The sequence below is a fragment of the Sorex fumeus genome, unplaced genomic scaffold, assembly GCF_029834395.1.
Source record: "Sorex fumeus unplaced genomic scaffold, SorFum_2.1 ptg000069l, whole genome shotgun sequence".
NCBI lineage: Eukaryota > Metazoa > Chordata > Mammalia > Eulipotyphla > Soricidae > Sorex > Sorex fumeus.
In genome coordinates, this window is record NW_026606126.1 from 2,301,489 (window position 1) to 2,367,841 (window position 66,353).

Consider the following 66,353-nt stretch of genomic DNA (forward strand, 5'->3'; position numbering starts at 1 on the left):
GACGGGTGCCGCAGAGCTAAGCCCCGGGGTCGGCAGCAGCCAAGAACGCGGCCGAGGTTCGGGACGGGAGCAGGTCGTCTAGGGCGCGTGGCCCGGTCCTCCGCCGGCGGGTGCCACGGATCTAAGCCCTGGGGTCTGCAGCAGCCCAGAATGCGGCCCAGGGTCGGGACGGGAGCGGGGCGGCTCGGGGGTGCGGCCCGGTCCTCCGCCAGTGGGTGCCAAGGATCTGAGCCCCGGGGTTGCCAGCGGCCTGGAGTGGGGCCAGGGCCGGGCCGGGTGCGGGGTGGCCCCGGCGCGCGGCCGGGCCAGGCGCGGGGCTGCCCCAGTGTGCGGTCCGGCCCTTGGCTCACGTGTGCCCCGGAGCTAAGCCACGAGGTCGGCACCTGCCCCGAGCGTGGCCGAGGGTCCCAATGGGAGCAGGGCGGCCTGGACACGTGGCCCGGTGCTCCTCCGGCGGGTGCCGTGGAGCTAAATCCCGCGGTCGGCAGCTGCCCGGAGCAGGGCCGAGGGCCGTGCAGGGCGCAACCGGCCCGGGCGCGCTGAGCTGCCCTCCGCCGGCGGGTGCCGAGGAGGCAAGCCACGAGGTCAGCAGCGGCCCGAAAGGCGGCCGAGGGTCGAGACCAGAGCAGGGCGTTCCGGGCGCGCTGCCTGACCCTCGGCCCGCGGGTGCCTCGGAGCTAAGCCCCGGGGTGAGCAGCGGCCCGGAGCGGGGCCGAGGGAAGGGCCGGGCGCGGGGCAGCCCGGCCGCGCGGCCCGGCCCTCGGTACGTGGGTGCCATGGAGCTAAGCCCCGGGGTCGGCAGCAGCCGGGAACGAGGCCAAGGGCCGGGCGGGGTGCAGGGCAGCCCAGGCGCGCGGCCCCGTCGTCCGCCGTTGGGTGCCACGGAGCTAAGCCCCGAGGTCGGCAGTGGCCCGGAGCGCGGCCGAGTGTCGGGACGGGAGCGGGGCAGCCCGGGCACGTGGTCTGGCCCTCGGCCCGCGCGTGCCGCAGAGCTAAGCCCCGGGGTTGCCAGCGGCCCGGAGTGCGGCCGAGGGTCGCGACGGAAGCGGGGTGGCCCGGGCACGTGGCCCGGCCCTCGGCCCACAGGTAGCGGGGAGCTAAGCCCCGGGGTCGGCAGCAACCCGGAGCGGGGCCGAGGGCCGGGCCGGGCTCGGGTCGGCCCGGGCGCGCGGCCCGTCCCTCCACCGACGGGTGCCGCGGAGCTAAGCCCCCCGGGGTCGGCAGCGGCCCGGAGCGGCGACGAGGACTGGGCCTGGCGCGAGGCGGCCGGGGCGCGCGTCCCGACCCTCGACCCATGGGTGCCACGGTGCTAAGCCCCGGGATCGGCAGCGGCCCTTAGCGGGTCTGAGGGCCGGGACGGGCGCGGGGCGGCCGGGGCCCGCGGCCCGGTCCTCCGCCAACGGGAGCCCTGGTGCTAAGCCACGGGGTCGGGAGCAGCCCGGACTAGGGCCGAGGGCCTAGCCAGGCACGGGGCGGCCCAGGCGCGTGGCCCGCCCCTCCGCCGGCGGGTGCCGCGGAGCTAACATCCGGGGTTGGCAGCGGCCCGGAGCGCGGCCGAGTGTTGGGAAGGGCACGGGGTGGTCCGGGAGCGCGGACCGGCCCTATGCCCGTGGGTGCCGTGGAGCTAAGCCCCGGGATCGGCAGCGGCCCGGAGCAGGGTCGAGTTCCGGGCCGGGCGAGGGGCGGCCCGAGCGCGCGGACAGGTCCTCTGCTGGAGGGTGCCACGGAGCTAAGCTCCGGGGTCAGCAGCGGCCCGAAGCGGGGTCGAGGGTCGGGCCGGGCTTGGGGTGGCCCGGGCGCAGGGCCAGGACCTCCACCAGCGGGTGCCGCGGTGCTAAGCCCCGGGTTCGGCAGCGACCCGGAGCTGGGCCGAGAGCCGTGATGGGAGCGGTGCGGCCCGTGCGCGCGGCCCGGCCTTAGGTCCGCGTGTGACGCGGAGCTAAGCTCCGGGGTCGGCAGCGGCCCAGAGCGGGGTCGAGGGACTGGCCGAGCGCGAGGCGGCCCGGGCTCGCGGCCCCGCACTCCGCCGGGAGGGTCCCGCGGAGCTAAGCCCCGGTGTCGGAAGCGGCCCTTAGCGGGGCCGAGGGCCGGGACGGGCGCGGGGCGGCTGGGGCGCGTGGCCCGGTCCTCCGCCGACGGTAGCCGCAGTGCTAAGCCAGGGGGTCGGCAGCGGCCCGGAGCGGGGCTGAGGACTGGACAGGGCGCGGGTGGCCCCAGCACGCGGCCCAGTCCTCGGCTCGCTGGTGCCGCGGAGCTAAGCCCCAGGGTCAGCAGCAGCCGGAAGCGCGGCCGAGGGTCTGGCCAGAGCTAAGCCCCGGGGTACAGAGCGGCACGGAGCGTGAACGACGGCCGTGCAGGGTGCGGGGAGGACCGGGCGCGCGGCCCGGCCTTCGGTCTGCGGGGGCCGTGGTGCTAACCCCTGGGTTCGGCAGCGGGCCAGAGCGGGGTCGAGTGCCAGGCCGGGTGCGGGGCTCCCTGGGCGCGTGGCCCGGTCATCCGCTGGCGGTTGCCGCGGAGCTAAGCCCCGGGGTCGGCAGCGGCCCGAAGCAGGGCCGAGGGCCGGGACGGGCGCGTGGCGGCCAGGGCGCGTGGACCGGCCCTCGGCCAGTGGGTTTCACGGAGCTAAGCCCCGTGTTCGGCTGCGGACTGGTGCGGGGCCGAGGGCCGGGCCCGTCGGGAGACGGCCCAGGCGTGCGGCCTGGCTCTCGGCCGGCAGGTTCCACGGAGCTAAATCCCGGGGTCGGCAGCAGACCAGAGCAAGGCCGAGGGCCTGGCCGGGCGCTGGGCGGCAAGGGCGCACGGCCCGTCCCTCCGCCAGCGAGTGCCACTGAGCTAAGCCCCGGGGTCGGCAGTGGCCCAGAGCGGGGCCGAGGACTGGACAGGGTGAGGGCGGCCCCGGCACGCGGCCCAGCCCAAGGATCGCTGGTGCCGCGGAGCTAAGCACCGGGGTCAGCCATGGCCCGGAGTTCGGCCGAGGGTCAGGATGAGAGCGGGAGGCCCAGGCACGTGGCCCGGCCCTCGGCCCACGGGTGCCGCTGAGCTAAGCCCCGGGGTCGGCAGCAGCCCGGAGCGCGGCCGAGGGTAGCGATGGGAGCGGGTCGGCCCTGGCACGTGGCCCGGCACTCGGCCCGGGGGTGCCAGGGAGCTAAGCTACGGGGTCGGCAGCGGCGGGGAACGTGGCCGTGGGCTCGGCCAGGCAAGGGGCGGCACAGGCGCGCGGCCCGCCCCACCGCCGGTGGGTGCCGCAGAGCTAAGCCCCGAGGTCGGCAGCGGCCCAGAGCGGGGCTGCGGGCCAGGCAGGGCGCAGGGCAGCCCAGGCGCGCGGCCCGACCCTTGGACCACGGGTGCCGCAGAGCTAAACCCCGGGGTCGGCAGCGGCCCTGAGCAGGGCTGAGGGCGTGGCCGGGCACGGTGTGGCCCGGGCACACTGCCCGCCCCTCCGCCGGCGGGTGCCGCAGAGCTAAGCCCCGGGGTCAGCCACGGTCCAGAGCGCGGCCGAGGGTTGGGAAGGCCACGGGGCGGCCCGGGAGCGCGGCCCGGCCCTCGGCCCGTGGATGCCGCGGAGCTAAGCCCCGGGGTCGGTAGCAAACCGGAGCGCAGCCAAGGGTCGTGACAGGAGCGGGGCGTCCCGGGCACGTGGCCCGTCTCTCGGCCCGGGGGTACCGCGGAGCTACGCCCCGGTGTCAGCAGCGGCCCGGAGCGAGGGCGAGAGCAGGGATGGGCGCGGGGAGGCCGGAGCGCGCGGCCCGGCCCTCGGCCCGCTGATGCCGCGGAGCTATGCCCAGGGGTCGGCAGCGGCCCGGAGCGGGGACGAGGACTGGGCCAGGTGCGAGGTGGCCGGGGCGCGCGCCCCGACCCTCGGCCTATGTGTACCGCGGTGCTAAGCCCCGGGGTCGGCAGCGGCCCGGAGCGGGGCCGAGGGCCCGGTGGGGCAAGGAGCGGCCCAGGCACGTGGCCCGCCCGTCCGCCAGTGGGTGCCGCGGAGCTAAGCCCCGGTGTCGGCAGCAGCTCGGAGTGGGACCGAGGGAAGGGCCGGGCGCGGAGCGGCCCATGCGCGCGGTCCGGACTTCGGCCGTGGGTGCCGCGGAGCTAAGCCCCGGGGTCGGCAGTTGCCTGGAGCAGGGGCAAGGGCCCAGCCGGTCGCAGGGCCGCATGGGCGCGTTGCCTGGTCCTCCGCTGGCATGTGCCGCCATGCTAAGCCATGGGGTCGGCAGCGGTCCGGAGAGGAGTCGAGGGCATGGCCGGGCGAGAGTCGGCCAGGGCGCGCGGCCCGGCCCTCCGCCGGTGGGTGCAGCGGACCTAAGCACCGGGGTCAGCAGCGGCCCGGAGCGGGACCGAGGGCAGGGCCGCGCGCGGAGCGGCCCATGCGCGTGGTCCGGACCTCGGCCGCGGGTGCCGCGGAGCTAAGCCCTGGGGTCGGCAGTTGCCCGGAGCAGGGCCAAGGGCCCGGCCGGTCGCAGGGCAGCACGGGCGCGTGGCCCGGTCCTCTGCTGGCGTGTGCCGCCGTGCTAAGCCCCGGGGTCGGCAGCGGTCTGGAGCGCGGCTGAGGGTCGGGACGGTAGCGGGGCGACCCGGGCACTTGGCACGGCCCTCAGCCCGCGGGTGCCGCGAAGCTAAGCACCGGGGTCGGCAGTGGTCCGGAGCGGGGCCGAGGGCTGGACCGGGTGCGGGGCAGCCCACGCGTGCGGCCTGGTCGTCCGCATGCGGGTGACGCGGAGCTAAGCCCGGGGGTCGGCATCGGCCCAGAGCAGGGCAGAGGTCACGTCTGGGTACGGGGCGGCCCGGGCACACAGCCCACCCGTCCGCCGGCGGGTGCCGTGGAGCTAAGCACCGGGGTCAGCCACGGCCCGGAGCTCGGCTGAGGGTCAGGATGAGAGCGGGGAGGCCCGGGCACGTGGCCCGGCCCTCGGCCCGCGGGTGCTGCTGAGCTAAGCCCCGGGGTCAGCAGCAGCCTGGAGCGCGGCCAAGGGTAGCGATCGGAGCGGGTCGGCGCTGGCACATGGTCCGGCCCTCGGCCTGGGGGTGCCAGGGAGCTAAGCTACGAGGTCGGCAGTGGCCCGGAACATGGCCGAGGGCTCAGTCGGGCAAGGGGCGGCACGGGCGCGCGGCCCGCCCCATCGCCAGTAGGTGCTGTGGAGGTAAGCCCCGAGGTCGGCAGCGGCCGGAGCGGGGCTGCGGGCCAGGTGGGGCGCAGGGTGGCCCAGGCGCACGGCCCGACCCTCGGACCACGGGTGCCGTGGAACTAAACCCCGGGGTCGGCAGCGGCCCTGAGCGGGTCTGAGGGCGCGGCCGGGCACGGCGCGGCCCGGGCACACAGCCTGCCCCTCCGCCAGTGCTCAGCCCGGACCTCAGCTGGCGGGTGCCACGGAGCTAAGCCCCGGGGTCGGCAGCGGCCCAGAGAGCGGTCGAGGGCCTGGTCGGGCGCGAGGCGGCCAGGGTGCGCGGCCCGGCCCTCCACCGGCGGGTGCCGCGGAGCTAAGCACCGACGTGAGCAGCAGCCCGGAGCAGGACCGAGGGCAGGGCCGGGTGCAGGGCGGCCCGGGCGTGCGGCCCAGCCCTTGGCTGCGGGTGCTGTGGAGCTAAGCCCCGGGGTCAGCAGTTGCCTGCAGCAGGGCCGAGGGCCCGGCCGGTCGCGGGGCAGCACGGGCGCGTGTCCCGGTCCTCCGCTGGCGTGTGCCACGGAGCTAAGCCTCGGGGTCAGCAGCGGCCGGGAGCTCGGCCGAGGCTCAGGATGAGAGTGGGGCAGCCAGGGCAAGTGGCCCTGCCCTCGGCCCACGGGTGCCGCTGAGCTAAGCCCCAGGGTCGGAGGCGGCCCGGAGCGCGGCAAGCGTCGTGACCGGAGCGGGGCATCCCTGGCACGAGGACCGTCTCTCGGCCCGGGGGTGCCGTGGAGCTACGCCCCTGGGTCGGCAGCGGCACGGAGCGGGGGCGAGAGCAGGGCCGGGCACTGGGAGGCCGGGGCACGCGGCCCGGCCCTTGGTCCGCTGTTGCCGCGGAGTTAAGTCCCGGGGTTTGGAGCGGCCCGGAGTGGGGACGAGGACCGGACCAGGTGCGGGGCGGCCAGGGCGCGCGGCCCGACTCTCGGCCCATGGGTGCCACGGAGCTAAGTCCCAGGGTCGGCAGCGGCCCGGAGCGGGGTCGAGGGCCCAGCCGGGCATGGCGCGGCCCGGGCACACGGCCCTCCCCTCCGCCGGCGGGTGCCGCGGAGCTAAGCCCCGGGGTCGGCAGTGGCCCAGAGCGTGACCGAGTGTTGGGAAGGGCGCGGGGCACTTCGGGAGCGCGGACCGGCCTTCGGCCCGCGGGTGCCGCGGAGCTAAGCCCCGGGGTCGGCAGCGACCCGGAGCGGGGCCTAGGGCCGGGCAGATCGCGGCGCAGCACAGGCGCGTGGCCCGATCCTCCGCTGGCGGGTGCCGCGGAGCTAAGCCCCGGGGTCGGCAGCGGCCCAGAGCGGGAATGAGGGACGGGCCGGGCGCGGTTGGGCCTGGGCACGCCACCCTGCCCTCCACCGGCGGCTGCCGCGGAGCTAAGCCCTGGCATCCACAGCAGCACGGAGCGTGGCCGAGGGCCGTACCAGGCGAGGGGAGGACCGGGCGCGCGGCCCGGCCCTCGGGCGGCGGGGGCCGTGGATCTAAGCCTTGGGGTTGGCAGCGGCCCGGAGAGGGGTCGAGGGCGTGGCCGGGCGGGAGGCAGCCAGGGCGCGCAGCCTGGCCCTCCGCCGGTGGGTGCCGCGAACCTAAGCACCGTGGTGAGCAGCGGCCCGGAGCGGGACCGAGGGCAAGGCCGGGTGCTGGGCGGCCCGGGCGCACGGCACGGCCCTTGGCCGCGGGTGCCGTGGAGCTAAGCCCCGGGGTCGGCAGTTGCCCGGATCAGGGCCGAGGGCATGGCCAGTCGCAGGGCGACACGGCCGCGTGGCCCGGTCCTCCGCTGGCGTGTGCCGCGGAGCTAAGCCTCGGGGTCGGCAGCGGCCCGGCGCTCGGCCGAGGGTCAGGACGAGAGCGGGGCAGCCCGGGCCAGTGGCCCTGCCCTCGGCCCTCGGGTGCCACTGAGCTAAGGCCCGGGGTCGGCAACAGCCTGGAACACGGCCGAGGGTAGCGATGGGAGCAGGTCGGCCCTGGCACGTGGCCCGGCCCTCGGCCTGGGGATGCCGCGGAGCTAAGCTCCGGGGTCGGCAGTGGCCCTGAACGTGGCCGAGGGCTCGGCCAGGCAAGGGGCGGCACGGGTGCGCGGCCCGCCCCTCCGCCGGCGGGTGCCGAGGAGCTAAGCCCCGGTGTCGGCAGCTGCCCGGAGTGGGGCCGCGGGCCAGTTGGGCGCACGGCAGCCCAGGCGCGTGGCCTGGCCCTCGGCCCACCGGTGCTTCGGTGCTAAGCCCCGGGGTCGGCATCGGCCCGGAGCGGGGCCGACAGACCGGCCAGGCACGGGGCGGCCCAGGCGCGTGGCCCTCCCTTCCGCCGGTGGGTGCCGCTGAGCTAAACCCCGGGGTCGGAAGCGGCCCTGAGTGGGGCCGAGGGCCCGGTCGGGCATGGCGCGGCCCGGGCACACTGCGTGCCCCTCCGCCGGCGGGTGCCGCGGAGCTAAGCCCCGGGGTCAGCAGCGGCCCGGAGTGCGGCCGTGGGTTGGGACGGTAGCAGGGCGGCCCGGGCACGTGGCCCAGCCCGCGGCCCGCGGGTGTCGCGAAGATAAGCACCGGGGTCGGCAGCGGTCCGGCGCGGGGCCGAGGGCTGAACCGGGCGCGGGGCAGCCCACACGTGCGGCCCAGTCGTCCGCAAGCGGGTGACGCGGAGCTAAGCCTGGGGGTTGGCAGCGGCCCAGAGCGGGGCAGAGGGCCCGTCAGGGTACGGGGCGGACTGGGCGCACAGCCCACCCCTCCATCTGCGGGTGCCGTGGAGCTAAGCCCTGGGGTCGGCAGCGGCCCGGAGTGCGGCCAAGGGTTGGGATGGTAGCCGGGTGACCCGGGCACGTGGCCCGATCCTCGGCCCGCGAGTGCCGCGAAGCTAAGCACCAGGGTCGCATGTGGCCCGGAACGTGGTCAAGGGCTCAGCCAGGCAAGGGGCGGCACGGGCGCCTGGCCCACCCCTCCGCAGGCGGGTGCTGTGGAGCTAAGCCCCGGGGTTGGCAGCGGCCCAGAGCGGGGCCGCGGGCCAGGCGGGGCGCAGGTCGGCCCAGGCGCTCGGCCAGGCCTCATCCCATGGGTGCCTCGGTGCTAAGCCCCGGGGTCGGCAGCGGCCCTGAGCGGGGCCGAGAGTCCGGCCTGGCACAGCGCGGCCCGGGCACACTGCCTGCCTCTACGCCAGCGGGTGCCGTGGAGCTACGCCCCGGGCTCAGCAGCGGCCCGGAGCGCGGCCGAGGGTTGGGACAGTAGCAGGGCAGCCCGGGCACGTGGCCCGGCCCTCGGCCCGCGGGTGCCGCGAAGCTAAGCACCGGGGTCGGCAGCGGTCCGGAGCCGATGGCTGGACCGGGCGCGGAGCAGCCCACGCGTGCGGCCCGTTCGTCTGCAAGCAGGTGATGCGGAGTTAAGCCTGGGGGTCGGCAGCGGCCCAGAGCGGGGCAGAGGGCCCGTCAGGGTACAGGGCGGCCCGGGCGCGCAGCCCACCCCTCCGCCGGCGGGTGCCGTGGAGCTAAGCTCTGGGGTCGGCAGCGGCCCGGAGCGGGGACAAGGCCCGGGCCGGGCGCGGCCGGCCAGGTTGTGCGGACCATCCTTCCGCCAGCGGGTACCGTGGAGCTAAGCCCTGGGGTCGTTAGCGGCCCGGAGCGGGGCCGAAGGCCGGGCCGGGCGTGGTTCTGCCAGGGCGTGCCGCCCTGCCCTCCACCGGCGGCTGCCGCGAAGCTAAGCCCCGGGGTGCACAGCAGCACGGAGCATGGCCGAGGGCCGTACCGGGCGCGGGGAGGACCGGGCGCGCGACCTGGCCGTCGGGCGTCGGGGACCATGGAGCTAAGCCCCAGGATTGGCAGTGGCCCGGAGCGGTACCAAGGGCCGGGCCGGGAGCAGTCCGGCAAGGTCGCGCAGCCCGGCCCTCGGCCCATGATTGCCGCTGAACTATGCCCCGGTGTCGGCAGCGGCCCCGAGCGGGGCCGAGGGCAGGCAGGGCGCTGGGCGGCCCAGGTGCGTGGCCAGGCACTGCGCCGGAGGGTGCCGCGGAGCTAAGCCCCGGGGTCGGCAGCCACCCGGAGCAGGGCCGTGGGCCGGGACAGGAGCGGGGCAGCTCGGGCGCACGGCCCTGTCCTCCACCAGCGGGTGCCGCGAACTTAAGACCCGGGGTCGGCAGCGGCCCGGAGCAGGGACGAGGGCCGGGCAGGGCGGGGGGCAGACCGGACGCGCCGCCCGACGCTCAGCCGTCGGTTGGCAGCTGCCCGGAACGGTGCCGAGGGCCGTGCCGGGCGCGGCCAGCCTGAGCGCGCGTCCCGGTCCTCCACCGGCGGGTGCCGCGGAGCTAAGCCCCGTTGTCGCCAGCGGCCTGGAGCGCAGCCAGGACCGGGCCGGGCACAGGGCGGCCCCGGCGCGCGGCTGGGCCAGGCGCGGGACGGCCCCCGCATGCGGCCCGGCCATAGGCTTGCGTATGCTGCGGAGCTAAGCCCCGGGGTCGTCAGCGGCCCGGAGCGGGGCCTAGGGCCGGGCAGGGCGCGGTGCAGCCTGGGCGCGCAGCCCGGCCCTTGGCCAGCGGGTGCCGCTGGGATAAGCCCCTGGTTTGGCAGCGGCCCAGAACACGGCCGAGGGTCGGGACGGGAGCGGGGCGGCTCGGGCGCGCGGCCTGGCCTCCGCCGGCGGGTGCTGCGGAGCTAAGCCCCGCGGTAGGCAGCAGCCCGGAGTGCGGCAGAGGGTCCCGACGGTAGCGAGGTGGCCGGGACACGTGGCCCGGTCCTCTGCCACCAGGTGCCGCGGAGCTAAGCCCCGGGGTCGCCAGCGGCCCGGAGCAGGGACGAGAGCCGGGCAGGGTGCGGGCCAGACCGGGCGCGCGGCACCGTCCTGCGCCGGCAGGTGCTGCGGAGCTAAGCCCCGGCATCAGCAGAGGTCCGGGGTGGGGCCGAGGTCGGGGCCGGGCCTGGGGCTGCCCGGGCTCGCGTCCCAGCCCTCTGCCGGCGAGTGCCGCGGGGCTAAGCCCCGGGGTCGGCAGCGGCCCGGAGGTGGGTCGAGGGCCAGGCTGGGCATGGTGCGGCCCTGGAGCGCGTCCCGGACCTCGGCCCGCAGCTGTCACGGAGCTAAACCCCGGGGTCAGCAGTGGCCCAGAGCGGGGCCGAGGGCCTAGCCGGGCACGGGTCGGCACTGGCGCTCGTCCCGGCCCTCCGCCGTCCTGTGCCGAGGAGCTAAGCCCTGGAGTCAGCAGCGGCCCGGAGCGTGGCCGAGGGCCGGGACGGGCGCGGGGTGGCCTAGGCGCGTGGCCCAGCCCTCGGCCCGCTGGTCTCGCGGAGCTAAGCCCCGGGGTCGTCAGCGGCCCGGAACGAGGGCGAGGGTCAGGATGGGAGCGAGGCGGCTCGGGCGTGCGGCCCGATGCTCGGCCGGGGGTTGCCGCGGAGCAAAGACCCGGGGTCTGCAGCGGCCTGGAGCGGGGCCAGGGCCGGACCGGGCGTGTGGCGGCCCCGGCAAGAGGCTCGGCCCTCGGCTCGCGTGTGCCGCGGAGCTAAGGCCCTGGTTCGGCACCAGCCCGGAGCGGGACCCAGGGCCGGGCAGGGCGCAGGGTGGCCCGGTCGCGAGGCCCGGTCCTCGGCTGGCGGCTGTCGTGGAGCTAAGCCCCGGGGTCGGCAGCAGCCCGGAGCGGGGCCGAGGGCCGGGCCGGGCGCGGGGCGGCCCTGGCGCGCCGTCAGGCCCTCCGCCGACGGGTGCCACGGAGCTAAGCCCTGGGGTCGGAAGTGGCCTGGAGCGTGGCCGAGTGTACCGACAGGAGCGCGGCGGCCCAAGCACGTGGCCCGGTCCTCCGCCGGAGTGTGCCGCGGAGCTTAGCCCGGGGTTCAGCAGCGGCCCGGAGCGGGGCCGAGGGCCGGGCAGCCCCCGGCTGGCCCAGGAGCGCGGCCTGCCCCTCGGCCAGCGGGTGCCGCGGAGCTAAGCCCCGGGGTCGGCAGCGGTCTGGAGTGCGGCCGAGTGTCGGTACTGGAGCGGGGCCGGCCGGGCACGCGGTCCGGCCTTCGGCACACTGGTGCCGCGGAGCTAAGCCCCGAGGTCGGCAGCGGCCTGGAGCAGGGCCGAGGGCCGGGCCGGGCGCGGGTTGGCCCGGGCACGCGGCCCGGCTTTCGTTCCAAGGGTGCCGCGGAGTTAAGCCCTGGGGTAGGCAGCGGACTGGAGAGCGGCCGAGTGTCGGTACGGGCACGGGGTGGCCTGGACGCACGGCCGGGCCCTCGACCGGCGGGTGCCACGGAGCTTAGCCCCGGGGTCGGCAGCAGTCTGAAGAGTGGCCGAGTGTTGGTACGGGTAAGGGGCGGCCGGGCACGCGGCCCAGCCCTCGGCCCGCGGGTGCTGCAGAGCTGAGCCCCACAGTCAGCAGCTGCCCGGAGCTGGGCCGAAGGCCGTGCCGGGCGCGGCCGGCCCAGGCGCGCGTACCTGCCCTCCGCCGGCTGGCACCACGGAGCTAAGCACCGGGGTCGGCAACGGCCCGGAGCGGGGCCGAGGGACGGGCAGGGCGCTGGGCAGCCCGGGCGCGTGGCCAGGCCCTGCGCCGCAGGGATCCGCGGAGCTATGCCCCGGGGTCGGCAGCCACCCGGATTGGGGCCGAGGTCCGTGCCGGGTGTGGTGCAGCCCGGGCCCGCGGCCCGGCCCTCGGACACTGTGTGCCGCGGGGATAAGACCCGGTTTCGGCAGCGGCCTGGAGCGGGGCCAAGGGCCGGGGTATGTGGGGGTGCCCCGGTCGCAAGGCCTGGCCCTCCGCCGACGGGTGCCGCAGAGCTAAGCCCCAAGGTCTGCAGCGGCCCAGAACGCGGCCGAGGGTCGGGACGGGAGCGGGGCGGCTCGGGCGCGCAGCCCGACGCTCGGCCGGGGGGTGCCGCGGAGCTAACCCCAGGGGTCGTCAGTGGCCAGAGAGCGAGGCCGAGGGTCCCGACGGGAGCGGGGCAGCCGGGACACGTGGCCCGGTCCTCCGCCGGCAGGTGACTCGGAGGTAAGGCCCGGGTTCGGCAGCGGCCCGGAGCAGGGTCGAGGGCCGGGCAGGGCGCGGGGCAGACCGGGCGTGCGGCACGTTCCTCCGCTGGCGGGTGCTGCGGAGCTAAGCCACGGGGTCGGCAGCGGTCTGGAGAGCAGCCGAGTGTCGGTACGGGAGCGGGGCGGCCCGGACGCGCAGCCGGGCCCTCGGCCGGCGGGTGCCGCGGAGCTAAGCCCCGGGGTCGGCAGCGGTCTGGAGAGCTGCTGAGTGTCTGTACGGTCAAGGGGTGGCCCGGGCACGCGGCCCGTCCTTCGGCACGCTGGTGCCACGAAGTTAAGCCCCAGGGTCGGCAGTGGCCCGGAGCAGCGCCGAGGGCCGGGCCGCGCGCGGTTTGGCCGAGCACGCGGCCCGGCCTTCGTCCCGTGGGTGCCGCGGAGCTAAGCCCCGGAGTCGGAAGCAGCCTGGGGCGGGTCGCAGGGCCGGGCCGGGCGTGGTGCAGCCCGGACACGCGTCCCAGCCCTCAGACCGCGGGTGCCGCGGAATTAAGCACCGGCATCAGCAGCAGCCCGGTGCGGAGCCGAAGGCCGGGTCGGGCGCGGGGCGGACCGGGCTCGCGGCCCGGCCCTCCGCCGGTGCGTGCCGCGGGGCTAAGCCCCGGGTACGGCAGCAGCCCGGAGCGGGGCCGAGGGCCGGGCCGGACGCAGGGTGCCCCGGTCGCAAGGCATGGCCCTCCGCTGACGGGTGCCGCAGAGCTAAGCCCCGGGGTCTGCACCGGACCAAAACACGGCCGAGGGTCGGGACGGGAGCGGGCTGGTTCGGGCGCATGGCCACGGAGCTAAGCCCCGGGGTCGGCAGCGGCCCGGAGCGCGGCCGAGGGTCCCGACGGGAGCGGGGCGGCAGGACAGGTGGCCAGGTGCTCCGCCGGCAGGTGCCACGGAGCTAAGCCCCGGAGTCGGCAGCGGTCTGGAGAGCGGCCACGTGTGTGTATGGGCAAGGGGCAGCCAGGGCACGAGTCCCGGCCTTCGGCACGCTGGTGCCACGGAGCTAAGCCCCGGGGTCGGCAGGGGCCCGGAGGGGGCCGAGGGCCGGGCCGGGCGTGGTGCGGCCCGGGCGCGCGTCACAGCCCTCGACCCGCTGGTGCCGCGGAACTAAGCCCCGGGGTCAGCAGCGGCCCAAAACGCGGCCGAGGGTCGGGACGGGAGAGGGGCGGCTCGGGCGCGTGGGCCGTTCCTCCGCCAGCGGGTGCCGCGGAGCTAAACCCCGTTTTCGCCAGCGGCCTAGAGCGGGGCCTGGACTGGGCCAGGCGCGGGGTGGCCCCGCCGTGTGGCCAGGCCAGGCGCGGGCGTCCCCAGCGCGGGGCCCGGCCCTCGGCTCCCGTATGCCGTGGAGCATAGCCCCGGGGTCGTCAGCGGCCCGGACCGGGGCCGTGGGCCGGATGGGGCGCTGGGCGGCCCGGGTACGTGGCCAGGCCCTGCGCCGGAGGGTGCCACGGAGCTAAGCCCCGGGGTCGGCAGCCGCCCGGAGCGGGCCGTGCGCCGGGCAGGGCGCGGGGTGGCCTCGGTCGCAAGGCCCGGCTCTCGGCCGATGGGTGCCGCCGAGCTAAGCCCCGGGGTCGGCAGTGGCCCGTAGTGGGGCTGAGGGCCGGGCAGGGCGCGGGGCGGCCCGGGTTCGCTGCCCGGCCCTCCGCCGACGGGTGCCGCAGAGCTAAGCCCCGGGGTCAGAAGCGGCCTGTTGCGCGGCCGAGGGTACCAACGGGATCAGGGCGGCCCGGGCACGTGGCCCGGTCCTCCGCTGGAGTGTGCCGCGGAGCTAAGCCCCGGTGTCGGCAGCAGCCCGGGGCGGGGCGGAGGGCCGGGCCAGGCGTAGGGTGGCCCGAGCGTGCGGCCTGGACCAAGGCCGGCGGGTGCTGCGGAGCTAAGCCCCGGGGTCGGAAGCGGTCTGGAGAGCAGCCTAGTGTCGGTACGGGCGCGGTGCGGCCCAGGCACATGGCCCGGCCTTCTGCATGCGGGTTCCGCGGAGCTAAGCCCCGGGGTCGGAAGCGGCCCGGACCGCGGCTGAGGATACTGAAGCGAGCGGGGCGGTCCGGGCACGTGACACGGTACTCCGCCGGAGTGTGCCGCGGAGCTAAGCCCTAGGGTCGACAGCGGCCCGGGGCGGGGCCGAGGGCCGGTCCGGGCGCTGGGTGGCCCGGGCGCGTGGCCTGGCCCTCAGCCGGCGGATGACGTAGAGCTAAGCCCCGGTGTCGGCAGCAGTCAGGAGAGCGGCCGAGTGTCAGTACGGGCGCAGGGCGGCCGGGGCACTCGGCCCGGCCTTCGGCAGGCGGGTGCCGTGGGGATAAGCCCCGGCATCAGCAGATGTCCGGGGAGGGGCTGAGAGCGGGGCCGGTCCTGGGGTGGCCCGGGCGCGCGGCCCGGCCCTCCGTCTGCGAGTGCCGCGGGGCTAAGCCCCGGGGTCGGCAGTGGCCCGGAGGTGGGTCGAGGGCCGGGCCGAGCGCGATGTGGCCCTGGAGCGTGTCCCGGACCTCGGCCCGAGGCTGCCACGGAGCTAAACCCCGGGGACAGCATCGGCCCAGAGCGGGGCCAAGGGCCTAGCCGGGCACGGGTCGGCTCTGGCGCTCGGCCCGGCCCTCCGCCGTCCTGTGCTGAGGAGCTAAGCCCCGGGGTCGTCAGCGTCCCGGACCGGGGCCGAGGACCGGGCCGGGAGTGGGGCGTCCCGGGCACGCGCCCCGAACCTCGGTCCAAGGGGGCCATGGAGCTAAGCCCCGGTGTCGGCAGCGGCCCGGAACGAGGGCGAGGGTCGGGACGGGAGCGAGGCGGCTCGGGCGTGCGGCACTACGCTCAGCCGGGGGTTGCCGGGGAGCTAAGCCCCGGTGTCGGCAGCGGCCGGGAGTGGGACCGAGGGCCGTGCCGGGCGCGGGGCCGCCCGGGCGCGCGGACCGGCCCTCAGCCAGCGGGTACCATGCAGCTAAGCACCGGGATCGGCAGCGGCCTGGAGTGGTGCGAGGGCCGGGTCGGGCGTGGGGTGGCCCCAACGCACGGCCAGGCCCTCGGCACACGTGTACCGCGGAGCTAAGACCCGGGGTCGGAAGCGGCCCGGACCGCAGCCGAGGGTACCGACGGAAGCGGGGTGGCCCGTTCTCGTGGCCCGAACCTCCACCGGAGTGTGCCGTGGAGCTAAGCCCCGGGGTCGGCAGTGGTCTGGAGAGCGGCCGAGTGTCGGTAGGGGCGCAGGGTGGCCCGGGCCCGCGGCTTCATCTTAGGCCCGTGGGTGTCGCGGAGCTAAGCCCCGGGGTGGGCAGCGGCCTGGATCGGGGCCGAGGGCCGGGCCGGGTGCGGGTTGGCCCAGGCACGCGGCCCGGCATTCGTCCCACGGGTGCCGCGGAGCTAAGCCCCAGGGTCGGCAGCGGTCTGGAGAGCGGTCGAGTGTCTGTTCGGGCAAGGGGCGGCCCGGGCACGCGGCCCAGCCTTCGGTACGCTGGTGCCACGGAGCTAAGCCCCGGGGTCGGCAGCGGCCCGGAGCGGGGCCGAGGGCCAGGACGGGCGCGGGTTGGCCCGGGCACGCGGCCCTGCCTTCGTCCCGCGGGTGCCGCGGAGCTAAGCCCAGGGGTCGGCATCGGCCTGGGGCGGGGCCGAGGGCCGGGCCCGGCATGGTGCGGCCCAGGCGCGCGTCCCAGCCCTCGGCCCGGGGGTGCCGCGGAACTAAGCCCCGGGGTCGGCAGCGACCCGGTGCAGGGCTGAAGGCCGGGCCGGCCACAGGCCCGCCCAGGCGCGCGGCCTGGCCTTCCACCGGCGGGTGCCGCGGGGCTAAGCCCTGGGGTCGGCTGTGGTCCGGAGGTGGGCCCAGGGCCGGGCCGGGCGCGGTGCGTCCTGGGAGCGCGGCCCGGACCTCGGCCCGCGGCTGCCACGGAGCTAAGCCCTGGAGTCAGCAGCGGCCCAGAGCAGGGCCGAGGATCTGGACAGGAGCGGGGCAGCTCGGGCGCGCGGCCCGGTCCTCCGCCGGCAGGTGCCGCGGAGCTAAGCCCCGGGGTCGGCAGTGGCCCGGAGCAGGGCCGAGGGCTGGGCCGGGTGCGGGTCGGCTCTGGCGCTCAGGCCGGCCCTCCGCCGTCCTGTGCCGAGGAGCTAAGCCCTGGGGTTGGCAGCGGCCTGGAGCGTGGTCGAGGGCCAGGCTGGGCGCTGGGTGGCCCAGGTGTGCGGTCCAGCCCTCGGCCCACTGGTATCGTGGAGCTAAGCCCCGGGGTCGTCAGCGGCCCGGACCGGGGCCGAGGACCGGGCTGGGAGTGGGGCGGCCCAGGGGCGAGCCCCGATCCTTGGTCCTAGGGGGCCTCAGAGCTAAGCCCCGGTGTCGGCAGCGGCGCGGAGCGGGGCCGAGGGCCGGGCCGGGCGCAGGGTGCCCCGGTCGCAAGGCCTGGCCCTCCTCCGACGGGTGCCGCAGAGCTAAGCCCCGGGGTCTGCAGCGGCCCAAAACGCGGCTGAGGGTCGGGATGGGAGTGGGGCGGCTCGGGCGCTTTGCCCAACGCTCGGCCGGGCGGTGCTGCAGAGCTAAGACCCGGGTCAGCAGCGGCCCGGAGCTTGGCCGAGGGTCCCGACGGGAGCAGGGAGTCAGGACAGGTGGCCCGGTCCTCCGCCGGCAGGTGCCACGGAGCTAAGCCCCAGGGTCAGCAGCGGTCTGGAGAGCGGCCGAGTGTCTATACGGGCAAGGGGGGCCCGGGCATGTGGCCCGGCCTAATTCACGCTGGTGCCACGGAGCTAAGCCCCGGGGTTGGCAGCAGCCCGGAGCTGGGCCGAGGGCCAGGCCTGGCGCGGGTTGGCCCGAGCACGCGGCCTGGCCTTCTTCCCGCGGGTGCTGCGGAGCTAAGCACCGGAGTCGGCAGCGGCCTGGGGCGGGGCCGAGGACCGGGCCGGGAGCGGTGCGGCCCGTGCGCGTGTCCCAGCCCTCGGCCCGTTGGTGCCGCGGAACTAAGCCCCGGGGTCAGCAGCGGCCCGGTGCGGGGCCGAAGCCGGGCCGGGCTCAATGCGGCCCGGGCACGCGACCCGGCCCTCCGCCGGCCGGTGCCGCGGGGCTAAGCTCCGGGGTCAGCTGCGGTCTGGAGTAGGACCCAGGGCCGGGCCGGGCTCGATGCGGCCCGGGATCGCGGCCCGTACCTCGTCCCGCGGCTGCCGCGGAGCTAAGTCCCGGGGTCAGCAGCGGCCCAGAACGTGGTCGAGGGTCGGGACAAGAGCTGGGCGGGGCGGCTCTTGCGCACGGCCCGACGCTAAGCTGGGGGGTGCCGCGGAGCTAAGCCCCGGGGTTTGCAGTGGCCCGAAGCGGGCCCGAGGGACGTGCCGGTCGTGGTGCGGACCGGGCGCGCGGCCCCGCTATAGGCCCACGGGTGCCGCGGAGCAAAGCCCCGGGATCGGTAGCAGCCCGGAGCACGGCCGAGGGTCCCGACGGGAGCGGGGCAGCCGGGACACGTGGCCAGTCCTCCGCCGGCAGGTGACGTGGACCTAGGCCCAGGTGTCGGCAGCAGCCCGGAGCGGGTCCAAGGACCATGCTGGGCGCGGGGCGGCTCGGGCGCGCGTCACCGCCCTCGGCCCGCGGGTGCCGCGGTGTTAAGCCCCGCAGTCGGCAGCTGACCGCAGCTGGACCGAAGACCGTGGCGGGCCCGTCCGGCCCGGGCGCGCTAACCTGCCCTCCGCCGGCTGGCGCCACGGAGCTAAGCCCCGGGGTCGGCAGCAGCCTGGAGCGGGGCCAGGGCCGGGCCGGGCGCGGGGCTGCCCCGGCGTGCGGCTCGGCCCTCGGCTTGCGTGTGCCGCAGAGCTAAGACCCGGGTTCGGCAGCAGCGCGGAGCGGGGCCGAGGGCCGGGCAGGGCGCAGGGTGGCCCGGTCGCGAGGCCCGGCCTTCGGCACGTTGGTCCCATGGAGCTAAGCCCCGGGGTCGGTAGCGGCACGGAGCAGGACGAGGGCCGGGCCAGGCGCGGGTTGGCCCGGGCACACGGCCTTGCCTTCGTCCCGCGGGTGCCGCGGAGCTAAGCACCGGAGTCGGAAGCAGGATGGGGCGGGGACGTGGGCCGGGCCAGGCGCTGTGCAGCCCGGGCCCACGTCCCAGCCCTCAGCCCGCGGGTGCCGCGGAATTAAGCCCCGGGGTCAGCAGCGGCCCGGTGCGAAGCCGAAGACCGGGCCGGGCGCGGGGTGCCCAGGTCGCAAGGCCTGGCCATCCGCCGACGGGTGCCGCAGAGCTAAGCCCCGGGGTCTGCAGCGGCCCAAAACAAGGTCGAGGGTCGGGACAGGAGCGGGACTTCTCGGGCGCGTGGCCCGACGCTCGGCCGGGGGGGCCACGGAGCTAAGCTCCGGAGTCGGCCGTATCCCGGAGCGCGGCCGAGGGTCCCGATGGGAGCGGGGCGGCAGGACAGGTGGCCAGGTCCTCTGCTGGCAGGTGCCGCGGAGCTAAGCCCCAGCGTCGGCAGCGGACTGGAGAGCGGCCGAGTGTCTGTACGGGCAAGGGGCGACCCGGGCATGAGGCCCGGCCTTCGGCACGCTGGTGCCACGGAGCTAAGCCCCGGGGTCGGAAGCGGCCCGGAGCGCGGCTGAGGGTACCGAAGCGAGCGGGGCGGGCCGGGCACGTGACACGGTCCTCCGCCGGAGTGTGCCGCGGAGCTAAGCCCCAGGGTCGACAGCGGCCCGGGGCGGGGCCGAGGGCCGAGCCAGGCGCTGGGTGGCCCGGGCGCGTGGCCTGGCCCTCGGCCGGCGGATTACGCGGAGCTAAGCCCCGGTGTCGGCAGCAGTCAGGAGAGCGGCCCAGTGTCGGTACGGGCGCGGGGTGACCGGGGCACTCGGCCCGGCCTTCGGCAGGCGGGTGCCGCGGAGCTAAGCACCGGCGTCAGCAGAGGTCCGGGGCGGGGCCGAGGGCGGGGCCGGGCCTGGGGCGGCAAGGGCGCGCGTCCCGGCCCTCCGTCTGCGAGTGCTGCGGGGCTAAGCCCCTGGGTCGGCAGTGGCCCGGAGGTGGGTCGAGGGCCGGGCCGAGCGCGGTGCGGCCCTGGAGCGCGTCCCGGACCTCGGCCCGCGGCTGCCATGGAGCTAAACCCCGGGGACAGCATCGGCCCAGAGCGGGGCCAAGGGCCTAGCCGGGCATGGGACGGCTCTGGCGCTCGGCCCTGCCCTCCGCCGTCCTGTGCTGAGGAGCTAAGCCCCGGGGTCGGCAGCGGCCCGGAGCGTGGCCGAGGGCCGGGATGGGCGCGGGGTGACCCAGGCGCGCGGCCCGGCCCTCGGCCAGCTGGTCTCGCGGAGCTCAGCCCCGGGGTCGTCAGCGTCCCGGACCGGGGCCGAGGACCGGGCCGGGAGTGGGGTGGACCGGGCGCGCGCCCCGAACCTCGGTCCTAGGGGGCCGTGGAGCTAAGCCCCGGTGTCGGCAGCGGCCCGGAACGAGGGCGAGGGTCGGGACGGGAGCGAGGGGGCTCGGGCGTGCGGCACTACACTCAGCCGGGGGTTGCCGGGGAGCTAAGCCCCGGGGTCCGCAGCAGCCAGGAGCGGGACCGAGGGCTGCGCCGGGCGCAGGGCCGCCCGGGCGCGTGGACCGGCCCCAAGCCAGCGGGTACCGTGGAGCTAAGCACCGGGATCGGCAGCGGCCTGGAGTGGTGCGAGGGCCGGGTCGGGCGTTGGGCGGCCCCAACGCACGGCCAGGCCCTCGGCACACGTGTGCCGCGGAGCTAAGCCCCGGGGTCGGAAGCGGCCCGGAGCGAAGCCTAGGGTACCGACGGGAGCGGGGTGGCCCGTTCTCGTGGCCCGAACCTCCACCGGAGTGTGCCGTGGAGCTAAGCCCCGGGGTCGGCAGTGGTCTGGAGAGCGGCCGAGTGTCGGTAGGGGCGCAGGGTGGCCCGGGCGCGCGACCTCGTTTTAGGCCCGTGGGTGCCGCGGAGCTAAGCCCCGGGGTGGGCAGCGGCCTGGAGCGGGGCTGAGGGCCGTGCCGGGCGCGGGTTGGCCCAGGCACGCGGCCCGGCCTTCGTCCCACGGGTGCCGCGGAGCTAAGCCCCAGGGTCGGCAGCGGTCTGGAGAGCGGTCGAGTGTCTGTACGGGCAAGGGGCGGCCCGGGCACGCGGCCCAGCCTTCGGTACGCTGGTGCCACAGAGCTAAGCCCCCGGGTCGGCAGCGGCCTGGAGCGGGCCGTGGGCCGGGCCGGGTGCGGGGAGGCCCAGGCGCGTGGCCCGGCCCGTTGGACCTGCCCTCCGCCTACTGGTGCCACGGAGCTAAGCCCCGGAATTGGCAGCGGCCTGGAGCGGGGCCAGGGCCGGGACAGGCGCGGGGCAACCCCGGCGCGCGGCTCGGCTCTCGGCTCCCGTGTGCCGCAGAGCTAAGCCCCGGGGTTGGCAGTGGCCCGGAGCGCGGCCGAGGGTCCTGACGGGAGCGGGGCAGCCGGGACAGGTGGCCCGGTCCTCCACCGGCAGGTGCCTCGGAGCTAAGCCCCGGGGTCGGCCGTGGTCTGGAGAGCGGCCGAGTGTCTGTACGGGCGCGGAGCGGCCCGGACACGCGGCCCGGCCTTCGGCACGCTGGTGCCACGGAGCTAAGCCCAGGGGTCGGCAGCAGCCCGGAGCAGTGCCGAGGGCCGGGACGGGCGCGGGTTGGCCCGGGCACGCGGCCCTGCCTTCTTCCCGCGCGTGCTGCGGAGCTAAGCCCCGGAGTCGGCAGCGGCCTGGGGTGGGGTCGAGGGCCGGGCCGGGCATGGTGCGGCCCGGGAGCGTGTCCCGGCCCTCGGCCCGCAGGTGCCGCGGAACTAAGCCCCAGGGTCAACAGCGGCCCAATGCATGGCCGAAGGCCGGGCTGGGCTCGGGGCGGCCCAGGCGCGCGGCCCGGCCCTCCGCTGGCTGGTGCTGCGGGGCTAAGCCCCGGAGTCGGCTGTGGTCCGGAGGTGAGCCCAGGGCCGTGCCGGTCGCGGTGCGTCCCGGGAGCGCGGCCCGGACCTCGGCCCGCGGCTGTTGTGGAGCTAAGCCCCGCGGTCAGCAGTGGCCCAGAGCGGGGCCAAAGGGCCCAGCCGCGCATGGGTCGGCCCAGGCGCGCGGCCCAGCCCTCGGGCCGCTGGTGTCACGGAGCTAAGCCATGTCGTCTGCAGCAGCCCGGACTGGGGCCAAGGACCGGGCCGGGAGCAGGGAGGCCCGGTCGCGCCTTTCCGACCCTCTCTCCACAGGTTCCGCGGAGCTAAGCCCCGGGGTCAAAAGCGGCCCGGAGTGGGGACAGGGCCGCGCAGGGCGCTGGGCGGCCCGGGCGCGTGGCCAGGCCCTGCGCCGCAGGGTTCCGCGGAGCTAAGCCCCGGGGTCGGCAGCCACCCGGAGCGGGACCGAAGGGCCGGGCCAGGCACGGTGCGGCCCAGGCGCGCAGCCCGTCCCTCGGACAGTAGGTGCCGCGGGGATAAGCCCCGGGGTCTGCAGAGGCCCAGAACGCGGCTGAGGGTCGGGACGGGAGAGGGGCGGCTCGGGCGCATGTCCCGGTCCTCCGCCGGCGGGTGCCGCGGAGCTAAGCCCCGTTGTCGCCAGCGGCCTGGAGTGGAGCCAGAACTGGGCCGGGCGCTGGGCGGCCCCGGCGCGTGGCCGGGCCAGGTGCGGGGCGGCCCTGGCACGGGGCCCAGCCCTCGGCTCCCGTATGCCGCGGAGCTAAGCCCCGGGGTCGTCAGCGGCCCGGAGCGGGGCCGTGGGCCGGGAAGAGCGCTGGGTGGCCCGGGTGCGTGGCCAGGCCCTGCGCCGGAGGGTGCCGTGGAGCTATGCCCCGGGGTCGGCAGCTGCCCGGAGCGGGCCGTGGACCGGGCAGGGCACGGGGTGGCCCGGTTGCAAAGCCCGGCCCTCGGCCGGCGGGTGCCGCGGAGCTAAGCCCCGGCGTCGGCAGCGGACCAGAACGCGGCCGAGGGTCGGGACGGGAACGGGGCGGCTCGGGCGCGCGGCCCTGTCCTCCACCGGCGGGTGCCACGGAGCGAAGCCCCGGGGTCGGCAGCGGCCCGGAGCGCGGCTGAGGGTCCCAAAGCAAGCGGGGCGGCCGGGACACGTAGCCCGGTCCTCCGCCAGCAGGTGCTGCGGAGCAAAGCCCCGGGGTTGGCAGCGGCCCGGAGCCGGGACGAGGGCCGGGCAGGGCGCGAGGCAGACCGGGCGCGCGGCACCGTCCTGCGCCGGCGGGTGCCGCGGAGCTAAGCCACGTGGTCGGCAGCTGCCCGGAGTGGGCCGTGGTCCAGGCAGGGCGCGGGGTGGCCCGGTCGCAATGCCAGGCCCTCGGCCAGCGGTTGCCGCGGATCTAAGTTCCGGCGTCGGCAGTGGCCCGTAGTGGGACCGAGGGCCGTGAAGGGCGCGGGGCGGCCCAGGCGTGCGGCCTGGCACTCCGCCGACGGGTGCCGCGGAGCTAAGACCCGGGGTCGGAAGCGGCCTGGTGCACGGCCAAGGGTACCGACGGGAGCGCTGCGGCCCGGGCACATGGCCCGGTCCTCCGCTGGAGTGTGCAGCGGAGCTAAGCCCCGGGGTCGGCAGCGACCCGGGGCGGGGCGGAGGGCCAGGCCGGACGCGGGGTGGCCCGAGCGCGCGGCCTGGCCCTCGGCCGGCGGGTGCTGCGGAGCTAAGCCACGGGGTCGGCAGCGGTCTGGAGAGCGGCGGAGTGTCGGTACAGGCGCGAGGCGACCCGGGCACGCGGCCCGGCCTTCGGCAGGCGGGTGCCGCGGAGCTAAGACCTGGGGTCAGCAGAGGTCCGAGGCGGGGCCGAGGGCGGGGCCGGGCCTGTGCGGCCCGGGCGTGTGTCCCGGCCCTCCGCCGGCGAGTGCCGCAGGGCTAATCCCCGGGGACGACAGCAGCCCGGAGGTGGGTCGAGGGCCGGGCTGGGCGCGGTGCGGTCCTGGAGCGCGTCCCGGACCTCGGCCCGCGGCTTCCACGGAGCTAAACCCCAGGGTCAGCAGCGGCCCAGAGCGGGGCCGAGGGTCTAGCCGGGCACGGGTCTGCTCTGGCGCTCGGCCCGGCCCTCCGCCATTCTGTGCCGAGGAGTTAAGCCCCGGGGTCGGCAGCGTCCCGGACCGGGGCCGAGGACTGCGCCAGTAGTGGGGCGGCCCGGGCGCGCGCCCAGACCCTCGGTCCTAGGGGACCACGGAGCTAAGCCCCGGGGTCGGCAGCGGCCTGGAGAGGGGCCGAGGGTACCGATGGGAGCGGGGTGTCCCAGGCACGTGGCCTGGTCCTCCGCCGGCAGGTGCCGCGGAGCTAAGCCCCAGGATCGGAAGCGGCCCGGAGCAGGGACGAAGGCCTGGAAGGGCGCGGGGCAGACCGGGCGCACAGCACCGTCCTGCGGCGGCGGGTGCCGCGGAGCTAAGCCCCGGGGTCGGCAGCTGCCCGGAGCGGGCCGTGGGCCGGGCAGGGCGCAGGGCGGCCTAGTCGCGAGGCCCGTCCCTCGGCTGGCGGGTGCCGCGGAGCTAAGCCCCGGGGTCGGCAGTGGCACGGAGCAGGGCAGAGGGCCGGGCCGGGCGCAGTGCTGCCTCGGCGCGCGGCTCCGCCCTAGGCCGGCGGGTGCCGCGGAGCTAAGCCCCGGTGTTGGCAGTGGCCCGGAGCGGGGTCGAGGGCTGGGCCGGGCGCGGGGCGGCCCGGGCGTGTTGCCCGGCCCTCGCGGACCTGTGCCCCGGGGCTAAGCCCCGGGGTCGGAAGCGGCCCGGAGCGTGGCCGAGGGTACCAATGGGAGTGGGGCGGCATGGGCACATGGCCCGGTCGTCCGACGGAGTGTGCCGTGGAGCTAAGCCCCGAGGTCGACAGTGGTCCGGGGCGGGGCTGAGGGCCGGGCCGGGCGCATGCCACAGAGCTTAGCCCCGGGGTCAACAGTGGCCCGGACCGGGGCCAAGGACCGGGCCGGGAACGGGGCGGCCCGAGCGCACGGCCCAACCCTCAGTTCGCGGGTGCCACGGAGCTAAGCCCCGGGGTCAGCAGCTGCCCGGAGAGGGGCCGAGGGCCGGGCAGGGCGCGGAGCAACCCAGATGCGCAGCCCGGCCCTCCGCGGCGTGTGCCGTAGAGCTAAGACCCGGGTAAGGCAGCGGCCCGGAACGAGGCCGAGGGTCAGGACGGGACGGGAGCGGAGCCATTTGAGCGTGCGGCCCGACGCTCGGAAGGGTGGTGCCGCGGAGCTAAGCCCTGAGATCAGCAGCGGCCCGGAGCGGTGCCGAGCGACTTGTCAGGCGAGGGGCGGCCCGGGCGCTCGGCCCTGTCCTCGGCCCGCGGATGCCACGGAGCTAAACCCAGCGGTCTGCTGTTGCCCGGAGCAGTGCCGAGGGCCGTGCCGGGCGCGGCCAGCCTGGGCGCGCGTCCCGGTCCTCCGCCGGTGGGGGCCGCGGCACTAAGCCCCATTGTCGCCAGCGGCATGGAGCGGGGCCAGGGCCAGGCCGGGCACGGGGCGGCCCCGGCGCGCGGCCTGGCCAGGCGCGGGGCAGCCCTGGCACGCAGCCCGGCCTTCGACAGACGGGTGACACGGAGCTAAGTGCCGGGGTCAGCAGAGGTCCGGGGCGGGGCCGAGCGCGGGGCCGGGCCTGGGGCGGCCCAGGCGCGCGTCCCAGCCCTCCACCGGCGAGTGCCACGGGACTAAGCCCGGAGGTGGGCCGAGGGCCCGGCCGGGCGCGATGCAGCCCTGGAGCGCGTCCCGGCCCTCGGCCCGCGGCTGCCGTGGAGCGAAACCCCGTGGTCTGCAGTGGCCCAGAGCAGGGCCGAGGGCCTAGCCAGGCATGGGTCGGCGCTGGAGCTCGGCCCGGCCTTCCGCCATCCTGTGCCGCGGAGCTAAGCCCCGGGGTCGGCAGCGGCACGGAGCGGGGCCGAGGGCCGGGCAGGGCGCTGGGCGGCCCGGGCGTGTGGCCAGGCCCTGCGCCGCAGGGATCTGCGTAGCTAAGCCCCGGGGTCGGGAGCCACCCGGAGCGGGGCCGAGGTTCGGGCCGGGCGTGGTGAGGCCCAGGCGCGCGGCCCGGCCCTCGAACAGCGGGTGCCGCGGGGATAAGCCCCGGGTTCAGCAGCATCCCGGAGCGCTGCCGAGGGTACCGACGGGAGTGGGGCGGCCCGGGCACGTGGCCCGGTCCTCTGACGGAGTGTGCCGCGGAGCTAAGCCCCAGGGTCGACAGTGGCCCAGGGCGGGGCCGAAGGCCGGGCCGGGCGCCTGCCGCGGAGCTTAGTCCCGGGGTCGGCAGCGGTCTGGAGAGCGGCCGAGTGTAGTTACGGGCGCAGGGCGGCCCGGGCACGCGGCCCGGCCTTTGGCAGGCGGGTGCCGCGGAGCTAAGCCCCGGGGTCAGCAGAGGTCCGGGGCGGGGCTGAGCACGGGGCCGGGCCTGGGGCGGCCCGGGCGCGTGTCCCGGTCCTCCGCCGGCGAATGCCGCAGGGCTAAGCCCGGAGGTGGGCCGAGGGCCGGGGCGGGAGCGGTGCGGCCCTGGAGTGCGTCCCGGCCCTCGGCCCCCGGCTGCCGCGGAGCTAAACCCCGGGGTCAGCAGCGGCCCAGAGCGGGGCCGAGGGCCTAGCCGGGGACGGGTCGGCTCTGGCGCTCAGCCTGGCCCTCCGCCGTCCTGAAACGAGGAGCTAAGGCCTGGGGTCGACAGCGGCCTGGAGCGTGGCCGAGGGCCGGGCCGGGCTCAGGGTGGCCCAGGCGAGCGGTGCGGCCCTCAGTCCTAGGGGGCCGCGGAGCTAAGACCTGGAGTCGGCAGCGGCCCGGAGAGGGGCCGAGGGCCGGGCCGGGCGCAGGGCAGCCCGATGCACGGCCCGGCCCTCTACGGCAGTTGCCGCAGAGCTAAGCCCCAGGGTCGGCAGCGGACCGGAATGAGGGCGAGGGTCGGGACGGGAGCGCGGCGGCTCAGGCGTGCGGCCCGACCCTCGGCCAGGGGTTGCCGCGGAGCTAAGCCCCGGGGTCGGCAGCAGCCCGGAGTGGGGCCGATGGCTGTGCGAGGCGTGGGGCGGCCCGGGCGCGCAGACCAGCCCTCAGCCAGCTGGTGCCGTGGAGCTAAGCACCGGGGTCGGCAGTGGCCTGGAGTGGGGCCAGGGGCGGGCCGGGCGCGGGGCGGCCCCGATGCACGGCCAGGCCCTCGGCCCACGTGTGCCGCGGAGCTAAGCTCCAGGGTCGGAAGCAGCCCAGAGCGCTGCTGAGGGTACCTACGGGAGCGGGGCGACCCGGGCACGTGGCCCGGTCCTCCACCGGAGTGTTCTGTGGAGCTAAGCCACGGGGTCGGTAGTGGTCTGGAGAATGGCCGAGAGTCGGAACGGGCGCGGGTCGGCCCAGGCACGCGGCCCAGCCCTCAGCCCGTGGTTGCCGCAGGGCTAAGCCCCGAGGTCGGCAGCTGCCCGGAGCTGGGCCGAAGGCCGTGCCGGGCGTGGCCGGCCCGGGCGAGTGGATTTGCCTTCCGCCGGCTGGCGCCTTGGAGCTAAGCCCCGGGGTCGGCAGCGGCCTGGAGCGGGGTCAAGGGCCGGGCCGGGCGCAGAGTGGCCCGGGCGCGCGGCCCGGCCCATCAGCAGACGGGTGCCGCGGAGCTAAGCCCCGGGGTCGGAAGCGGCACCTTAGCGCGCCGAGTGTACCGACGGGAGCGGGGCGGCCCGGGCACGTGGCCCGGTCCTCCGCCGGAGTGTGCCAAGGAGCTTAGCCCGGGGGTCAGCAGCGGCTCGGGGCGGGGCCGAGGGTCGGGACGGGAGCGGAGCGGCTCGGGCGTGCGGCCCGACGCTCGGCAGGGTGTTGCCGCGGAGCTAAGCCCCGGGGTCAGCAGCGGCCCGGAGCGGGGCCGAGGGATGTGCCAGGCGCGGGGCGGCCCGGGCGCTCGGCCCGGCCCTCGGCCCGTGGATGCCGCGGAGCTAAGCCCGGCAGTTGGCAGTTGCCCGGAGCGGTGCCGAGGGCCGTGCCGGGCGCGGCCGGCCTGGGCGCGCGTCCCGGTCCTCCGCCGGCGGGTGCTGCGGAGCTAAGCCCCGTTGTTGCCAGCGGCATGGAGCGGGGCCAGGGCCGGGCCAGGCGCAAGGCGGCCCCGGCGCGTGGCCTGGCCAGGCGCGGGGCTGCCCCGGCGCACGGCCCGGCACTCGGCTCGCGTGTGCCGCGGAGCTAAGCCCCGGGGTCGGCAGCGGCCTGGAGCAGGGCCGAGGGCCGGGCAGGGCGCTGGGCGGCCCGGGCGTGTGGCCAAGCCCTGCGCCGCAGGGATCCGCGTAGCTAAGCCCCGCGGTCGGCAGCCACCCGGAGCGGGGCCGAGGTCCGGGCCAGGCGCGGTGCGGCCTGGCTCGAGGCCCGGCCCTCGGACAGCGGGTGCCGCGGGGATAAGCCCCGGTTTCAGCAGCGGCCCGGAGAGGGGCCGAGGGCTGGGCCGGGTGCATGGTGGCCCGGTCGCAAGGGCTGGCCCTCCGCTGACGGGTGCCGCAGAGCTAAGCCCCGGGGTTGGAAGCAGCCCGGAGCGCGGCCGAGAGTACCGACGGGAGCGGGACGGCCCGGGCGCACGGCCCGACGCTCAGCTGGGGTTGCCGCGGAGCTAAGCCCCGGGGTCAGCTGTGGCCCGGAGCGCGGCCAAGGGTCCCGACGGGAGTGGGGCGGCCGGGACATGTGGCCCGGTCCTCCACCAGCAGGTGCCGCGGAGCTAAGCCCCGGGGTCGGCAGCGGCTCGGAGCAGGGACGAGGGCGGGGCAGGGCATGGGGCAGACCGGGCGCGCGGCACGGTACTCCGGCGGCGGGTGCTGCGGAGCTAAGCCCCGGGGTCGGCAGCTATCCGGAGCGTGGTGGCCGGGCAGCCCGGGACCGCACCCCGACCCTCGACTAGCGGGTGCTGTGGAGCTAAGCCCCGGCGTCGGCAGCAGCCCGGAGCGGGGCCGAGGGCCGGGCCGGACGCGGGTCGGACTGGGCTACGGTCCGGCCCTCGGCCCGCGGGTGCCTCAGAGCTAAGCCCCGGGGTCGGCAGCGGCACAGAGCAGGGCCGAGGGTCTTGCCGGATGCAGGGCAGCCTGGGCGCTGGGCCCAGCCCTCAACCGGCGGGTGCCGCGGAGATAAGCCCTGGGGTCGGCAGCGGCCCGGAGCGGGGCCGAGGGCCGGGACGGGCGCGGAGTGGCCCGGGCCCATCGCCCAGCATTCGGTCGGCGGGTGACGCGGAGCTAAGCCCCGGGGTCGGCAGCGGCCCGGAGCGTGGCCCAGGGCCGGGACGGGCGTGGGGCGGCCCGGGCGCATGGCCCAGCCCTAGGCCTGGCGGTTACCGCGGAGCTAAGCCCTGGGGTCGGCAGCGGCCCGGAGCGGGGTGGCCGGGCAGCCCGGGAATGCGGCCCGACCCTCGACTAGCGGGTGCCGTGGAGCTAAGCCACGGGGTACGCAGCAGCCCGGAGCGGGGCCGAGGGCCGTGATGGCCGCGGGGCGGCCCGGGAGCGCAGCCCAGACCTCAGCCGGCAGGTGCCTCGGAGCTAAGCCCCAGGGTCGGCAGCGGTCCGGAGCGGGGTAGAGGGCCGGGACGGGCATGAGGCGGCCCAGGCTCGCGGCCCGGCCCTCGGCCGGCGGGTGCTGCGGAGCTAAGCCCCGGGGTCGGCAGCGGCCCAGAGCCGGGCCGCGGGGATTCCTGGGCGCCCAGTCCGGCCATCTGTCGGCGGGTGCCGTGGAGCTTAGCCCCGGTTTCGGCAGCGGCAAGGAGCAGGGCAGCGGGGCGGCCCGGGCTTGGGGCCCGGCCCTCGGCCGGCGGGTGCCTCGGAGCTAATGCCCGGGGTCGGCAGCGTCCCGTAGCGGGGCCGTGGGGCATCCCGGGTGCACGACTGGGCCCTTCGCCGACGAGTGCTGCGGAGCTAAGCCCCGGGGTCAGCAGCGGCCCGGAGCGGGGTCAAGGGCTGTGCCGGCCACGGGGCGGCCCTGACGCGCAGCCCGGACCTCAGCCGGCAGGTGCCTCGGAGCTAAGTCCCAGGGTCGGCAGCGACCCGGAGCGGGGTCAGGGGCCGGGACGGGCGTGAGGCGTCCCTGGCTCGCGGACCGGCCCTTGGCCGGCGGGTGCCGCGGAGCTAAGCCCCGGGGTCGGCAGCGGCCCGGAGCGGGGCCGCGGGGTGGCCCGGTTGCGCAGCACGGCCCTCGGCCGGCGGGTGCTTCGGAGCTAAGCCCGAGGTCGACAGCGGCCCAGAGGGGGGCCGAGGGCCGGGCCCGGCGCAGGGCGGACAGGGACCGCGGTCCGGACCTCTGCTGGCAGGTGCCTCGGAGCTAAGCACCGGTGTCGGCAGCGGCCCCGAGCGGGGAGGAGGACCTTGCCGGGCGCGGGGCGTCCCGGGCTCGTGACTCCGCCCTCAGATATCGGGTGCCGCGGAGCTAAGCCCTGGGTTCGGCAGCGGCACGGAGCGGTGCCCAGGGTTGGGCCGGGCGTGGGGTGGCCAGAGCGTGCGGCCCGACCCTCGACTAGCTGGTGCCGCGGATCTAAGCCCCGGGTTCGGCAGTGTCCCGGAGCGGGGCCGCGGGGCGTCCCAGGTGCCCGACACAGGCCTTGGCAGACGGGTGCCGCGGAGCTAAGTCCCGGGTTGAGCAGCGGCCCGGAGCGGGGCCGAGAGCCGTGACAGCCGCGGGACAGCCCGGGCGTGCAGTCCGACCCTCGAGTAGTGGGTGCCGCGGAGCTAAGCCCCGGGGCCGGCAGCGGCCCGGAGCGGGGACGTGGGCCGTGCCGGACACGGGGCGGCCTGGTCGCTCGGCCCAGCCCTCATCCGGCGGGTGCCGCAAAGCTAAGCCCCGGGGTCGGCAGCGGCCCAGAGCTGGGTGGCCGGGCGGTCCGGGAGCGCGGCACGGCCCTCGACTAGCGGGTGCCGTGGAGCTAAGCCCCAGGGCCGGCAGAATCACAGAGCGGGGCCGAGGGCCGTGCCGGACGCGGGGCGGCCAGGGTGCTCGGCCCGGCCCTCGTCCGGCGGGTGCCGCGGAGCTAAGCCCCGGGGTAGTCAGCGGCCCGGAGCGGGGCCGAGGGCTGGGACGGGCGCGGGGCGGCCCGGGCGCATGGCCCAGTCCTCGGCCGGCGTGTGCCGCGGAGCTAAGCCCCGAGTCGGCAGCGGCCCGGAGCGGGGCCGCGGGGCGTCCCAGGTGCCCGATACAGGCCTTGGCAGACGGGTGCCGCGGAGCTAAGTCCCGGGTTCAGCAGCGGCCCGGAGCGGGGCCGAGAGCCGGGATGGCCGCGGGACAGCCCGAGCGTGGCCCGACCCTCGACTAGGGGGTGCTGCGGAGCTAAGCCCCGGGGCCGGCAGGGGCCTGGAGCGGGGCGAGGGCCGTGCCGGCCGCGAGGCGGCCCGGGAGCGCAGCCCGGACCTCAGCCGGCAGGTGCCTCAGAGCTAAGCCCCAGGGTCAGCAGCGGACTGGAGAGCGGTCGAGGGCCGGGATGGGCGTGAGGCGGTCCGGGCTCGCGGCCCAGCCCTCGGCTGGTGGTTGCCGCGGAGGTAAGCCCCGGGGTCGGCAGCAGCCCGGAGCGGGGCCGAGGGCCTGGCTGGCCGCGGGACAACCCGGGCGCGTGGCCCGGCCATTGGTCTGAGGGTGCCGCGGAGCTAAGCCCTGGTGTCGGCAGCGGCCCGGAGCGGGGCCCAGGGCCGGGACAGGCGCCGGGCGGCCCGGGAGCATGGCCCAGTCCTCGCCCGGTGGGTGTCGCGGAGGTAAGCCCCGGGGTCGGCAGCGGCCTTGAGCGGGGAGGCCGGGCGGCCTGGGAGCGCGGCCCGACCCTCGGCTAGCGGGTGCCGCAGAGCTAAGCCTGGGGTCGGCAGCGGCCTTGAGCGGGGTGGCAGGGCGGCCCAGGAGCGCGGCCCGACCCACGACTAGCAGGTGCCGCGGAGCTAAGCCCGGGGTCGGCAGCGGCCTTGAGCGGGGTGGCGGGGCGGCCCAGGAGCGCGGCCCGACCCTCGGCTAGCGGGTGCCATGAAGCTAAGCCCCAGGTCGGCAGCGGCCCAGAGCGGGGCCGAGGGCCGGGCCGGGCGCGGGGCGGAACGTGCTGTGGCCCAGCCCTCAGTCCGCGGGTGCTTCGGAGCTAAGCCCTGGGGTCAGCAGCGGCACAGAGAAGGGCCGAGGGCCATGCCGGACGCGGGGCGGATTGGGCGCTCGGCCCAGCCCTCATCCGGCGGGTGCCGCGGAGCTCAGCCCCGGGGTCGGCAGTGGCACGGAGCGGGGCCGAGGGCCATGCCGGACGTGGGGCGGACTGTGCGCTCGGCCTGGCCCTCATCCGGCGGGTGCCGCGGAGCTGAGGCCCGGGGTTGGCAGCGGCCCGGAGCGGGGCCCAGGGCCGGGATGGTCATGGGGCGGCCCGAGCGCATGGCCCATCCTTCGGCCGGCGGGTGCTGCGGAGCTAAGCCCCGGGGTCGGCAGCAGCCCGTAGCGGGGCCGCAGGGATTCCTGGGCGCCCAGTCTGGCCCTCTGTCGGCGAGTGCCGTGGAGCTTACCCCCGGTTTCGGCAGCGGCAAGGAGCAGGGCAGCGGGGTGGCCCAGGCTTGGGGCCCGGCCCTCGGCCGGTGGGTGCCTCGGAGCTAAGGCCCGGGGTCGGCAACGTCCCGTAGAGGGGCCGTGGAGCATCCCTGGTGCCCGACCAGGCCGTTGGCCGACGAGTGCTGTGGAGCTAAGCCCCGGGGTCAGCAGCGACCCGGAGTGGGGTCAAGGGCAGGGACGGGCGTGAGGCGTCCCGGGCTCGCGGCCCGGCCCTCGGCCGGCGGGTGCCGCGGAGCTAAGCCCCGGGGTCGGCAGCGGGCAGGAGCGGGGCCGAGGGCCATGCCAGACGCGGGGCGGCCTGTGCGCTCAGCCCGGCCCTCGTCTGGCGGGTGCCGCGGAGCTAAGCCCCGGGGTGGCAGCGGCCCGGAGCGTGGTGGCCGAGGGCCGGGACGGGCGCGGGGTGGAACGTGCCGCGGGCTGGCCTCGGCCAGCGGGTGCCTCGGAGCTAAGCCCCAGGGTCGGCAGCAGCCCAGTGCGCGGCTGCGGGTCGTCCCGGGAGCCCGACCCAGGCCTTGTACAACGGGTGCCATGGAGCAAAGCCCCGGGTTCAGCAGAGGCCCGGAGCAGGGCCGAGAGCCGTGCCCGACGTGGGCGTCCTGGGCTCGCGGCCCAGCCCTCTGCCGTCAGGTGCCGCGGAGCTAAGCCCCTGCGTGGGCCACGGCCTGGAGCTGGGCCGAGGGCTGGGATGGACGCGAGGCAGCCTGGGCGCATGGCCCGGCCCTCGGCCGGCGGTTGCCGCGGAGCTAAGCCTCGGGGTCGGAACCGGCCCGGAGCGGGGCCGCGGGGCGTCCCGGGTGCGTGGCCTGACCCTCGGCCGGCGGGTGATGTGGAGCTAAGTGTTGGGGTCGGCAGCGGCCCTGAGCGGGGCAGCGGGGTGGCCCTGGCGCGTGGCACGACCCTCGGCTAACGGGTGCCGCGGAGCTAAGCCCCAGGTTCGGCAGCGGCCCGGAGCGGGGCCGAGGGCCGTGTCGGACGCGGGTCGGACTGGGCTGTGGCACGGCCCTCAGCCCGCGGGTGCTTCGGAGCTAAGCCCTGGGGTCAGCAGCAGCACAGAGCAGGGCCGAGGGCCATGCCGGACGCTGGGCAGATTGGGCGCTCGGCCCAGCCCTCATCCGGCGGGTGCTGCGGAGCTGAGCCCCGGGGTCGGCAGCGGCCCAGAGCGGGGCCGCGGGGATTCCTGGGCGCCCAGTCCGGCCCTCTGTCGGCGGGTGCCGTGGAGCTTAGCCCTGGTTTCGGCAGCGGCAAGGAGCAGGGCAGTGGGGTGGCCCAGGCTTGGGGCCCGGCCCTCGGCCGGCGGCTGCCTCGGAACTAAGGCCCGGGGTCGGCAGCGTCCCGTAGCGGGGCCGTGGAGCATCCCGGGTGCCCGACCGGGCCCTTGGCCGACGAATGCTGCGGAGCTAAGCCCCGGGGTCAGCAGCGACTCGGAGCGGGGTCAAGGGCCGGGACGGGCGTGAGGCGTCCCGGGCTCGCGGCCTGGCCCTCGGCCGGAGGATGCCGCGGAGCTAAGCCCCGGGGTCGGCAGCGGCCCGGAGCGGGGCCGCGGGGTGGCCCGGGTGCGCAGCACGGACCTCGGCTGGCGGGTGCCTCGGAGCTAAGCCCCGAGGTATACAGTGGCCCGGAGCGGGGCCGAGGGCCGGGCCCGGGGCGGGGCGGCCCTGGTGCGCAGCCCGGGCCTCGGCCGGCGGGTGCTTCGGAGCTAAGCCCGAGGTCGACAGCGGCCCGGAGGGGGGCCGAGGGCCAGGCCAGGCGCAGGGCGGACTGGGACCGCGGCCTGGACCTCAGCCGGCAGGTGCCTCGGAGCTAAGCCCCGAGGTCGGCAGCAGCCCGGAGCGGGGAGGAGGGCCGTGCCGGGCGCGGGGCGTCCCCGGCTCGTGGCTCCGCCCTCGGATATCGGGTGCCACGGAGCTAAGCCCTGGGTTCGGCAGCAGCAGGGAGTGGTGCCCAGGGTCGGGCCGGGCGTGGGGCGGCTAGGGCGCCAGCCCTGCCCTCGGCCGGCGAGCTCCGCAGATCTATGCCCCGGGTTCGGCAGTGTCCCGGAGCGGGGCCGCGGGGCTTCCCAGGTGCCCGACATAGGCCTTGGCAGACGGGTGACGCGGAGCTAAGTCCCGGGTTCAGCTGCGGCCCGGAGCGGGGCCGAGAGCCGGGACGGCCACGGGACAGCCCGGGCGCGCGGACTGACCCTCGACTAGCGGGTGCCGTGGAGCTAAGCCCCGGGGTCGGCAGCGGCCCAGAGCTGGGTGGCCGGGAGACCCGGGAGCGTGGCGCGTCCCTCGACTAGTGGGTGGCGTGGAGCTAATCCTCGGGGTCAGCAGCGGCCCGGAGTGGGGCCGAGGGCTATGCCGGACGTGGAGCGGCCCGGGCGCATGGCCCAGCCCTCGGCCGGCGTGTGCCATGGAGCTAAGCCCCAGGTTCGGCAGCGGCCCGGAGCACGGTGGCCGGGCGGCCCGGGAGCGCAGCCCGACCCTCGACGAGCGGGTGCCGTGTAGCTAAGACCCGGGGTCGGCAGCGGCCCGGAGCGGGGCCGAGGGCCGGGCCGGACGAGGGTCGGACTGGGCTGCAGCCCGGCCCTCGGCCAACGGGTGCCTCGGAGGTAAGCCCCGGTGTTGGCAGCGGCCCAGAGCGCGGCCGCAAGGTGTACCGGGAGCCCGAGCCAGGCCTTGTCCTACGGGTGCCACGGAGCAAAGCCCCGGGTTCAGCAGCCGCCCGGAGCAGGGCCAAGGGCCGGGCCGCCTGCGGGAGAACCCGGGCACGCGGCCCGGCTCTCCGCCTGAGGGTGCCGCGGAGCTAAGCCCTGGGGTCGGCAGCGGCCCGCAGCGGGGCCCAGGGCCGGGACAGGCGCAGGACGGCCCGGGCGCATGGCCCAGCCCTCGGTCGGCGGGTGCCGCGGAGGTAATCCCCGGGGTTGGCAGCGGCCCAGAGAGTGGTGGCGGGGTGGCCCGGGAGCGCGTCCCGACCCTTGACTAGCGGGTGCCGCAGAGATAAGTCCTAAGGTATACAGTGGCCCGGAGCGGGGCCGAGGGCCGGGCCCGGGGCGGGGCGGCCCTGGTGCGCAGCCCGGGCCTCGGCCGGCGGGTGCCTCGGAGCTAAGCCCCGAGGTATACAGTGGCCCGGAGCGGGGCCGAGGGCCGGGCCCGGGGCGGGGCGGCCCTGGTGCGCAGCCCGGGCCTCGGCTGGCGGGTGCTTCGGAGCTAAGCCCGAGGTCGACAGCGGCCCGGAGGGGGGCCGAGGGCCAGGCCAGGCACAGGGCGGACTGGGACCGCGGCCTGGACCTCAGCCGGCAGGTGCCTCGGAGCTAAGCCCCGGGGTCGGCAGCAGCCCGGAGCGGGGAGAAGGGCCGTTCCGGGCGTGGGGCGTCCCCGACTCGTGGCTCCGCCCTCGGATATCGGGTGCCACGGAGCTAAGCCCTGGGTTCGGCAGCAGCAGGGAGCGGTGCCCAGGGTCAGGCCGGGCGTGGGGCGGCTATGGCGTCAGCCCTGCCCTCGGCCGGCGAGCTCCGCAGATCTATGCCCCGGGTTCGGCAGTGTCCCGGAGCGGGGCCGCGGGGCTTCCCAGGTGCCCGACATAGGCCTTGGCAGACGGGTGCCGCGGAGCTAAGTCCCGGGTTCAGCTGCGGCCCGGAGCGGAGCCGAGAGCCGGGACGGCCACGGGACAGCCCGGGCGTGCGGACCGACCCTAAACTAGCGGGTGCCGTGGAGCTAAGCCCTGGGGTCGGCAGCGGCCCAGAGCTGGGTGGCCGGGAGGCCCGGGAGCGTGGCGCGTCCCTCGACTAGTGGGTGGCGTGGAGCTAATCCTCGAGGTCAGCAGCGGCCCGGAGTGGGGCCGAGGGCTATGCCGGACGTGGAGCGGCCCGGGCGCATGGCCCATCCCTCGGCCGGCGTGTGCCATGGAGCTAAGCCCCGGGTTCGGCAGCAGCCCGGAGCATGGTGGCCGGGCGGCCCGGGAGCGCAGCCCGACCCTCGACGAGCGGGTGCCGTGTAGCTAAGACCCGGGGTCGGCAGTGGCCCGGAGCGGGGCCGAGGGCCATGCCGGACGAGGGTCGGACTGGGCTGCAGCCCGGCCCTCGGCCGGCGGGTGCCTCGGAGGTAAGCCCCGGTGTTGGCAGCGGCCCAGAGCGCGGCCGCAAGGTGTATCGGGAGCCCGAGCCAGGCCTTGTCCTACGGGTGCCACGGAGCAAAGCCCCGGGTTCAGCAGCCGCCCGGAGCAGGGCCAAGGGCCGGGCCACCTGCGGGACAACCCGGGCACGCGGCCTGGCTATCCGCCTGAGGGTGCCGTGGAGCTAAGCCCTGGGGTCGGCCGCGGCACGCAGTGGGGCCCAGGGCCGGGACAGGCGCCGGACGGCCTGGGCGCATGGCCCAGCCCTCGGTCGGCGGGTGCCGCGGAGGTAATCCCCGGGGTTGGCAGCGGCCCAGAGAGTGGTGGCGGGGCGGCCCGGGAGCGCGTCCCGACCCTTGACTAGCGGGTGCCGCGGAGATAAGCCCTAAGGTATACAGTGGCCCGGAGCGGGGCCGAGGGCCGGGCCCGGGGCGGGGCGGCCCTGGTGCGCAGCCCGGGCCTCGGCCGGCGGGTGCTTCGGAGCTAAGCCCGAGGTCGACAGCGTCCTGGAGGGGGGCCGAGGGCCAGGCCAGGCGCAGGGCGGACTGGGACCGCGGCCTGGACCTCAGCCGGCAGGTGCCTCGGAGCTAAGCCCCGGGGTCGGCAGCAGCCCGGAGCGGGGAGGAGGGCCGTGCCGGGCGCGGGGCGTCCCCGGCTCGTGACTCCGCCCTCGGATATCGGGTGCCACGGAGCTAAGCCCTGGGTTCGGGAGCAGCAGGGAGTGGTGCCCAGGGTCGGGCCAGGCGTGGGGCGGCTAGGGCGCCGGCCCTGCCCTCGGCCGGCGAGCTCCGCGGATCTATGCCCCGGGTTCGGCAGTGTCCCGGAGCGGGGCCACGGGGCTTCCCAGGTGCCCGACATAGGCCTTGGCAGACGGGTGCCGCGGAGCTAAGTCCCGGGTTCAGCTGCGGCCCGGAGCGGGGCCGAGAGCCGGGACGGCCGCGGGACAGCCCGGGCGCGCGGACCGACCCTCGACTAGCGGGTGCCGTGGAGCTAAGCCCCGGGGTCGGCAGCGGCCCAGAGCTGGGTGTCCGGGCGGCCCGGGAGCGTGGCGCGTCCCTCGACTATTGGGTGGCGTGGAGCTAATCCTCGGGGTCAGCAGCGGCCCGGAGTGGGGCTGAGGGCCTTGCCGGCGTGGAGCGGCCCAGGCGCATGGCCCAGCCCTCGGCCGGCGTGTGCCATGGAGCTAAGCCCCGGGTTCGGCAGCGGCCCGGAGCATGGTGGCCTGGCAGCCCGGGAGCGCAGCCCGACCCTCGACGAGCGGGTGCCGTGCAGCTAAGACCCGGGGTCGGCAGCGGCCCGGAGCGGGGCCGAGGGCCGGGCCGGACGAGGGTCGGACTGGGCTGCAGCCCGGCCCTCGGCCGGCGGGTGCCTCGGAGGTAAGCCCCGGTGTTGGCAGCGGCCCAGAGCGCGGCCGCAAGGTGTACCGGGAGCCTGAGCCAGGCCTTGTCCTACGGGTGCCACGGAGCAAAGCCCCGGGTTCAGCAGCCGCCCGGAGCAGGGCCAAGGGCCGGGCCGCCCGCGGAAGAACCCGGGCACGCGGCCCGGCTATCCGCCTGAGGGTGCCGCGGCGCTAAGCCCTGGGGTCGGCAGCGGCCCGCAGCGGGGCCCAGGGCCGGGACAGGCGCAGGACGGCCCGGGCGCATGGCCCAGCCCTCGGCCGTCGGGTGCCGCGGAGGTAATCCCCGGGGTCGGCAGCAGCCCAGAGTGGTGGCGGGGCGGCCCGGGAGCGCGTCCCGACCCTTGACTAGCGGGTGCCGCGGAGATAAGCTGCGGGGTCGGCAGCTGCACAGAGCAGGGCATAAGGCCGTGCCGGACGCGGGGCGGCCTGTGCGCTCGGCCCGGCCCTCATCCGGCGGGTGCCGCGGAACTAAGCCCCGGGGTCGGCAGCGGGTCGGAGCGGGGCCGAGGGCCATGCCGGACGCGGGGCGGCCTGGGCGCTCAGCCCGGCCCTCGTCTGGCGGGTGCCGCGGAGCTAAGCCCCGGGGTCGGCAGCGGCCCGGAGCGTGGTGGCCGAGGGCTGGGATGGGCGCGGCGCGGCCAGGGAGCATGGCCCAGCGCTCGGCCGGCGGGTGCGGCAGAGCTAAGCCCCGGGGTCGGCAGCGGCCCGGAGCAGGATCCAGGGCCAGGACGGTCGCGGAACGGCCTGGGCGCATGGCCCAGCCCTCGGCCGGCGGGGGCCGCAGAGCTAAGCCCCGGAATCAGCAGCGACCGGGAGCGGGGCCGCGGGGATTCCTGGGCACCCAGCCCAGCCCTCTGCTGGCAGGTGCCGTGGAGCTAAGCCCCGGCGTTGGCCGCGGCCCAGAGCGGGGCCACGGGGCGTCCCCAGCGGCCCGGAGTGGGGCCGAGAGCCGTGCCAGGCGCGGGCATCACAGGCTCGCGGACCTGCCCTCTGCCGTCGGGTGCCACGGAGCTAAGCCTCGGGGTTGGAACCGGCCCGGAGTGGGGCCGCGGGGCATCCCGGGTGCGCGGCCTGGCCCTCGGCCGGCGGGTGACGTGGAGCTAAGCCCCGGGGTCGGCAGCGGCCCAGAGCGGGGCGGAGGGGCGGCCCTGGCACGCAGCACGACCCTCGGCTAATGGAAGCCGTGGAGCTAAGCCCCAGGGTCGGCAGCGGCCCGGAGCGGGGCCAATGGCCAGGACGGCGTGGGGTGGCCCAGGCGCGTGGCCCGGACTTCGGCCAGCAGGTCCTGCGGAACTAAGCCCCTGGGTCGGCAGCGGCAGAGAACGGGGCCGAGGGCCGTGCCGGATGCGGGGCGGCCTTGGCTCTCGGCCCGGCCCTCATCCAGCAGGTGCCGCGGAGCTAAGCCCCGGGGTCGGCAGCGTGCCGGAGCGGGGCCGAGGGCCATGCCGGACGCGGGGCGGCCTGGGCGCTCAGCCCGGCCCTCGTCTGGCGGGTGCGGCGGAGCTAAGCCCCGGGGTAGGCAGCGGCCCGGAGCGGGGCCGAGGGCCGGGACGGGCGCGGGGCGGACCGGGCGCATGGCCCAGTCCTCAGCTGGCGTGTGCCGCGGAGCTAAGCCCCGAGTCGGCAGCGGCCCGGAGCAGGACCGCGGGGCGTCCCAGGTGCCCGATACAGGCCTTGGTAGACGGGTGCCGCGGAGCTAAGTCCTGGGTTCAGCAGCGGCCCGGAGCGGGGCCGAGAGCCGGGACGGCCGCGGGACAGCCCAAGCGTGGCCCGACCCTCGACTAGGGGGTGCCGCGGAGCTAAGCCCCGGGGCCGGCAGTGGCCCGGAGCGGGGCCGAGGGCTGGGCCAGATGCGGGGCAGACTGGCCCACGGCCGGCCCTTGGCCGGCGGGTGCCTCGGAGCTAAGCCCCGGGGTTGGCAGCGGCACAGAGCAGGGCCGAGGTTAGTGCCTGACGTGGCGCGGCCTGGGCGCTCGGCCCGGACCTCATCCGGCGAGTGCCGCGGAGCTAAGCCCCAGGGTCGGCAGCGGCCCGGAGCGGGGCCGCAGGGCGTCTCGGGCGCGGGGCCCGGCCCGCGGCCGGCGGGTGCTTCAGAGCTAAGCCCCGAGTTCGACAGCGGCCCGGAGCGGGGCCGAGGGCCAGGACGGCCCGGGGCGGCCCGGGTGCATGCCCCAGCCCTCGGCAGGCGGGTGCCGCGGAGCTAAGCCCCGGGGTTGGCAGCAGCCCGGAGCGGTGTGGCCAGGCGGCCCGGTAGCGCGGCCCGACACTTGACTAGCAGGTGCCGCAGAGCTAAGCCTCGGAATCGGCAGCGGCCCAGAGCCGGGATGAGGGCCGTGGAGGGCGAGGTCGTCCCAGGCGCCCGGACCGGCCCTCCGCCGATGGGTGCCGCAGAGCTATGCCCCGGCGTCGGCAGCGGCCCAGAGCCGGGCAAGGGCGGGACCGGATGTGGGGCGGCTCCGGCACGCGGCCCATCCCTCGGCCCGCATGTGCCGTGGAGCTAAGCCCCGGGGTTGGCAGCGGCCCGGAGCGGGGCCGTGGGCCAGGCCGGGCGCTGGGAGGCCCGTGTGCGTGGCCAGGCCCTCTGCTGGCAGGTGCCGTGGAGCTAAGCCCCGGGGTCGGCAGCGGTCCGGGGCGGGGCTGAGGGCTGTGCCGGGTGCAATGCGGCACGGGCACGCGGCACAGCCCTCCGCCGGAAGGTGCCGCGGAGCTAAGCCCCGGGTCGGCAGCGGCCCGGAGCAGGGATAAGGGCCGTGGCGGGCGAGGCCGGCCCAGGCGCGCGGACCGGCCCTTCGCCAATGGGTGCCGCGGAGCTAAGCCCCGGGGTCGGCAACAGCCTGGAGCGGGGCCAGGGCAGGGCTGGGCGTGGGGCGGCCCCAGCGCGCAGCCCTGACCTCGGCCCCTGTGTGCTGCAGAGCTAAGCCTCAGGGTTGGCAGCGGCCCGGAGTGAGGCCGAGGGCCGGGCCAGGCGCCGGGAGGCCCGGGTGCGTGGCCAGGCCCTCCGCAGGCGAGTGCCGCACAGCTAATCCCCGGGGTCGGCAGCGGCCCGGATTGGGGCCGAGGGCCCGGCCGGGCGCGGTGCGGCCATGGCGTGCGGCCCGGCCCTCAACCCGCACGTGCCGCGGAGCTAAGCCCCGGGGTCGACGGTGGCCCAGAGCGGGGCTAGGCCCGGGCCTGGCACGTGGCGGCCCCGGCGGCGGCCCGGCCCTCGGCCCACGTGGGACTCGGAGCTAAGCCCCGGGGTAGGCAGCGGCCCGGAGCGGGGCCGAGGTCCGGGCCAGGCGCTGGGAGGCCCGGGCGCGTGGCCAGGCCCTCCGCTTGCGGGTGCCGCAGAGCTAAGCCCCGGTGTTTGCAGTGGCCCCGAGCGGGGCCGAGGGACGGGCCGGGCGTGGGGCGGCCCGGGCGCGCGGCCAGACCCTCCGCCGGCGGGTGCTATGGAGCTAAGCCCCGGGGTCGGCCACGGCCCGGGGCGGGACCGAGGGCTGGGCCGGGCGCGGGTCGGCTAGGGCGCGAGGCCAGGCCCTCCGCCTACTGGTGCCGTGGGTCAAAGCCCCTGGGTTGGTAGCGGTCCGGAGCGTGGCCGAGGGCCGAGCAGGGCGCGGGGCATCCCAGGCGCGCGGCCCGGTCCTCGGCCTGTTGGTGTCACGGAGCTAAGCCCCGGGGTCGGCAGCGGCCCGGAGCGTGGTGGCCGAGGGCTGGGATAGGCGCGGCGCGGCCAGGGAGCATGGCCCAGCCCTCGGCCGGCGGGTGCGGCAGAGCTAAGCCCCGGGGTCGGCAGCGGCCCGGAGCAGGATCCAGGGCCAGGACGGTCGCGGAACGGCCCGGGCGCATGGCCCAGCCCTCGGCCGGCGGGGGCCGCGGAGCTAAGCCCCGGAATCAGCAGCGACCGGGAGCGGGGCCGCGGGGATTCCTGGGCACCCAGCCCAGCCCTCTGCTGGCAGGTGGGGCCGAGGGCCCGTCCGGGCACAGGGCAGCCAGAGCGCACGGCCCGTCCCTCCGCCGGCAGGTGCTGCAGGGCTAATTTCCGGGGTCGGCAGTGGCCCAGAACGCGTCCGATGGTGGGGACCGCAGCGGAGCGTCTCGGGTGCGTGTCCCGGTACTCCGCCGGCGGGTGCCGCGGAGCTTAGCCCTGGGGTCGGCAGCGGCCCGGGGTGGGGCCGAGGTCTGGGCCTGGCGCCATGTATCCCTGGCGTGCGGCCCGGGCCTCGGCATGTGCGTGCCGCAGAGCTAAGGCCCGGGGACAGTAGCGGCCCGAGGCGGGGCCTCGGGCCGGGCCGGACGTGGGGCGGCCCGGTGCGCTGCCAGGCCCTCCGCTGGCGGGTGCCGCGGAGCTAAGCTCCTGGGTCGGCAGCAATCTGGAGCGTGGCCGAGTGTCGGTTCAGGCGCGGGGTGGCCCGGGCACGCAGCCCGGCTCTCGGCCCGCAGTGCTGCAGTACTAAGCCCCGGGGTCGGCAGCCGTCTGGAGCACGGCCGAGTGTCAGTATGGGCGCGGGGCGGCCCGGGCACGCGGCCCAGCCCTCGGCCCGTTACTGCCGCGGAGCTAAGCCCCGGGGTTGGCAGTGTCCCGGAGCGGGGCCGATGGACGTGCCGGGCGTGGGGTGGGCCGGGCACGCGGCCCAGCCCTCGGCACGCAGGTGCCACGGAACTAAGCCCCGGGGACGGCAGCGGCCTGGAGTGGGGCTGAGGGCCGGGCGGGTCCCGGGGCGGACCGGGCGTATGGCCCGGCCCACGCACACGGGTGCTATGGAGCTAAGCCCCGGGGTCGGCAGCGGCCAGGAGCGGGGCCAAGGGCCGGGCCGGGCGAGGGGCGGCCCTGGCTCGCGGCCCGGCACTCAGTCCGCGGGTGCTGCGGATCTAAGCCCCGGGGTCGGCAGCGACCCGGAGCGGGGCCAAGGGCCCGGCAGGGCACTGGGCGCCGGGGCGCGGGGCCTGCCCCTCCGCCGGCGGGTGCCGCGGAGCTAAGCCCCGGTGTTGCCAGGTGCCCGGAGCGGGGCCGATGGCCGGGCAGGTTGCTGCCGACCCGGCCACGTGTACCGTTCCTCCGCCGGTGGGTGCCGCGTAGCTTAGCTCCGGGGTCGGCAGCGTCCCGGAGCGGGGCCGAGGGATGGGCAGGGCGCATGGCAGCCTCGGCGCGTGGCCCGGCCCTCGGACTGCGGGTGCCGCAGAGCTAAGCCCCGGGGTCGGCAGCGGCCCGGAGCGCGGCCAAGGGTCGGGACGGGCGCGGGGCGGCACGGGCACGCGGCCCGGCCCTCGGCCCTCGGGTGCCGCGGAGCTAAACCCCGGGGTCTGCAGCGGCCTGGATCGCTGCCGAGGGTCGGGACGGGAGCGTGGCAGACCGAGTTCGTGGCCCGTCCCTCGGCCCGCAGGTGCCATGGAGCTAAGCCCCAGAGTCGGCAGCGGCCCAGAGCGGGTCCGAGGGCCGGGCGCGGTGGACACCAACGCGCAGTCCGGCCTTTCTCCAGCGGGTGCCGCGGAGCTAAGCTCCGGGTTCGGCCACGGCCCGGAGCGGGGCCAGGGCCGGGCCCGGCGCGGGGCGGCCCCGGCACGCAGCCGTGACGGGTCCGGGGCGGCCCCGGTACGCGGCCGTGCCGGATCCTGGGCGGCCCCGGCATGCGGCCCGACCCTCGGCCGACACATGCCTCGGAGCTAAACCCCGGGTTCGGCAGCAGCCCGGAGCGGAGCCAAGGGCCATGTCGGGCGTGGGGCAGCCCAGCCGCGCGGCCCTGCCGTCCGCTCGCAGGTACCATGGAGCTAAGCCCCGGGTTCGGCAGCGGCCCGTAGCGGGGCTGAGGGCCAGGCCGGGCGCGGGGCGGCCCTTGCACGAAGCCCGACCCTTGGCCTGGGGGATGCCGTCGGGCTAAACCCCGGGGTCGGCCGCGGCCCGGAGAGGGGCCGAGCGCTGAGCCGGGTGCGGGGCAGCACTGGCGCGCGGCCCGGCCCTCGGCCCGCGGGTGCGGCGGAGCTACGCCCCGGGTTCGGCAGCGGCCCAGAGCATGGTCGAGGTCCGAGCCGGGCGCGGGTCGGCCGGGGTGTGCAGCCCGGCCCTAGGCCCACTGGTGCCGCAGAGCTAAGCCCCGGGGTCGCCAGCAGCCTGGAGCGGGGCCGAGGGTTGGGCTGGGCGCGGGGCTCCCTGGGCGCGCGACTCGGTCCTCCGCCGGCGGATGCCGCGGAGCTAAGCCCCGGCGACGGCAGCGGCCCGGATCGGGGCCTAGGGCCAGGCCTGGGGCGGTGCAGCCCGGGTACGTGGCAATGGGCCTTGGCCCGCGGGTGCCGCGGAGGTAAGTCCCGGGGTTGGCAGCGGTCCGGAGTGGGGCCGAAGGCTGGACCGGGCGCGGGGCAGCCTGCACGTGCGGCCGGGACCTCCGCCGGCGGGTGACGCGGAGCTAAGCCCTGGGGTCGGCAGCGGCCCGGAGGTGGCCCAAGGGTTGGGCCGGGCGCGGGGTGACCCAGGCGCGCATCTCGGCCCTCGGTCCGCGCGTGCCGTGGAGCTAAGCCCCGGGGTCGGCAGCGGCCCAGATCGCTTCCGAGGGTAGGGAAGGGAGCCGGGCTGCCCGGGCACGTGGCCCGGCCCTCAGCCAGCGGGTGCCGTGGATGTAAATCCCTGGGTCGGCAGCGAACCGGAGCGCGGCTGAGGGTCGCGAAGGTAGCAGGCCGGCCCGGGCATGTGGAACGGCCCTCGGCCCACGGGTGCCGCGGTACTAAGCACCGGGGTCAGCAGCGGTCCGGAGCGGGGCCAATGGCCGGACCAGTCGCGGGGCCCGGTCCTTTGCCGGTGGGTGACGTGGAGCTAAGCCCCAGGGTCGGCAGCGGCCTAGAGAGGGCCGAGGACAAGTCCGGGTACGGGGCGGACCAGGCGCGTGGCCCTGCCCTCTGCCGGCGGTTGCCGCGTAGCTAAACCCCGGTGTCGGCAGCGGACCGGAGCAGGGCCGAGGGTCAGGCCAGGGATGGGGTGGCCCGGGCGCGCGGCCTTGCCCTCGGCCCGCGGGTGCTGCGGAGATAAGCCCCGGGGTCGGCAGCGACCCGGAGCAGGGCCAAGGGCCCGGCAGGGCACTGGGCGCCGGGGCGCGCGCCCTGCCCCTCCGCCGGCAGCTGCCGCGGTGCTAAGCCCCGGTGTCGCCAGCTGCCCGGAGCGGGTCCGGAGGCTGGGCAGGTCGCTGCCGACCTGGCCTCGCGAACCGGCCCTCCGCTGGCGGGTGCCGCGTAGTTAAGCCCTGGGGTCGGCAGCGGCCCGGAGCGGAGCCGAGGGCTGGGCCGGCCCTCGGACCGCGGGTGCCGCAGAGCTAAGCCCCAGGGTCGGCAGCAGCCCGGAACGCGGCCAAGGGTCGGGACGGGCACGGGGCGGCCCAGGCACGCGGCCAGGCCCTCGGCCCGAGGGTGTCGCGGACTTAAGTCCCAGGGTCAGCAGCGGAACGGAGCGGGACCATGGGCCGGGCTGGGAGCGGTGCTGCCGGGCGCACAGCCCGGCCCTCAGCCCGCGGGTGCCGCAGATTTATACCCCAGGGTCGGCAGCGTCCCGGAGTGGAGCTGAGGGCCGGGCTGGGCGTGGTGCAGCCAAGGCATGCTGCCCAGTCCTCCGGCGGCGGGTGCCGCGGATCTAAGCCACAGGGTCGGCAGAGGCCCTGAGCGTGGTCGAGGGCCAGGCCGGGTGCAGGTCAGCCGGGGTGCGCGGCCCGGCACTTGGCCTGCTGGTGCCGCGGAGCTAAGCCCCGGGATCGGCAGCGGCGCGGAGCGGGGCCGAGGGCCAGGCCGGGGGTGGGGCGGCCCGGGCGCGCGGTCAGGCCCTCGTCCCTCGGGTGCCGCTGAGCTAAGCTCCGGGTTCGGCAGCAGCCCAGAGCGGGACCAAGGGCCGGGCTGGGAGCGGTGCTGCCTGGGCGCCCAGCCCGGCCCTCGGCCCGCGGGTGCTGCCTGAGCTATGCCCCGGGATCGGCAGCGGCGCGGAGCGGGGCTGAGGGGCAGGCCAGGGGTGGGGCAGCCCAGGCGCGCGGTCAGGCCCTTGGCCCGCGGGTGCCGCGGAGCTAAGCCCCGGGGTCGGCAGCGGCCCTCATCGCTTCAGAGGGTCGGGCAGGGAGCGGGGCGGCCCGGGCACATGACCCGGCCTTCGGCCCGCGAGTGCCGCGGATGTAAGTCCCGGGGTCGGCAGCGACCCGGAGCGCGGCCGAGGGTCGCGAAGGTAGCAGGGCCGCCCGAGACAGTGGACCGACCCTCGGCCCGCGGGTGCCGCAGATGTAAGTCCCGGGGTCGGCAGCGGCGTGGATTGCTGCTGAGTGTCGGGACGGGAGCAGGGCAGACCGAGTTCGTGGCCCGGCCCTCGGCCCGCAGGTGCCATGGAGCTAAGCCCCGGGTTCGGCCACGGCCCGGAGCGGGGACAGGGCCGGGCCAAGCGCGGGGCGGCCCCGAAACGCGGCCGTGACAGGCCCGGGTCGGCCCCGGTACGTGGCCATGCCGGGCCCGGGGTGGCCCCGTCACGCGGCCCAGCCCTTGGCCCATGCGTGCCTTGGAGCTAAACCCCGGGTTCGGCAGCGGCCCGGAGCGGGGCCAAGGGCCATGCCGGGCGCAGGGCGGCCCAGGCGCGTGGCCCAGCCCTCCACTGGCAGGTACCATGGAGCTAAGTCCCGGGGTCGGCAGCAGCCCGTAGTGGGGCCGAGGGCCAGGCCGGGCGCAGGGCGGCCCGTGCACGCGGCCCGGCCCTTGGCCGGGGGGTGCCGCGACGCTAATCCCCGGGGTCGGCCGCGGTCCAGAGCGGGGCCAAGCTCCGGGCGAGGCGCGGGGCGGCCCTGGCGCGCGGCCCGGCACTCGCCCCGCGGGTGCGGCGGTGCTAAGCACCGGGAATTGCAGCGGCATGTAGCAGGGCCGAGGGCCGGACGGGGCGCGGGACAGCCTGCGCGTGCGGCCTGCCCCTCCGCCGGCGGGTGCCGCGGAGCTAAGCCCCGGTGTCGCCAGGTGCCCAGAGCGGGACCGATGCCCAGGCAGGTCGCTGCCGACCCGGCCGCGCGAACCGTCTCTCCGCCGGTGGGTGCCGCATAGCTAAACCCCGGGGTCGGCAGCGGCCCGGAGCAGGGCCGAGGGCTGGGGAGGGCGCGGGGCGGCCTGGGCGCGCGGCCCGGCCCTCGGACCGCGGGTGCTGCAGAGCTAAGCCCCGGGGTCGGCAGCGGCGCGGAGCGGGGCCGAGGGCCAGGCTGGGGGCGGGGCGGCCCGGCGCACGGTCATGCCCTCGGCCCTCGGGTGCCGCTGAGATAAGCCCCAGGGTCGGCAGCGGCCCGGAGCGGGACCAAGGGCCGGGACAGAAGCGGTGCTGCCCGGGCGCCCAGCCCGGACCTCGGCCCGCGGGTGCCGCCTGAGCTAAGCCCCGGGATCGGCACCGGCGCGGAGAGGGGCCGAGGGCCAGGCCGGGGTCGGGGCGGCCCGGGCACGCGGTCAGGCCCTCGGCCCGCGGGTGCTGCGGAGCTAAGCCCTGGGGTCGGCAGCGGCCCTCATCGATTCAGAGGGTCGGGTAGGGAGTGGGGCGGCCGCGGCACGTGGCCCAGCCCTCGGCCCGCGAGTGCCGCGGATGTAAGTCTCGGGGTCGGCAGCGGCCCGGAGCGCGGACGAGGGTCGCGACGGTACCGCGGCGGCCCGAGACAGTGGACCGGCCCTCGGCCCGTGGGTGCCGCGGATGTAAGTCCCGGGGTCGGCAGCGGCCCGTTGCGGGGCCGAGGGCCAGGCCGGGCGCGGGGCGGCCCGTGTACGCGGCCCGGCCCTTGGCCGGGGGGTGCCGCGATGCTAAACCCCGGGGTCAGCCGCAGCCCGGAGCGGGGCCAAGCTCTGAGCGGGGCACGGGGCGGCCCTGGCACACGGCCTGGCACTCGCCCCGCGGGTGCAGTGGTGCTAAGCACCGGGGTTGGCAGCGGCATGTAGCAGGGCCTAGGGCCGGGCCCGGCGCGGCCGGCCCCGTCGCGCGGACTGGCCCTCCGCCGACGGGTGCTGAGGAGGTAAGCCCCGGGTTCGGCAGCGGCCCGGAACGGTGCCGAGTGCAGGCCGGTCACGGGCAGCCAGGGTGCGCGGCTAGGCCCTCCGGCGGCGGGTGCCATGGAGCTAAGCCGCGGGGTCGGTAGCGTCCCGGAGCGGGGCCGAGGTTCAGGCCGGGCGTTTGGTGGCCCGGGCGCGCGGCACGGCCCTCCGCCAGCGGGTGCCGCGGAGCTAAGACCCAGGGTGGGCAGCGGCCCAGAGCGCAGCCAGGGCCAGGCCGGGTGCGGGACGGCCCCGGCGCGCGGCTGGGCAGGGCGCGGGGCGGCACCGTTGCGAGGCCATGCCCTCAACCCACGAGTGCCGCGGAGTTAAGCCGCGTGGTCGGAAGTGGCCCGGAGTGGGGGAGAGGGCTGGCCGGGCGTGGGCAACCCAGCGGGCATCCCGGCCCTCCGGTGGAGGTTGCCACAGAACTAAGCACCGGGGTCGCAGAGGCGCGGAGCGGGGCCGAGGGTCGAGCCGGGAGCGGGGCGGCCCAGGCGCGCGGCCCGGCCCTCCGCCGGCAGCTGCAGCGGAGCTAAGCCCCGGGATCAGCAGCAGCCTGGAGTGGGGCCGAGTGCTGGGTTGGTGGCGGCCGGCCCTGGTGCGCGAACCGGTCCTCCGTCAGCGGGTGCTGCGGAGCTAAGCCCTAGGGTCTGCAGCGGCCCAGGGCGGGGCCAGGGCCTGGCCGGGCGCGGGGTGGCCCCGGCGCGCGGCCGTGCAGGGCAAGGGGCGGCCCCGGTACGAGGCCTGGCCCTCGACTCGCGGGTGCCGCGGAGCTGTGCCCCAGGCTCGACAGCGACCCGGAGCGGGTCCGAGGGCCTGGACGGGCGCGTGGGGGCCCGGGCGCGCAGCACGGCCTCCGACAGCAGGTGCCGCTGACCTAAGCACCGGGGTGGGCAGCGGCCCGGAGCGGGGCCGAGGGCGGGGCCGGGCGTGGGGCGACCGGGGTGTGCGGCCCGGACTTCCCCCACGGGTGCTACGGAGCTAAGCCCCGGGTCGGCAGTGGCCCGGAGCGGGGCTGAGGTCCGGGCCGGGCGCAGAGCTACAAAGGCGCACGACCCGGCCCTCGGCCGGCGGGTGCCACAGAGCTAAGCCCCGGGGTCAGCAGCAGCCCGGAGCGGGGCCGAGGGCCGGGACAGGAGCGAGGCTGTCCGGGCGCGCGGCCCGGTCCTCCACTGGCGGGTGACACGAGGCTAAGTCCCTGGGTCAGAATCGGCCCGGAGCGGGGCCGACGGCCATGCCGGTTGCAGGGCTGCCGGGGCGTGCGACCCAGCCCTCCGCAGGCGGGTGCCGCGGAGCTAAGCCCCGGGGTCGGCAGCAGCCCAGAGGGGGGCCGAGGGCGGACGGGGCGCGGGGCAGCCCGTGCGCGCAGCCCGGCCCTCCACTGGGTGGTGCCGTGGAGCTAAGCCCCGGTGTTGGCAGCGACCCGGATCTCGGCCGAGGGTAGGGAGGGGCCCACGGCGGTGCGGGCGCGGAGCCAGGCCCTCGGCTTGCAGGTGTCGCGGAGCTAAGCCCCGTGGTCGGCAGTGGCCCTGAGCGTGGCCGAGGGTCGGGACGGTAGCGGGGCGGTCCGGGCGAGCGGTCCGGCCCTCCCCCGGCGGGTGCCGCGGAGCTAAGCCCCGGGGTCGGCAGCTGCCCGGAGTGGGGCTGAGGGCCGGTCCTTGCGCAAGGGGGCCCGGGCGCGTGGCCTGTTCCTCGGCAGGTGGGTGCCACGGAGGTAAGCCCCAGTGTCCGCAGCGGCCCGGAGCGGGGCCGAGTGTCGATCCGGGCTCGGGGCGGCCCGGGCAAGCGGCCTTGCTCTCGGCCGGCGGGTGCCGCGGAGTTAAGCCCCGGGGTTGGCAGCAGCCCGGAGTGGGGCCAAGGGCCGGCCCGGCGCGGGTGGCCAGGGCGTGCGGCCCGGCCCTCCAGCGGCGGGTGCCTCGGAGCTAAGCCCCGTGGTCGACAGCGGCCCGGAGCGGGGCTGAAGGCCGGGCTGGATGCGGGGCGCTCCGGGCGCGCGGACTGGTCCTCGGCCCGCGGGTGCCGCGGAGCTAAGCCCCGTGGTGGGCAGTGGCCCTGAGCAGGGCTTCGGGCCGGGCCGGATGCGGGACAGCCCGGGCGTGTGGCCCGGCCCTCCTTCGTCTTATGCTGCGGAGCTAAGCCCCGGGTTCGGCAGCGGCCCAGAGCGGTGCCAAGGGCCAGCCGGGCATGGGCAGCCAGGGCGCGCGGCTAGGCCCTCCGGTGGCGGGTGCCACGGAGCTAAGCCGCGGGGTGGGCAGCGGCCCGGAGCGGGGCCGAGGTTCGGGCCGAGCGCTTGGTGGCCCAGGCCAGCGGCACGGCCCTCCGCTGGGGGGTGCCGCAGAGCTAAGCCCCGGGGTCGGCAGCGGCCCGGAGCGGGGCCGAGGTCCGACCCAGGCGCGGGGCGGCCCTGGTGCGAGGCCATGCCCTCGACCCGCGAGTGCTGCGGAGCTAACGCCCGGGGGTCGACAGCGTCCCGGAGCGGGGCCTAGGACCGGGACGGGCGAGTGGCGGCCCGGGCACACGGCACGGCCTCCGCCAGCGGGTGCCGTGGACCTAAGCCCCGGGGTTGGCAGCGGACTAGAGTGGGTCCGAGGGCGGTGCCGGGCGCGTGGCGGCCCAGGCGCGCGGCACGGCCTCTGCCAGCGGGTGCCGCGGACCTAAGCCCCGGGGTTGGCAGCGGACTGGAGTGGGTCCGAGGGTGGTGCCGGGTGCGGGGTGGCCCAGACGCGCGGCCCGGCCTTCGGCCCACTGGTGCCGCGGAGCTAAGCCCCGGGGTCGGCAGTGGCCCGGAGCTGGGCCGAGGGCCGGGTCGGGCACGGGGCGGCCCAGGCGCGCGGCCAGACCCTCGGCCCGTGGTTGCCGTGGAGCTAAGCCCCAGGGTCGGCAGCGGCCCAGAAATCGGCCGAGGGTCGGGAGGGGAGCGGGGCGGCTCGGGTGGGCAGCCCAACCCTCGTACCGCGGGTGCCGCAGAGCTAAGCCTCGGGGTCAGCAGCAGCCCGGGCCAGGGACGAGGGCCGAGGCGGACGCGGGGCGGCCCAGGCGCGGGGCCCGGCCCTACGCTGGCAGGTACCGCGGGGCTAAGTCCCGGGGTCGGCAGCGGCCCGGAGCGAGGCCGAGGGCCGGGCGCTGGGCGGCCCGGGCGCGTGGCCAGGCCCTCCGCTGGCGGGTGCCGCAGAGCTAAGTCCTGGTGTCGGCAGCGGCCCGGAACGCAGCCGATGGTCGGGACGGGAGCGGGGCGGCTCGGGTGCGTGTCCCGGTCCTTCACCGGCGGGTGCTGCGGAGCTAAGCCCCGGGGTCGACAGTGGCCCGGGGCGTGGCCGAGGGCCGGGCCCGGCGTGGTGTGGCCTGGACGCGCGGCCCGGCCCTCGGACCGTGGGTGCCGCAGAGCTAAGCCTCGGGGTCAGCAGCGGCCCGGAGCGGGGCCGAGGGTCCCGACGGCATCGGGGCAGCCCGTGCACGTGGCCCGGTCTCTGCCGGCGGGTTCCACGGAGCTAAGCCACGGAGACAGCAGCGGTCGGGAGCGGGGCCGATGGCTGGGCCGGGCGTGCGGCCGCCCGGGCGCGCGGCCCGTCCCTCCGCCTGGGGTTGCCGCTGAGCTAAGCCCCGGTGTTGGCAGCGGCCTGGAGTGGGGCCGAGGCCTGGCCGGGCACGGGGCAGCCCGGGCGCGCGACTTGGCCCTCCGCCGGCGGGTGCCGCAGAGCTAAGCCCGGGGTCGGCAGCGGCCCAGAACGCGGCTGATGGTCGGGAAGGAAGCGGGATGGCTGGGGTGCACGTCCCGGTCCTCCGACGGCAGGTGACGCGGAGCTAATCCCCGGGGTCAGCAGCGGCCCGGAGCAGGGCCGAGGGACGAGCTGGGCACGGGGCGGCAAGGGCGCGTGGCCTGGCCCTTGGCCCGCGTATGCCGCGGAGCTAAGCCCTGGGGTCGGCAGTGGCCCGGAGCGGGGCCAGGGCCGGGACTGGCGCGGGGCGGCCGAGGCGCGCGACCCGGCCCTCGGTAGGCGTGTGCTGCGGAGCTAAGCCCCGGGGTCGGCAGCGGCCCAGAACGCGGCCGAGGGTCCCGACGGGATCGGGGCAGCCCGGGCATGTAGCCAGGTCCTCCTCCGGCGGGTGCGGCGGAGCTAAGCCCCGGTGTCGGCAGCGTCCCAGAGCGGGGCCGATGGCCGGGCCGGGCGCGGGGCAGCCCTGTCGCGCGGCCCAGCCCTCCGCCTGGTGTTGCCGCTGAGCTAAGCCCCGGTGTCAGCAGTGGCCCAGAGTGGGGCCGAGGGCCGTGCCGGGCGCGGGGCAGCCCGGGCGCGCGGCTCGGCCCTCCACCGGCGGGTGCCGCAAAGCTAAGCCCCGGGGTTGGCAGCGGCCCAGAACGCGGCCGAGGATCCCAACGGGATCGGGGCTGCCCAGCCACGTGGCCTGGAACTCCACCGTTGTGTGCCACGGGGCTAAGCTCTGGGGTCAGCAGCGGCTCAGAACGCGGCCGAGGGTCCCGACGGGATCGGGGCAGCTCGGGCACGTGGCCTTGTTCTCCACCGGCGGGTGCCGCAGAGGTAAGCCCCGGGATCGGAAGTGGCCCGGAGCGGGGCCGTTGGCCGGGCCCGGCGCGGGGCGACCCGGGCGCGCGGCTCAGCCCTCAGACAGTGGGTGCCGCGGAGCTAAGCCCTGGGGTCGGCAGCAGCCCGGAGCGGGGCCGAGGACCGTGTTAGGAGCGGGGCGGCACAGGCGCGCGGACCGACCCACGGACCGCAGGTGCCGTGGAGCTATGACCCGGGATTGGCAGCGGCCCGGATCGGGGCTGAGGGCATTGATGGGCGCGGCCGGCCCGTGCGCGAGGACCGGCCTTGTGGCGTTTGGTGCCGCGGAGCTAAGCCCTGGGTCGACAGCGGCCCGGAGCGGGACCAGGGCCGGGCGGGTCACGCAGCGGCCCTGATACGCGGCACAGCCCTCGGCCCGCGTGTGCCGCGGAGATAAGCCCCGGGGTCGGCAGCGGCCCGGAGAGGGGTCAAGGGCATGGCAGGGTGCAGTGCGGCAGGGGCACGCGGCCCGGCCCTCAGCCCGCGGGTGCCACGGAGATAAGCCCCGGGGTCGGCAGCGGCCCGGAGCAGGGCTGAAGGCTGGGCCGGGCGAGAGGCAGCCTGGGCGCGCAGCCCGGCACTCCGCCGGCGGTTGCCGCAGAGCTAAGTCCAGGGGTCGGAAGCGGTCCGGAACGCGACTGATGGTTGGGACGGGAGCGGGGCTGCTCAGCTGCTCGTCCCAGTCCTCTGCCGGCGGGAGCTGCGGAGCTAAGTCCTGGGTTCGGCAGCGGCCTGGGGTGGGACCGAGGACCTGGCCGGGCGCGGTGCGGCCCGGGCACGTGGCCCGGTCGACCGCCGGCGGGTTCCGCAGAGCTAAGTCCCGGGGTCAGAGCGGGTCCAATGGCCAGGCCAGGCGTGGGGTAGCCCGGGCGCACGGCCCGTTCCTCCGACGGGGGTTGCCGCTGAGCTAAGCACCGGTGTCAGCAGCGGCCCGGAGCGGGGCTGATGGTCGGGACGGAAGCGGGGCGGCTCGGGTGCACATCCCGTTCCTCCGCCGGCGGGTGCCACGGAGCTAAGCACTTGGATCGGCAGCGGCCCCGAACAGGGCCGAGGGCCGTGTCGGGCGTGGAGCGGCGCAGGCGCACGGCCAGACCCTCGGCCCTCGGGTGCCGCGGAGCTAAACCCCGGGGTCGGCAGCGGCCCGGAGCGAGGCCGAGGGCCGGGCGCTGGGCGGCCCGGGCCCATGGCCAGGCCCTCCGCTGGCGGGTGCCGCAGAGCTAAGTCCTGGTGTCGGCAGCGGCCCGGAACGCGGCTGATTGTCGGGACGGGAGCGGGGCAGCTCGGGTGTGCGTCCCGGTCCTTCACCGGCGGGTGCTGTGGAGCTAAGCCCCGGGGTCGGCAGCGGCCCGGGGTGGGGCCGAGGGACAGCCGGGCGCGGGGCGGCAAGGGAGCACGGCCCGGCCCTTGGTCCGCGTGTGCCGCGGAGCTAAGCCCCGGGGTCGGCAGTGGCCCGGAGCGGGGCCAGGGCCAAGACCGGCGCGGGTGGCCCCGGCGCGAGACCCGGACCTCGGCCCGCGTGTGCCGCGGAGCTAAGCCCCGGGTTCTGCAGTGTCCCGGAGCGAGGCCAGGGTCGGGACCGGCGCGGGGCGGCCCTGGCGCGTGACCCGGCCCTCGGCCCGCGAGTGCCACGGAGCTAAGCCCTGGGGTCGGCAGCAGCTCAGAGCGGGGCCGAGGGACGGACAGGGCGCGGGTCAGCCCGGGCGCGCAGCCCGGCCCTCCGCTGTTGTGTGCCGCGGAGCTAAGCCACAGGGACGGGAGCGGCCCAGAACGCGGCCGAGGGTCCCGACGGGATCGGGGCAGCCCGGGCACGTGGTTCGGTCCTCCACCAGCGAGCTCCGCGGAGCTAAGCCCCGGGGTCGGCAGCGGCCTGGAGAGGGGCCGATGGCCGGGCTGGGCGCGGGGCCGCCTGAGCGCGCGGTCCGGTCCTCTGCCGGTGGGTGCCGCGGAGCTAAGTCCCGGGGTTGGAAGCAGCCCGGAGCGGGGCCGAGGGCCGGTCCAGTCGCGGGGCGGCCCGGGATCTTGGCCCGGCCCTAGGCCCGCTGGTGCCACGGAGCTAAGCCCCGGTGTCGGCAGCGGCCCGGAGCGCGGCCGAGTGTCGGGACGGGAGCGGGACGGCCCGTGCGCGCGGCCCGGCCCTTGTCCCGCGTGTGACGTGGAGCTAAGCCCCGGGGTCGGCAGCAGCCCGGAGCGGGGCCGAGTGTCGGGATGGGAGCGGGGCGGCGCAGGCATGCAGCCCAACCCTCGGCCCGCGGGTGCCGCGGTGCTAAGCCCCGGGTTCGGCAACGGCCCGGAGTGGGGCTGAGGGCCTGGTCGGGCGTGGAGCGGCGCAGGTGCGCGGCCCGACCCTCGGACCGCGGGTGCCGCGGAGCTAAGCCCCAGGGTCGGCAGCGGCCCGGATCGGGGCTGAGGGCTGTGACGGGCGCGGCCATCCCGGGCGCGAGGACCGGGCTTCCACAGGTGGGTGCCGTGGAGCTAAGCCCCAGGTCGGCAGCGGCCCAGAGGGGGCCAGGGCCGGGCGGGGCACGCAGCGGCCCCAGGACACGGCACAGCCCTCGGCCCGCGTGTGCTGCGTTGCCAAGCCCCGGGGTCGGCAGTGGCCCGGAGCGGGACCGAGGACCGGACAGGGCACGGTGCGGCCCGGGCACGCGGCCCGGCCCTCAGCCCGCGGGTGCCGCGTAGCTAAGCCCCGGGGTCGGCAGCAGCCCGGAGCGAGGCCGAGGGCCGGCCCGGGCGCTGGGCTGCAGGGGCGCGTGGTCAGGACCTCTGCCAGCGGTTGCCTCAGAGCTAAGTCCTGGTGTCGGCAGCGGCCCGGAACGCGGCCGATGGTCGGGACAGGAGTGGGGCGGCTCAGTTGCGCGTCCCAGTCCTCCACCGGCGGGTGCTGTGGAGCTAAGCCCCGGGGTTGGCAGCGGCCCGGGGCGGGGCCGAGGACCGGGCGGGCGCGGTTCGGCCGGGGCGCGTGGCCTCGCCCTCGGACCGCGGGTGCTGCGGAGCTAAGCCCCGGGGTCAGCAGCGGCCCGGAGCGGGGCCGAGATTCCCGACAGCATCGGGGCAGCCCGGGCGCGCACCTCGGCCTTCCGCCGGTGGGTGCCGCAGAGCTAAGCCTCGTGGTCGGCAGCGGCCCAGAATGCAGCCGATGTTCGGGACGGAAGCGGGGCGGCTCATTTGCACATCCCGGTCCTCCGCCGGCGGGTGCCGAGGAGCTAAGCCCCGGGGTCGTCAGTGGCCCGGAGCGGTTCCAGGGGCGGGACTGGCGAGGGGAGGCCCCAGAGCGCGACCGGCCCTCTGCCCGCGTATGCCGTGGAGCTAAGCCCCGGGGTTGGCAGTGGCCCGGAGCGGGGCCGATGGCCGGGCCGGGCGCTGGGCGGCCCGGGCGCGTGGCCAGGCCCTCCGCCGGCGGGTGCCGCGGAGCTAAGGCCCGGGGTCGGGAGCGACCCAGAACGCGGCCGAGGGTTCCGAAGGGATCGGGGCAGCCCGGGCACATGGCCCGGCCCTCTGTCGTTGTGTGCCGCGGGGCTAAGCCCCGGGATCGGCAGCGGCCTGGAGCGGGGTCGATGGCCGGGCCGGGCGCGGGGCAGCCCCGGCGCGCGGCCCGGTCCTCTGCCGGTGGGTGCCGGGGAGCTAAGTCCCCGGGTTGGAAGCGGCCCGGAGCGGGGCTGAGGGCCGGTCCAGGCTCGGGGCAGCCCGGGAGCGCGGCCCGGCCCTCGGCATCCTGGTGCCGTGGAGCTAAGCCCCGTGGTCGGCAGTGGCCCAGAGCGGGACCGAGGGCTGGGACTGGCGCGGGGCGGCCCGAGAGCGCTGCTCGGCCCTCCGCCGGGTGTTGCCGCTGAGCTAAGCCCCGGTGTCTGCAGCGGCCCGGAGCGGGGCAGAGGGCCGGGTCGGGCGCGGGGCAGCCCGGTCGCGCGCGGCCTGGCCCTCTGCCCGCGGGTGCCGCGGAGCTAAGCCCCGGGGTCGGCAGCGGCCCGGAGCGGGGCCAAGGGCTGGGTCGGGCGCATGTGGGACCGGCAGCGCGGCCCGGCTCTCCGCCGTTGTGGGCCACGGAGCTAAGCCCCGTGGTCGGGAGCAGCCCAGAACGTGGCCGAGCGTCCCCAAGGGATCGCGGCAGCCCGGGCACGTGGACCGGTCCTCCGCCGGAGGGTGCCGCGGAAATAAGACCCGGGGTCGGCAGTGGCCTGGAGCGGGGCCGATGGCCGGGCCAGGCGCAGGGAAGCCCGGGCGCGCGGCCCGGTCCTCTGACGGCGGGTGCCGCGAAGCTAAGTCCCAGGGTTGGAAGCGGCCCGGAGCGGGGCCGAGTTCTGGTACGGGCGTGGGGCTGCCCGGGGGCCTGGACGGGCCTCGGCCCGCTGGTGCTGCGGAGCTAAGCCCCGTGGTCGGCAGCGGCCAGGAGCGCGGTCGAGTGTCGGGAAGGGAGCGGGGCGGCCCGTGCGCGCGGCCCGGCCCTTGTCCCGTGGGTGCCATGGATCTAAGCCCCAGGGTCAGCAGCCCGGAGTGGGGCCGAGGGCCGGGCCGGGCGTGGGGTGGCCCGGGCTAGTGGCCTATCCCTCCTCCGGGGGGTGCCGCGGAACTAAGCCCCGGGTCGGCAGCGGCCAGGAGCGCGGACGAGTGTCGAGACGGGAGCGGGGCGGCCTGTGGGCGCCTCCCGGCCCTTGTCCTGCGGATGCCATGGAGCTAAGCCCCTGGGTCAGCATCAGCCCGGAGCGGGGCCAGGGCCGGTCGGGACGCGCGGCGGCTTTGGCACGCGGCACAGCCCTCGGCCCGCATGTGCTGCGGAGCTAAGACCCGGGGTCGGCAGCGGCCCGGAGCGGGGCCGAGGGCCGGGCAGGGCGCCGTGCGGCCCGGGCACGCGGCCAGGCCCTCGGCCCGTGGTTGCCGCGTAGCTAAGCCCCGGGACGCTAGCGGCCCAGAACGCGGCCGATGGTCGGGACAGGAGCGGGTCGGCTCGGGTGCACATCCCGGTCCTCCCCTGGCAGGTGCCGCGGAGCTAAGCCCCGGGGTCGGCAGCGGCCCGGGGCGGGGACGAGGGCCGGTCCGGGCGTGGTTTGGCCCGGGAGCGCGGCCCAGCCCTCGGACCGTGGGTGCCGCGGAGCTAAGCCCCGGGGTCGGCAGCGGCCCGGAGCGGGGCCGAGGGCTGCGCCGGGCTCGGGTCGGACCAGGCGCGCGGCCCGGCTCTCCGCCATTGTGTGCCGCGGGGCTAAGCCCTGGGGTCGGGAGCGGCCCAGAACGGGACCGAGGGTCCCAATGGGTTCGGGGCAGCCCGGGTACGTGTCCCGGTCCTCCGCCTGCGGGTGCCGCGGAGCTAAGCCCCGGGGTCGGCAGCGGCCAGGAGCGCGGACAAGTGTCGAGACGGGAGCGGGGCGGCCCGTGGGCGCCTCCCGGCCCTTGTCCTGCGGATGCCATGGAGCTAAGCCCCTGGGTCAGCATCAGCCCGGAGCGGGGCCGAGGGATGGGCCGGGCGCGGGGCGGCCCGGGAGGGCGGCCCATCCCTCCGCCGGGGTGTGCCGCAGAGCTAAGCCCCGGGGTCGGCAGTGGCCCGGAGCGGGGCCGAGGGACGTGCCGGGCGCGGGGTGGCCCGGGCGCGCGGCCCGGCCCTCGGCCCACAGGTGCCGCGGAGATAATCCCCGGGTTCGGCAGTGTCCCGGAGTGGGGCCAAGGCCGGGACCGGCGATGGGCGGCCCCGGCACATGACCCGGCCCTCAGCCCGCGTGTGCTGCAGAGCTAAGCCTCGAGGTCAGCAGCGACCCGGAGCGGGGCCGAGGGCCGGGCCGGGTGCTGGGAGGTCCGGGCGCGTGGCCCGGCCCTCCGCCGGCGGGTGCCGCGGAGCTAAGCACCGGGGTCGGCAGCAGCCCGGAGCGGGGCCAAGGGCTGGGCCATGCGCGGGTCGGCCCGGGCGCGCGGTGCGGCCCTCCACTGTTGTGTGCCGCGGAGCTAAGCCCCGGGGTCGGGAGCAGCCCAGAACGCGGCCAAGGGTCCCAACGGGATCGCGGCAGCCTGGGCACGTAGCCCGGCCCTCCGCTGTTGTGTGCAGTGGGGCTAAGCCCTGGGGTTGGCTGCGGCCCAGAAAGCTGCCGAGGGTCCCGTCGGGATCTGGGCAGCCCAGGCACGTGGCCCGGTCCTCCGCCGGCGGGTACCACGGAGCTAAGCCCCGGGGTCGGCAGTGGCCCGGAGCCGGGCCAATGGCCGGGCCAGGCTGGGGCAGCCCGGGCGCGCAGCCCCGTCCTCTGCCGGCGGGTGCCGCGGAGCTAAATCCCGGGGTAGGAAGCGGCCCGGAGCGGGGCTGAGTGCCGGTCCGGGCGCGAGGCGGCCTGGGCACGCGGCCCGGCCCTCGGCCCGCTAGTGCCGTGGAGCTAATCCCCGGGGTAGGCAGCGGCCAGGAGCGCGGCCGAGTGTCGGCACGGGAGCGGGGTGGCCAGTGCGCGCGGCCCGGCCCTTGTCCGGCGGGTGCCATGGATCTAAATCCCGGGGTCACCAGCAGCCCGGAGCGGGGCCAAGGGGTGGGCCGGGTGCGGTTTGGCCCGGGCTAGCGGCCCATCCCTCCGACGGGGGGTGCCGCGGAGCTAAGCCCCGGGGTCGGCAGCGGCCCGGAGCGGGGCCAAGGTCCGTGATGGGCGCGGCAGGCCAGGGTGCGAGGACCAGCCTTCCGCCGGTGGGTGCCGCGGAGATAAGCCCCGGGTCAGCAGCGGCCGGGAGTGGGGCCAGGGCCAGGCGGGGCACGCGGCATCCCCAGTACGCGGCACAGCCCTCGGCCTGCGTGCGCCACGGATCTAAGCCCCGGGGTCGGCAACGGCCCAGAGCGGGGCCAAGGGCCGGGCAGGGCGCGGTGCGGCCCGGGCACGCGGCCCGGCCCTCGGCCCGTGGTTGCCACATAGCTAAGCCCCATGGCAGTAGCGGCCCAGAGCGAGGGCGAGGGCCGGGCCGGGCGCTGGGTGTCCCGGGCACATGGCCAGGCCCTCCGCTGGCAGTTGCCGCGGAGCTAAGCCCCGGGGTTGGCAGCGGCCCGGTGCAGGGCCGAGGGCCTGGACGGGCGAGGGGCAGCCCGGGTGAGCATCCCGGCCCTCCGCCCGCGGGTGCCGCAGAGATAAGCCCCGGGGTCGGCAGCGGCCCAGAACGCGGCCGATGGTCGGGACGGGAGCATTGCGGCTCGTGTGCACATCCCGGTCCTCCCCCGGCGGGTGCTGCTGAGCTAAGCGCCGTGGTTGGCAGCGGCCCGGGGCGGGGACGAGGGCCGGGCCGGGCGTGGTGTGGCCCGGGAGCGCGGCCCAGCACTCGGACCGCGGGTGCCGCGGAGCTAAGCCCCGGGGTCGGCAGCGCCCCAGAGCGGGGCTGAGGGCTCGGCCGGGCGCGTGAGGGACCGGGCGCGCGGCCCGGCTCTCCGCCGTTGTGTGCCGCGGAGCTAAGCCCCGTGGTCGGGAGCGGCCCAGAATGCGGCCGAGGGTCCCGACGAGATCGCGGCAGCCCGGGCACGTGGCCCAGTCCTCCGCCGACGGGTGCCGCGGAAATAAGACCCGGGGTCGGCAGCGGCCCGGAGCGGGGTCGATGGCCAGGCCAGGTGCAGGGCAGTCCGGGCGTGCGGCCCGGTCCTCTGACGGCGGGTGCCGCGGAGCTAATCCCCGGGGTCGGCAGCGGCAAGGAGCACGGCCGAGTGTCGCGACGGGTGCGGGGCGGCCCGTGCGAGCCTCCCGGCCCTTGTCCCGCGGATGCCATGGAGTTAAGCCTCGTGGTCGGCAGCAGCCCGGAGCGGGGACGAGGTCCGGACCGGGCACGGGGCGGCCCAGGCGTGCGGCCCATCCCTCTGCTGGGGGGTGCCGCGGAGCTAAGCCCCGGGGTCGGCAGCGGCCCGGAGCTGGTCCGAGGGCCGGGTTGGGCGCGGCAGGCCAGGGCACGAGGACCGGCCTTCCGCCGGTGGGTGCCACGGAGCTAAGCCCCGGGTCATCAGCGGCCCGGAGCGGGGCCAGGGCCGGGCGGGGCACGTGGCGGCCCAGGCACGCGGCACAGTCCTCGGCCCGGTATGCCGCGGAGCTAAGCCCCGGGGTCGGCAGCGGACCGGAGCGGGGCCGAGGGTCGGGACGGGAGCGGGGCGGCTCGGGTGCCCGGCCCAACCCTCGGAACGCGGGTGCCACGGGGCTAAGCCCTGGGGTCCGCAGCGGCCCAGAACGCGGCCGAGGGTACCGACAGGATTGGGGCAGCCCAGGCACATGTCCTGGTCCTCTGCCGGCGGGTGCCGCGGAGCTAAGCCCTGGGGTCGGCAGTGGCCTGGAGCGGGCCCGATGGCCGGGCCGGGCGAGGAGCAGACCGGGCGCGTGGCCCGGTCCTCCACCGGCGGGTGCCGCGGAGCTAAGTCCCTGGGTCCGCAGCGGCCCAGACCGGGGCCGAGGGCCGGTCCGTGCGCGGGGTAGTCCGGGCGCGCAACCCGGCCCTCAGCCCGCTGGTGACGCAGAGCTAAGCCCCGGAGTCGGCAGCGGCCCGGAGCAGGGCTGAGGGCCGTGGCGGTCGCGGCCAGCCTGGGTATGCCTCCCGGCCCTCCTCCAACGGGTGCCGCAGAACTAAGCCTGGGGGTCGGCAGCGGCCCGTAGCGGGGCCAGGGCCGGGCTGTGCACGGGGCGGCCCTGGCGTGCAGCACAGCACTCGGCCTGTTTGAGCCGCGGAGCTAAGTCCCGGGGTCGACAGCGGCCCCTAGCAGGGCCGAGGGCCGGGCAGGGTGCGGGGAGGCCTGGGCACTCGGCCCAGCCCTCCGCCAGGGGGTGCCGCAGAGCTAAGCCCCGGGGTCGGCAGCAGCCCCAAACGGGGGCAAGGGTCGGGACGGGAGCGGGGTGGCTCGGGCGCCCGGCCCGACCCTCGGACCGCAGGTTCCGTGGGGCTAAGCCCCAGGGTCAGCAGCGGCCCGGGGCGGGGTCGATGGCCGGGCCGGGCGCAGGGCGGCCCGGGCGCACGGCCAGGACATTCGCCGGTGGGTGCTGCGGAGCCAAGCCCCGAGGTCGGCAGCCGCCCGGAGCGGGGCCGATGACCGAGCCGGGCGAGGGGCAGCCCGGGCGCGTGGCCCGGTCCTCCGCCGACGAGTGCCGCAGAGCTAAGCCGGGGGGTCGGCAGCGGCCGGTAGCGGGGCCGAGGGTCGGGACGGGAGCGGGGCGGCTCGGGTGCCCGGTCCGACCCTCAGACCGCGGGTGCCGAGGGGCTAAGCCCTGGGATCCGCAGCAGCCCAGAAGGCGGCTGAGGGTACCGACAGGATTGGGGCAGCTCGGGCACATGTACTGTTCAAACGCCGGCAGGTGCCGCGGAGCTAAGCCCCAGGTTCGACAGCGGCCCGGAACACAGCCGATGGTCGGGACGGAAGCGGGGCGGCTCGGGTGCACGTCCCGGTCCTCCGTCGGTGGGTGCCGCAGAGCTAAGGCCCGGTGTTGGCAGCGGCCCGGAGCGGTGCCACGGTCCCAGCCGGGTGCGGTGCGGCACAGGCGCGCGGCCCGGCACTCGGCCGGCGGGTGCCCCAGAGCTAATCCCCGGGGTCGGCAGCCGCCCAGAGCGGGGCCAAGTGCTGGACCAGGTGCGGGTAAGCCCAGAGCGGGGCCAAGTGCTGGACCAGGAGTGGGTCGGCCCGGGCGCGCGGCCCGGCCCTCCGCCATTGTGTGCCGCGGAGCAAAGCCCTGGGGTCTGGAGCGGCCCAGAACGCGGCCGAGGGTCCCGACGGGATCGGGGCAGCCCAGGCACGTGGCCCGGCCCTCCGCCGTTGTGTGCCGCGGGGCTAAGCCCTGGGGTCGGCAGTGGCTCAAAACGCGGCCGAGGGTCCCGACGGGATCGGGGCAGCCCAGGCATGTAGCCCTATTCTCCACCGGCGGGTGCCACAGAGCTAAGCCCCGGGATCGGCAGCGGCCCGGAGCGGGACCAATGGCCGTGCTGGGCGCGGGGCAGCCCGGGCCCACGGCCCAGTCCTCCAACGGCGGGTGCCGCGGAGCTAAGTCCCGGGGTCGGCAGCAGCCCGGAGCGGGGACGAAGGCCGGTCCCAGCGCGGGGCGGCCTGGGCGCGCGGCTCAGCCCTCCGCTGGCGGGTGCTGCGGAGCTAAGCCCCGGGGTCGGCAGCAGTCCAGAGGTGGGCCGAGGGCCGGGCCGGGCGCAGGGCAGCCCTGGCGCTTGGCCCGGCCCTCTGCCAGGGGGTGACGCAGAGCTAAGCCCCGGGGTCAGCAGCGGCCTGGAGTGGGGCCCAGGGACGTGCCATGCCCGGGGCGGCCCGGGCGCGCGGACCGGCCCTCGGCCTGCGGGTGCGGCGGAGCTAAGCCCCAGGGTCGGCAGCTGCCCGGAGCGGGACTGAGGGCCATGCATGGCGCAGAGGGCCCGGGCGCGCGGACCGGCCTTCCGCAGGCGGGTGCCGCGTTGCTAAGCCCCGGGTTCGGCAGTGGCCCGGAGCGGGGTCAGGGCCAGGCCGGGCGCGGGGAGGACCTGGCGCATGGCCCGGCCCTCGGACCCCGGGTGCTGCGGAGCTGAGCCACTTGGTCGGCAGCGGCCCAGAACGCGGCCGATGTTCGGGACGGGAGCGGGGCTGCCCGGGCACGGGGCCCGGTCCTCCGCCGGCGAGTGCCGCGGAGCTAAGCCCCGGGGTCGGCAGCGGCCGGGAGCGGGGCTGAGGGCCGGGCAAGGTGTGGGGCGTCCCGGGTGCACGGCCCCTTCTCTCGGCCCGCGGGTGCCGTGGAGCTAAGGCGCGGGGTTGGCAGCACCCAGGAGGGGGACCGAGGGCCGGGCCGGTTGCGGCCGGCCCTGGCACGCGGACTGACCCTCTGTTGGTGGGTACCGCAGAGCTAAGCCCTGAGTTCGGCAGCGGCCCGGAGTGGGGCCATGGCCGGGACGGGAGCGGGACCCCCCGCGGCTCGCGGCCTGGCCCTCGGACCGCAGTGGCGCAGAGCTAAGCCCGAGGTCGGCAGTGGTCTGGAGCGTGGCCGAGTGTCGGAACGGGCGCGGGACAGCCCGGGCGCGCGGCCCGGCCCTCGGCCTGTTGGTGCCGCGAAGCTAAGCCCCGGTGTCAGCAGTAGCCGGGAGTGGGGCCGAGGGCCGGGCCGGGCAAGGGGCGGCCCTGGCGCGCAGCACAGCACTCGGCCTGCGTGAGCCGCGGAGCTAAGTCCCGGGGTCGACAGCGGCCCCTAGCAGGGCCGAGGGCCGGGCAGGGCGCGGGGCGGCCCGGGCGCGTGGCCCAGGCCTCCGCCGGGGGGTGCTGTGGGGCTAAGTCACGAGGTCGGCCACGGCCCGGAGCGGGGCCGAGGGCCGGCAGGGCGTGGGGCGGCCCGGGCGCGTGGCCAGACCCTACGCCGGCGGGTGCCGCGGAGCTAAGCCTCGGGGTCGGCAGCGGCCCGGAGCGGCGCCGAGTGCAGGGCAGGGCGCAGGGCGGACCGGGCACTCGGCCTAGTTCTCCGCCGGGGGGTGCCGCGGAGCTAAGCCCCGGGGTCGGCAGCGGCCCGAAGAGGGGCCGAGGGTCGGGACGGGAGCAGGGCTGCTCGGGCGCCCGGCCGGACCCTCGGATCGCGGGTGCCGCGGGGCTAAACCCCAGGGTCTGCAGCGGCCCAGGGTGGGGCCGATGGCCGGGCCGGGCGCGGGGCGGCCCGGTCGCGCGGCCAGGACATCTGCCGGTGGGTGCTGTGGAGCTAAGCCCCGGAGTCGGCAGCGGCCCAGAGCGGGGCCGAGGGTCGGGACGGGAGCGGGGCTGCTCGGGTGCCCGGCCCGAACCTCAGACCGCGGGTGCCGCGGAGCTAAGCCCCGGGGTCGGCAGCGGCCCGGAGTGGGGCCGATGGCCGGGCCGGGCGAGGGGAGCCCGGACATGCGGCCCTGTCCTCCACCGGCGGTTGCCGCGGAGCTAAGTCCCTGGGTCGGCAGCGGCCTGGAGCGGGGCCGAGGGCCAGTCCGGGCGTGGGGCGGTCCGGGCGCGCAGCCCAACCCTCAGCCCGCTGGTGCCACGGAGCTAAGCCCTGGGGTCCGCAGGAGCCCAGAACGCAGCCGAGGGTACCGACAGAATTGGGGCAGCTCGGGCAAATGTACCGTTCCTCCGCTGGCAGGTGCCGCGGAGCTATGCCCCGGGTTCGGCAGCGGCCCGGAACGCAGCCCATGGTCGGGACGTAAGCGGGGCGGCTCGGGTGCACGTCCTGGTCCTCTGACGGTGGGTGCCGCAGAGCTAAGCCCCGGTGTCGGCAGCGGCCCGGAGCGGTGCCACAGTCCCGGCCAGGTGCGGTGCAGCACAGGCACGCGGCCCGGCCCTCGGCCGGCTGGTGCAGCGGATCTAATCCCCGGGGTCAGCAACCGCCTGGAGCAGGGCCGATGGCCGGGCCAGGCGAGGGGCAGCCCGGGCGCGCGGCCTGGTCCACCACCGGCGGGTGCCGCGGAGCTAAGTCCCTGGGTTGGCAGCGGCCCATTGCGGGGCCGAGGGTCGGGACGGGAGTGGTGTGGCTCGGGTGCCCGGCCCGAACCTCAGACCGCGGGTGCCGAGGGGCTAAGTCCTGGGGTCAGCAGCAGCCCAGAACGCGGCCGAGGTTACCGACAGGATTGGGGCAGCTCGGGCACATGTACCGTTCCTCCGCTGGCGGGTGCCGCGGAGCTAAGCCCCGGGTTCGGCAGCAGCCCGGAACGCAGCCGATGGTCAGGACGTTAGTGGGGCGGATCGGGTGCACGTCCCCGTCCTCCGCTGGTGGGTGCCGCAGAGCTAAGCCCCGGTGTCGGCAGCGGCCCGGAGCGGGGCCGAGTGCTGGACCAGGCGTGGGTCGGCCCGGGCGCGCGGCCCGGCCCTCCGCCATTGTGTGCCGCGGAGCAAAGCCCCGGGGTCGGCAGCGGCCGGGAGCGGGGCCGAGGGCCGGGCAAGGTGTGGGGCGTCCCGGGTTCATGGCCCCTTCTCTCGACCCGCGGGTGCCGTGGAGCTAAGCCGCAGGGTTGGCAGCGCCCAGGAGGGGGGCCGAGGTCCGGACCGGTTGCGGCCGGCCCTGCCACGCGGACTGACCCTCTATTGGTGGGTACCGCAGAGCTAAGCCCTGGGTTCGGCAACGGCCCGGAGCGGGGCCATGGCTGGGACGGGAGCGGGACGCCCCGCGGCTCGCGGCCTGGACCTCAGCCCGCGAGTGCCACGGAGCTAAGCCCGAGGTCGGCAGCGGTCTGGAGCGCGGACGAATGTCCGTACGGGCGCGGCCCGGTCCTCGGCCTGTTGGTGTCCCGAAGCTAAGCCCCGGGGTCGGCAGCGGCCCAGAACGTGGCCGAGGGTCGGGACGGGAGCGGGGCTGCTCGGGCGCGTGGCCCGGTCCTCCGCTGGCGGATGCCGCGGAGCTAAGCCCCGGGTCTCGGCAGTGGCCGGTTGCAGGGCCGAGGGCCGGGCCGGTCAAGGGGCGGCCCTGGCACGCAGCACAGCACTCGGCCTGTGTGACCCGCGGAGCTATGTCCCGGGGTTGACAGAGGCCCCTAGCAGGGCCGAGTGCTGGGCAGGGCGCAGGGCGGCCCGGGCGCGTGGCCCAGCCCTCCACCAGGGGGTGCTGCGGGGCTAAGTCCAGGGGTCGGCCACAGCCCGGAGCGGGGCCGAGGGCCGGCAGGGCGTATGGCGGCCCAGACGTATGGCCAGACCCTAAGCCGGCGGGTGCCGCAGAGCTAAGCCTCGAGGTCGGCAGCGGCCCAAAGCGGGGCCGAGGGCAGGGCAGGGCGCGGGGCGGCCCGGGCACTCGGTTCAGCCCTCCGCCGGAGGGTGCCGCGGAGCTAAGCCCCGGGGTCGGCAGCGGCCCAAAGCGGGCCCGAGGGTCGGGAAGGGAGCCGGGCGTCCGACCCTCGGACCGCGGGTGCTGCGGGGCTAAGCCCCAGGGTCAGCAGCGGCCCTGGGTGGGGCCGATGGCTGGGCCGGGCGCGGGGCGGCCCGGGCGCGTGGCCAGGACATCCACCAGTGGGTGCTGCGGAGCTAAGCCCCGGGGTCGGCAGCGGCCCAGAGCGGGGCCGAGGGTCGGGACGGGAGCGAGGCGGCTCGGGCGCCCGGCCCGACCCTCGGACCGCGGGTGCACGGGGCTAAGCCCTGGGGTCCCCAGCGGCCCAGAACGCGGCCAATGGTACCGACAGGATTGGGGCAGACCAGGCACGTGGCCTGGTCCTCCGCCGGCGGGTGCCGCGGAGCTAAGCCCCGGGGTTGGCAGCGGCCCGGAGTGGGGCCGATGGCTGGGCCAGGCGAGGGGCAGCCGGGGCGCGCGGCCCGGTCCTCCACCGGTGGGTACCGCGGAGCTAAGTCCCTGGGTCGGCAGCGGCCCGGAGCGGGACCGAGGGCCGGTCCGGTCGCGGGGCGGTCCGGGCGCGCAGCCCGGCCCTCAGCCCGCTGGTGTTGCGGAGCTTAGCCCTGGGGTCCGCAGCAGCCCAGAACGCGGCCGAGGGTACCGACAGGATTGGGGCAGCTCGGGCACATGTACCATTCCTCCGCCGGCAGGTGCCGCGGAGCTAAGCCCCGGGTTAGGCAGCGGCCCAGAACGCGGCCGATGGTCGGGACGTAAGCGGGGCGGCTCGGGTGCACGTCCCGGTCCTCCTCCGGTGGATACCGCAGAGCTAAGCCCCGGTGTCGGCAGCAGCCTGGAGCAGTGCCGCGGTCCCGGCCGGGTGCTGTGCGGCACAGGTGCGCGGCCCGGCCCTCGGCCGGCGGGTGTAGCGGAGCTAATCCCCGGGGTCGGCAGCCGCCTGGAGCGGGGCCGATGGACAGGCCACGCGAGGGGCAGCCCGGGCGCGCGGCCCGGTCCTCCGCCGACGGGTGCCGCAGAGCTAAGCCTGGAGGTCGGCAGCGGCCCGTAGCGGGGCCGAGGGTCGGGATGGGAGCGGGGCGACTCGGGTGCCCGGCCCGAACCTCAGACCGCGGGTGCCGAGGGGCTAAGCCCTTGGGTCCGCAGCAGCCCAGAACGCGGCCGAGGTTACCGACAGGAT